This window comes from Rutidosis leptorrhynchoides, chromosome 3 (genome assembly GCF_046630445.1).
Source record: "Rutidosis leptorrhynchoides isolate AG116_Rl617_1_P2 chromosome 3, CSIRO_AGI_Rlap_v1, whole genome shotgun sequence".
In the NCBI taxonomy this organism is placed as follows: domain Eukaryota; kingdom Viridiplantae; phylum Streptophyta; class Magnoliopsida; order Asterales; family Asteraceae; genus Rutidosis; species Rutidosis leptorrhynchoides.
In genome coordinates this window covers 100,256,133-100,328,221 of record NC_092335.1, presented here as the reverse complement: position 1 = coordinate 100,328,221, position 72,089 = coordinate 100,256,133, and the positions used below count along the sequence as shown (strand labels likewise).

Below are 72,089 nucleotides of genomic sequence, written 5' to 3'. Positions count from 1 at the left end.
AAATTTTTCAACTAAAACGTCCCATGTATCGATCGCCCCTTCAGGTAACGATTCCAACCAATCTTTGGCTTCTCCCTTTAAAGTCCAGGGAAATAACATGAGATATATCTGTTCATCCTCCACTTCTCGGATTTTAAATAGTGTGCAGATCCTATTAAAGGTACGTAGATGTTCATTTGGATCTTCCTTCGGCGCACCACTAAATTGGCATTGATTAGTTACCATATGTAGAATTGGTCCTTTGATTTCATAATCTGGCGCATTAATGTCTGGATGAGTAATTGCGTGACCTTGGCCAGTGCGTTTAGCTCTCATTCGGTCTTCCATACTTAAAGGTTCCAAATTCTCCATAATTGAATTTGTTGAATCGGAATCACTAGAGGATTCTGATTTTATGGTTCGTTCCTCAACAATCTCTGTTTGAATGATTGGTGGTTCCAGAGGAAAGTTTAGTGGTTCAGGATCTACGAATCGTTCCTGAATATTCTCCGGATTCTCAATTGTGAGGTCGGGTTGAAAAAATGGATTATCGGAAATTTGAACTGGAGTACTTGGTCGACTGGATGACGATTCTAAAGAAAAATCAACGGCAGTAATATTTGCTAAATGTCTTGATCTAGTTACAGGTGGTGAACGTACAAAAGGTGGTGAACGTCTTGCTCGGTGCATTCACTGAATATCCTATTAGTTTTTAAAAGGAAAGAAAAATTATAATAAGTTATCCAATCAATAGACTTTTCTGATTTTGCCCACGTTTCGAATAGCCAAAAGATGCAGCAGAGGGGCAGGATTCGTTTGGTCTCAATATAATTGAGGACTGTTTGGCTCCAATAACCCCGTCCACGTACAAATCCAACTATTACTACGAACCAGAAAATTTTGATGTCTATCAATTTAACCACTTAAAATAAATTTTCGTAATTTTAAGAAATTTAGATAAGAAGTAGAATAAAAATCTATGTCCTAAAACTAGAATAGCGAGAAATAAGAAAGAAAAAGAGTTCGTCGGAAAAAGGTCGAAAAAGAAAAATGGTTGAAAAATAAAAGGTGACGGAAAAATAAAAGAAACTTATAAAACTTAAAAACACTTGACTAACCTAACCTTATTACTACAACTAACTTAAAATTATAATCGCAAATTGAGATTACTAATTGGAATGATAATTGATACATAGGAAAAAGTCGTCTAAAAAAAATATTAAAGCTTACAGGAAAAACTAAATCCCAAATGGAAATAACTTAAAAAGAAACTAAAACTTAAAAAGGCGTCGCAAAATTCTAAAGTACCTAAATCTTAGTCTAAAGAAAAAGCACTTAAGGAATTTTACGGCAAAGACTAAAAATCTAGAAGTAAAAATAACTATGGCAAAAATTAAGTTTAAAACTAAATATGAGCGAAAAATACAAATATTACGCTAAAACAATTAAAAATGGACAAAATATAAAAATATACAAAAAGTTATAAAAAGTACAATTTTTTTATAAAAATATTATTTTTATATTATTTTATAAAAGTATTAATTTAAATATATAAATAAAACTAATTAAAACTTAATATAACTAAATGATTAAAATTAAATATTAATTTAATTAAAACCTAAATCTTAATTAATTAATAATAATAATTATTACTCCGTATTAATTGCAGTTAGGGTTTCTGGCAGGCGTGTCAGAAAAAGCTCCGCGAGTCGCGGTATTTTAAACAGCAAACCCCGCGAGTCGCGGGGTTTCAAAATTCAAACCTGGAACAGTTTAAAACTGACGCGTTTTTTTTTTTTATTTTCTGTTTTAAATTTAATTAATCTATTTATATAAGTTAAATAAGACTTATCTTAAAAACTAAGATAAAAATAAAATACTTTATAATTTTATAAATAACAATCTAAAAAATAGATTTATATATATTTTTTTTTTTTCGGTTTTATATTTATAAAATATATTTATAAAATAAATTAAATAAAACTTATATTTTTACAAACTAAAGAAACTTTATAAAACTTAAATATTTATCAAACTCCTAAAAATATTTATATTTTTGTTTTTCTTTTTATATTTTCGAATATTTAAAACGTATTTTTATAAAAACGAATTTTAATAAAAGTAAACTAAAAATCTTTTTTTTTTCCTTTATATTAGCGTTGCGCTTCCGGCTTTTAAGAGATTCCCCAGCAGCGGTGCCAAAAATAACTTGATGTTAAAGCTAAGGGGTATAAAATATTATTAAATTTTACAAGAAATACTATTAAATACGATACAATTTTACACAAGATATTTATTTATTTATAGAATGTATATACTTAAACCTTGCTACAACACTTATAGACAGTGTACCTAATCGTACAGTAGTGTAGTTTTTAGTAAGTCCGATTCGTTCCACAGGGAATCTTTTTAAACAAAGCTTAACGCTATATTAGTTTACTTTTATAAAAATACAAATATATATATATAAGTAATATTATTATTATAAAGGGGGGTTTTTACCGTTTAATGACCGGTTTGTCGATTTTAAAATTTTAGTCGCAGTTAAAACCAAATGTAAAATAAATAAATACAAGACTTAATTTAAAGCGTAAAGTAAATAACGATAATGAAATTGTGAATAATAAAAGTGCGATAAAATAAACTTGCGATAATTAAAAAGTACGATAATTAAAAGTGCAATTAAATACAATAACAATAAAAATGCAATAATTAGAAGTGCAATTAAATATAAAATAAAGGAAATTAAATATGAAATAAAAGAATTATGCTTATTTAAACTTCCGTAATCATGATGTTTGACGTGTTGATTTTAGTTTTATGCCCATGGGTTAATTGTCCTTTGTCCTAGATTATTTAATATGTCCGTCTGGTTTTTGTCCATAACAGTCCATCAGTCATAAATATAAAGTGCGAGTGTCCTCGTCAAATTATCCTTATACCCGAAGTTAAATATTCCAACTAATTGGGGACTTAAACTGTAACAAGATTTTAATACTTTGTTTAATAATTACACCAGGATGTCGACTGAGTGTAACCCAAGGTTTTAATATTTTGTTATCAATTATACCAAGTGTCCTTGTATATAATTTCACCCCTGTTTTAATTATTCTAGTGGCTATTAATCCATTCCCGTGTCCGGTTAAATGAACGATTATTCGTACATATAAATACCCCGCCCATCGTGTCCGATTGAGTGTATATGGTAATTTATAGGGACGCCCAATTGTAAATCTTTATATTAACATTAACAAACTATCATTTAGTTAAACAAATATAAAACCCATTAATAGCTCATAGTCTAATTTCCACAAGTGTCGTTCTTTTGTCCAAACCCCAATTATGATACAAAGCCCAATTACCCAATTTTAGTAATTAGCCCAACATCATGATTACTTCGGATTAAATAAGCATAATAATAACTTAGCTACGAGACATTAATATAAAAAGGTTGAACATAACTTACAATGATTAAAAATAGCGTAGCGTTACACGGACAGAATTTCGACTTACACCCTTACAACATTCGCTAACATACCCTTATTATTAAGATTAAAATTAAAATTAAAATTAAAATTAAAATTAAAATATAAATTATATATATATTTTACGTATATAGATAGAGAGAATGATATATGATAGATTAAAAATGCTCAGAATTCGGTTGCTTTTATAGGGACTTTTAAAACTTGGGGCTCCGCGACTCGCGGCCCTTTTGGCCTTCAAACTCCGCGAGTCGCGGAGTTTGTAAATACAGCTCAGTCCCCTTTGGAGTCTTTCTTGCCGACGATTTATTTATAAATATAATATATATATAATTAATATAATTAATTATATATTATATTATATTTATATACATAGTTAACTTGTAATTTTTAGTCCGTTGCGTCGAGCGTTGAGAGTTGACTCTGGTCCCGGTTCCGGATTTTCGAACGTCCTTGCGTACAATTTAATATCTTGTACTTTGCGTTTTGAATCTTGTACTCTTGTAATTTCGAGACGTTTCTTATCAATAATTGGAACCTCTTTGATTGTCTTTTGTACTTTTGAGCTTTTTGGTCGTTTGCGTCTTCAATTCGTCGAATCTATCTTTTGTCTTCACCTTTTATTATTTAAACGAATATCACTTGTAAATAGAAAAATTGCAACTAAAAGCTTGTCTTTCTTGAGGAATAATGCTATAAAATATATGTTCGTTTTTAGCATTATCAGTAAGTATTATAGATAAAATTGTTATTAAAATTATCATTATTATAATTAACAATATTGTTATTATTAGTAATATAATTATTATTATTATTACTATTAAAATTATTATCATTAGTATTAAAATGATCGATAAAAGTATTGTTATTATTATTACTAACAATAATATTGGAATTAACATTTTTATTTTCATTAATACTAGTATTAATATCATTGTTATAGTTATTAAGATTATTATAATTATTATTAGCATAAGTATTATTATTAACAATATCACTATTATTATTAATATTATCATTATTAATAAAGTTATTATTATTATCACTAGTAAAACATTAATATCAAAACTATCATTTTTAACAAATAAATATTTTGTACATAAAAACACACTTATTATATATACTATAATTATATTGACATTCCATATAACTATATGAAAAATATATTAACATTATATATATAGTTACATATAACAAATTAAGTATTTTTTTTAATATAATACTATATATATATATATATATATATATATATATATATATATATACTAATATAACTATAATAACCATTTTAGATATATATATAAAAAATAAACATATATAACACATAATTTAAGATATAATATAAATATATGATTTTAAATAAAATTTAGTATAAATTTTGTATAACTACAATTACATATATGAAATTATGTGATTTCCATTATGTATATTAATAAATATACAAATGATATAGGTTCGTGAATCCGAGGCCAACCCTGCATTGTTCAGTTTCGTCATATGTATTTTTACTACAAAATACAATATGTGAGTTTCATTTGCCCCTTTTACTCTTTATGTTTTTGGGCTAAGAATACATGCAAATGCTTTATTAACTATTTTACTATATTTATATGCGTGAGTTCACTTGATTCCCTTTTACTCTTTACATTTTTGGGACTGAAAATAATGCGCTGTTTTTACAACTGCTTTATTAAATGCTTTTGAAATATGTTTTGAACTAAGAATACATGAAATGCTTTTATAAATGTTTGACGCGATATGACACAAGCAAAACATTCCTTGAATGAATTATTATGCAGATAGAAGTTCTCTTGATTATGATTGAATTAGTTGGACGTGATAATTGCCACTAATTGTTATGAATTTTTTCCTTGATTATTTTTGCTTGGTAACCTAAGAATTAGAAACGGGTATGGCCCTAATTCACGCGAATCCTAAAGGTAGCTACCGGGTTTAACACCCCCACCCAGAATGTTCACTAGACGGAAGAGCTAGTGGGCGTGGTGTTTAGTACTTCGAAGTTTATATGATTATTATACAGACGAGAGGTTCTGTTTTGGGGATATTATTTATGCGCATTATATGTTAAGGTCGGTTACCAAGCCAAGCTATGAAAGCAAAGCGAATGTTATGTATCGAGTGAATGATTTTTATACACAGGTTATGTGTATTAGTTTTGTGCACGAGATATGTGTACGGTTACTAAGATTTATGAAAAATGGTTTCATACACGAGAAAGGTGTACTGTATTTAAAGATATCGCATGTACATTACAGGTGGGTATAGGATTCGGGCCCATTTGTACCATGCAGCATTTAAATCTTGTGGTCTATCAAAAGTACTGAATTTTATTGTTTACGATAAACCTATGAACTCACCAACCTTTTAGTTGACACTTTAAAGCATGTTTATTCTCAGGTATGAAAGAAACCTTCCGCTGTGCATTTGCTCATTTTAGAGATATTACTTGGAGTCATTCATGGAATATTTCAAAAAGACATTGCATTCGAGTCGTTGAGTTCATCAAGATTATTATTAATTCAATTATAGTTGGATATATTATGAAATGGTATGCATGCCGTCAACTTTCGATGTAATGAAAGTTTGTCTTTTTAAAACGAATGCAATGTTTGTAAAATGTATCATATAGAGGTCAAGTACCTCGCGATGTAACCAAATGTAATGTATTCGTCCAGATGGATTAGGACGGGTCCTTTCACTATAATCTTATTATGTTGCCCTTCAAGAATGGAGGTCAGATTACCTAATATTATAGAGCAATAAAATAGCTTCAGGAGTTGATAAATTTCTCATACCTGATTTTGAGAACATTTTGTTTAAGGGTAGTTACTTAGTTATCACCAAACTTGGTGTTCAGAAATATGTTGAGAAATATAAGTTAGTATCTCACGAACGGAAAGTCACTGATTTAACCCAGTATCTTATGACGATCTGTTTCAATGAAGATGGCATCAAACTGTTTTTGTAAATGTGTTGTGTGTTGTCATTTACAGCTTCACATGGTGGTTCATATGACACCTTAGTCTGCTAATATATATATATATATATATATATATATATATATATATATATATATATATATATATATATATATATATATATATATATATATATATATATATATATATATATATGTAATGCTACTTCTTTAAGCCAAAAGCTACTATCTATGTAATGGCCCTATCTGACAAACTCTTTTGTTAACTCTGCTAATATAAATGTAATTCTATTTTGTAATGCGAACAGCTAAAATCACACTTTCAAAAGGATATCATCAAATGCGCCGTAGACCGCAGCAACGCGCGGCTGGTCTTTTTTCTAGTTATCATATTTAAGTGGTTAGACTTTTTTACTCACTTGGTTCCTTTATTATATCCCATGTTGCTAACAGTGTCTCTCAGGTTATTTTTTTTCATTTAGAATCCTTTGGTTATCAAAATTTTACAATCCGCATCACTCCGTGAACTTGCCATCCAAATGATGCGTTAAGTACCATCACTTGAGTAACACGTGATGGGTATTTTTCATCTTTTCAATTACTTTCAGCCTTCAATACGTTATATCTAGCATTCCTCCCTCACATCTCTACAAACATGTCTGGAACAAAAGCAACCTAATTAAATCAAACCTTGAAATCTATATCAAACCTTGAACAAGACCCACAACCTAAAATCTAAATCCAACATCAAAAATCAAATCGAAAACTCCGAAACTTTAATCAAAAATTCGTGAATCATCACCATCTACTCTCTCAAATACTTCAACCCAATCATCCCATCCTAACTCTCCTCATGATTCTGTTGGACTTTTTCATTCGGCCAAATGCATGAATTTGGCCAAACAATCCATTAATACCTCTACACCACCCAGTACTCCAACCGTAACTCATGCATCTTCACCAAATGTATCTGTCACTCCCACTCACTCTCACACTCCCTCTAACACTTCTCCCGAATCTACTCCTCCGCCACCTGGACATACAATGACTACCCGTGCCATGGCCGGTATTCATAAACCAAAAACCCCGTTTAATCTCCACGCCACTACAACTCCTTCTCCGATTCGTCGTAATCCTCGTGAGGTTCTAAATGATCCTCACTGGAAGCGTGCCATGACGGATGAGTTTCGTGTCCTTATTAAAAATGGGACTTGGGAACTAGTACCTTGTACACATGATATGCATGTTATATGTTCTATGTAGAAGTTTAAACATAAAATGTGTTCTGACGGTTCTTTTGAGCGATACAAAGCTCGTTTTGTTGGTGATGGCAGGTCTCAACAGGTTGGAATTTATTGCACAGAGACGTTTAGTCTCGTGATAAATCCGGCTACGATACGAGTGGTCCTCAGCTTAGCATTATCCAATGGTTGGGATATACGACAGTTGGATGTTAAAAATGCCTTTCTTCATGGCAATCTCAACGAGACAGTTTTCATGTATCAACCAATGAGATTTAGAGACCCATTACATATTTACATCCAGATTATGTGTGTCATTTAAAGAAATCTCTATACGGTCTTAAACAGGAACCCCGGGCATGGTACCAACGGTTTGTCGATTTTGTTGCCACACTTGGTTTCACCCACAGCAAATGCGATCACTCTATCTTCATCTACAACAATGGACATGACACTGCTTATCTACTCTTATATGTCGACGATATTATCCTGACCACCTCCTCGGATGTTCTGCGACTCACAATCATCAAGCACTTATTCAACGAATTCACAATGAAAATATGCACGTGAAATAGTGGAACGCGCGAGTATGTCATCATGTAAACCAGCAAGAACACCTGTGATACTAAATCTAAACAAGGTTCCGAAAACAAGAAACCCATACCACGATCCATCTTATTTTCGCAGTCTGGCACGCGCATTACGGTACTTAACCTTCACTCGCCCAGATATTTCGTATGCAGTACAACAAATTTGTCTCCATATGCATGCTCCGTACGACTTGCATATGCACGCCCTTAAAAGCATAATACGCTATATTCAGGGTATCTTGCATCATGGTCTTCATATGTCTCGATCTCCTACGACTAATTTGGTATCCTATACAGATACCCAATCCTTCTTTGCCTTTCCTTTCATGGAAAGAAAATTGGGAGATTAGGAGATGCTGATTGGGCTGGTTGTCCGGACACCCGAAGATCCACATCCGGATACCGAGTTTATCTCGGTGACAACCTCATTTATTGGTTCTCTAAACGTCAGCCCACTCTCTCGCGTTCAACTGCCGAAGACGAATATCGTGGCGTTGCTAATGTTGTGTCAGAATCATGTTGGTTGCGAAATCTCCTTCTTGAACTGCATCGACCAATACACAAAGCTACTATTGTATACTGTGATAATGTGAGTTCCATCTTCTTGTCTAACAATCCCATTCAACATCACCGGACGAAGCATATTGAGTTAGATATACATTTGTCCGAGAAAAGGTTGCACGTGGTCAAGTTCGCATCTTACATGTACCTTCGCGTCATCAAGTTGCATATATCTTCACTAAGGGATTGCCTTTGGTTCTATTTGATGAATTTAGGGACAGTCTTAACGTCTGTCTACCACCCGTTTCGACTGCGGGGACTATTAGCTGTATATTGTATATTATCCATATTTAGAAGATTGCAGCATATGTGATAGAATTATATACGATTGTATCTGAAAATCAGGAAGTTATTTAGGCCACACCTTGTATAAATACAGTCGTCTATGATCAATTAAAGGCATCCCAGCTTTGTAATCTATCAGCAAGTTACCAAATTTTTACTTGAAAAAAAACTTCAAGCTCACTATTTTGATTCCCCTCTAGAGATTATGCCCTGTGCAGTCGCACGTGTAGCCCACCTCAGATCTGACCCTGGTTGAAAACATACAATAACTTTTTAATTATCATATCATACAAAAGAAGTGATGTTTTCACAACGTGGATGACATATTCAACATTTGTTATATTATTTTTCAAAATATTTTTTATAAGATCTTTTACATCCTCTTAATTATACACATACAAACATATCTTTGAAATTACTTTAAAACTAGTGTAAAAACTAGTGGATGTATTAAAATAACGTGTGAACATATCACCTCTAATCTTACAAAACATATACCCTTTATACAGAAAAATACATAATTACACGATTGGTCCTAAACTTTGTTCAAAATTGCAAGTATAAGACGTAACCCTTTTTTTTTTGAAGTGAATGCCCGCGACTTTTGTACATATCACCGGTTAGTCCTTAACACTAACGATCATTAACTCGATCCCATAAAGTAGGATCATATCATCATATTGGTGACAAATGAAAAGAACTTTGTACATCATTTTTTTTTTCTTTTTACACCCTTAGTTCACCTTCCAATTTCATCAACTTTATTTTCATCCTTACACAAACACATTACACAAACACAAACTCGAAGAAAATCAAATGCAAACCTATATAAAAAATCACAAACACAAAATCAGTTAAACCTAATTAAACTCTAATCAAAATCAAATCCAAACACAAACACAAGGACGTTAAATTAGAACCATGACATTTTGATCTACTGTCATACACTTTTTTTTTTTTTGCGAACTTATTTTAAAAGGATCTTCATCGAAAAATGAAGATTCAAACTAGAGATACAAAGAAAGTACAATCGGGCAGGCTCAAAACGAGTTAGCGTCACACTATGACACTAACTCCAACCAAGCCACACCATAGACCCCAACTCAATACATCCAAAACAAGGTTTGAGACCAAACAAATACATGATGAACAACTCAAAAATTAACAACTAAGAAACTAAAATAAACGAGATTAAGACGGCTTGTTACCCTTCCAACACACACTTTTAACACATCCAATTAAATTACTTAAATTGTGTTCCATTTTATCACATAAAATTCTCATCTATATGGGTTTCCTTCGGAGTTTAATCACTTTTTGTGACGACCCGGAAATTTTTGACCAAATTTAAACTTAATCTTTATATGTTTCCGGCATGATAAGCAAAGTCTGTAATGTTGAAATCTCAAAAACTTTGAACTGTGTTCATTTATTCAATTAGCCTTCGACTGTTCTCGACGATTCACGAACAACTATTTGTAAATAGATACATATATATTTTAAAATATAAATATATATATTCGAAATATAATTCGATATATTATATTATTTAGTTATTAGAAATAATTATGTAAAATAAAATAAAAATAGAATATTATAATAATTACTATTTAAACAAAGTATATTGTTAACACTTAAATTGATCAATAGAGTTTTATATATTATAAATGATAATTTCACTTGTATTTTTATTCATTCACTACAAAATTGTGTTCCTTTTTAGAATTACCCTCCAATATATTTGAATAAGAAAATTTAATAATGCATCATTTAAAGATAAAATAGTAATTTTAAGTGGAACTAGTAAAATGGGAAGTTGAGACGTCAATTCCTTCCCCCTAATTAAATAAATTATATGAGTATTTGTCTTTTAATAGAATTAATCAATTAATGAATCAATGGAACGATGTGACTCTGTATCCATTCACACAACTCAATGTGTTTCCTTTTTCCGATTAAACTACAAATTTGCTTTCCATCAATCAATATTTTTGAAATACTATATTAGTAGTATATGTTGTTGGAACACCACCGGGCCATTAATAATTCATAAAGATCCAAATGAGTAAAAGTAAAAGAGAAAATCAAGTTGCATACGAGTAAGAAAAACGGAATTTTATGACTTGACTTATGACCTCTATATATATATATATATATATATATATATATATATATATATATATATATATATATATATATATATATATATATATATATATATATATATATATATATATATATATATATATGTATGTATATGTATATCCGTAAATGATGTCATTCATATTTATTTTTTTTTTCTTCTGAAAATACTAATCTTTCTTTGTTAACCCACTGTTTCTCTTTCTTCGATCTATCTAACCATTCTCTACCCTTATAATATATATACACTTAATACTTATGCAAGAAACATAATCACACACCCACATTTTTTCATCGACATCACCACTACAACCACCGGTGACCCTAAACCACCATATTTATCTCTCACCGAAAACAACCTTAATCGGACCATCACAGACCACCGCGAGTCACCACCTTCCACCATATATATATATATATATATATATATATATATATATATATATATATATATATATATATATATATATTACGTGAACAACTACAACCAAAACACCACCCATCTTCTATTACTATTACGTGATCATGTTAATCGTGAACTAGGAATCACCATTTTCTTCTCTCTCTCTCTATATCTTCTCCAATTTTCTTCTCTCTCTCTCTATATCTTATCCCTTCTCTCATGATCTAGGAAAACCATCCCAAATTTTTTTACGATGACCATCACCACTATCAGGAGATCACCAAGATCACCATTAGTTGTTGTTTCTATTCGAATCTAAACCAAAACCAAACACCAACATCCGGGAACTAACACCAAGAGCAACACCCACCTGCTAATTTCCTATTAATATCTTGATATAGTTATTTTCCCCCTCGAAAACCAACCATAACCTACGATCATTTTCTGTTTCTGTTAGCGAGTCGAATACCCATGTGTTCCTGTTTTTGCAGCTACTAAACCACCACAAACTGCAGCTACATTCGCCACCCAACACCATCTCTTACCACCACGATATCCATCATAAACCTACTGCTACTAATCAGTTTTTTTTTTTATTGTTTTCAAACACGAAACCACGTCGATTACTATTGTTTCTGTTTCGGTTAGAAGTTGACGAGAAAACATTTTTAAAATAAAAGATGATGATGTTTTGGTAATAGATAGAAGATGATTACAAGTTTCTCTTCCTTTTACTTTGGTGGCCGACAACACATAAACCAATTAACATCACTTGATTATTAAATGAGTTAAGGTAATAGAAATTGGATATAGTAATTGACAATTGAGGCTACGGTACAAATTTGGTTCGGAGCAGTTGGTTGAAACGAAACAGGCTACAAAAATGTATTAGGACTACAATGTTAGTTGGGCTTTTAGCTAGTGAATTAGGCTGCTAGACTTTGGGTTTTAATTGGGCTTATGAAGCAAATTGGGCCACGGCTACAAGCCCATCGTCCTGTTTCCTGGTTTCTGTTCGTTGACAACACAAACACGCACACACAATATTAAGGTACAAATATTAATATTATTTGTATTATTCTTATCTTTATTAAAATGTTATTAAAGTGTTAATCTTATGAGCAAAATATGAAGATAAGATTAATTTAATAATTTAAAACATGTATATATGACAATAACTTTGAAAAAGTTAATTAATATGTTTACTAATACATTTATGAGAGATATATAATACAATATTGATAAATTACTTATGCCCTAAAAGATAATCATATAAATTAACAAGTATTGATATAATAATAAGTATTAAGATAAATATGATTATGATCATCATCATTAAAAATATTAAGTATGAAGTTAATTATGAGTATAAGATATTAAGATGGATATAAACACGCATATATGAGAAGGATAATGATAATTAAGAATTGAATATATTAAAATATGAGTAAGTTTAAATATGGTAGGAATTTGGATATAAACATAGGTATTGTTAAAAGATAAAATTATCATTATTATTATTATTATTAGTAAATCAATATTTTCAAAACTATTATTTTAACAAATAAATATTTTGTACATTAAATATATTTATTATATAAGTATACTAATATTATATAAAACTATGTTTTAACTAATACAATATTATAACGTTAATTGAATTATATACTAGTATCAATTAAGTATTATAACATATTATATGTATTAATAAAATATATATATAAGAATATTAATCTTATTACATAACAAAATAATATATAAACTTGTTCGATTACAATTATGTGTGTTAATATATATATATATATATACTTGATATAGGTTCGTGAATCCGAGGCCAACCCTATACTTGTTTAATGTCGTCATATGTATTTTTACTACAAAATACATTTGGTGAGTTTCATTTGATTCCCTTTTACTCTTTACATTTTTGGGGCTGAGAATACATGCAAATGTTTTATTAACTGTTTTACAATAATTATATGCGTGAGTTTCATTTGGTTCCCTTTTACTCTTTACATTTTTGGGGCTGAGAATACATGCAAATGTTTTATTAACTGTTTTACAATAATTATATGTGTGAGTTTCATTTACCTTTTTACCCTTTATATTTTTGAGCTGAGAATACATGCGCAATTTTTATAACTGTTTTACGAAATAGACACAAGTAATTGAAACTACATTATATGGTTGAATGATCGAAATCGAATATGCCCCTTTTTAGTCTGGTAATCTAAGAATTAGGGAATAGACACCCTAATTGACGCGAACTCTAAAGATAGATCTATCGGGCCCAACAAGCCCCATCCAAAGTACCGGATGCTTTAGTACTTCAAAATTTATATCATGTCCGAAGGAGGATCCCGGAATGATGGGGATATTCTTATATGTATATTGTGAATGTCGATTACCAGGTGTTCAATCCATATGAATGATATTTTTGTCTCTATGCATGGGACGTATGTTTATGATAAATGGAAATATGAAATCTTGTGGTCTATCAAAATTATGAAATGATTATTTATGTTAAACTAATGAACTCACCAACCTTTTGGTTGACACTTAAAAGCATGTTTATTCTCAGGTATGAAAGAAATCTTCCGCTGTGCATTTGCTCATTTTAGAGATATTACTTGGAGTCATTCATGACATATTTCAAAAGACGTTGCATTCGAGTCGTCGTGTTCATCAAGATTATTATTAAGTCAATTATAGTTAGATATATTATGAAATGGTATGCCTGCCGTTAACTTTTAATGTAATGAAAGATTGTCTTTTCAAAAACGAATGCAATGTTTGTAAAATGTATCATATAGAGGTCAAGTACCTCGCGATGTAATCAACTGTTGTGAATCGTTTATAATTGATATGGACTTCGTTCGGATGGATTAGGACGGGTCTCTACACTTTTAGTGCGAGTTTTTCATCATAATTAAACCATTCCCGCCACATTCAAACTACCACCACATAAATAGTAGGTAGAATTAACACCCCCCATAACCAAAGATTCTGGCTTTGATTCAGGCGCCACCATTCTTCTAGCGGTACCAGGTACCACTACTATTACGGTTTTGACCATCTCCTTTGTTGTTATCGCTTGACCAATCTTCTCAATTCTGGGGTTATTGTGATTAACGTTTAGGGACGAAAATCAGTGTCATACACGTTAAAAAAAGTTTAGTATGTCCTTATAATTTAAGGATCAATCATGTAATTTTGTAAAATTGAAATCTTTTTAAAAGTCTATTTCCGTAAAAATAACCACATTTACCAAGGAAGTCTTTTGGTAAAGTTTTTCTCACATTATTCTCTAACAATTCTTCTATTGGCTATTTTAAATGAATAATATGTACTTTTAAATATAATTTCTCATACCTAAAATTTTTATTAGGTATTGTAGGAAGAACCTGTTCGTTATAGTTTTGGTTAGAAGAATGTATATGGTTACTAAGTGTCACATTGGTAAAATTGGATGTTGTCCCATATCGGTAGAAGGAGGTCATGGGCATACTTTCAACTTGCACCAATCAATACACTTTAAGTATTTGATTATTTTTTTCTTTTTTACCCTTATTTGAGAGTTGTATTAGTTCAATACTTTGGAGAATGTAGTTGGCTTAAGAGAGTCATCTATATCATTGTAACAATTTGTGATATAGTGTATTTATCTCTTTGGAGGCCCGTGGTTTTTCTCCTATTTTGGAGTCTCCACGTTAAATTCTTGTGTTGTGGATTGTTCTTATTTCTTTACTGTTATTGTTGGGCTGAGTGTTGGGAATCAGTGAGGCCGTAATTTCCTAATAACTGGTATCAGAGCCAGGTTTGATGGGGGTCTCAGTTATAGGAGTCGGAGTATGCTCCGTGGTTGCCACGGGAGTGGATCGTCCACATCAGAAACTAGTTCTATTGATCATATAGGGTTTCTGGTTAGACAATATTTTTTCTAATTCGGAGTAAGTGGTGTCAAGAATTTGTAGTGGACCGGGTGTTGGATTTTCCAATTTAACGGATCATGTGCGCCAGTCCACTGCATCTGTCGGCCAGTTAAAACGTGGGCAAAATCAGAGAAAGTGTTGTTCATAAGATACAGATACGATGTCGAAGTTCAGTCCAATGAGGTTTGATGTAGAGAAATTTGATGGGAGGATCAATTTTGACTCGTGGCAAGTTCAAGTCAAGGATGTGTTGATTCAATCTGGATTACACAAGGCTTTGAAAGGTAAACCCACATTTGTTTCCGGCAGTGATTCTAGCTGTAAGTTCGACGAAGAAGAATGGGATGATATGGATTTGAGGGCGGCAAGTGCGATTCGTTTGTGTCTTGCAAAGAACGTGCTTGAAAATGTGCACTGGTAATCAACGGCTAGGGTGTAGTGTCCCGAACTTTTCCATGTTTATATATATTAATTGAGATTGATATTTACATGATTAAATGTTTCCAACATGTTAGGCAATCAAACTTGTTAAGACTTGATTAATTGAAATATGTTTCATATAGACAATTGACCACCCAAGTTGACCGGCGATTCACGAACGTTAAAACTTGTAAAAACGACATGACGATATATATATGGATATACATATGGTTAACATGAGATTATGATAAGTAAGTATCTCCATAAGTATATTAACAATGAGTTATATACATATAAACAAGACTACTAACTTAAGGATTTCGAAACGAGACATATATGTAACGATTATCGTTGTAACGACATTTAAATGTATATATATCATATTAATATATATTAATATATCATAATGTCATGATAATATAATAATTTAACATCTCATTAGATATAATAAATAATGGGTTAACAACATTAATTGAGATCGTTAACTTAAAGGTTTCAAAACAACACTTACATGTAACGACTAACGATGACTTAACGACTCAGTTAAAATGTATATACATGTAGTGTATTTAGATGTATTAAAATACTTTTGGAAGACTTCAAGATATATATCAAAACACTCATACTTAACGAAAATGGTTACAGTTACTTTTCCATTCTTTTCTTTCATCAAGAATTCTAGTCGTATTCTTACCCGTATTATACACAGCTTCAAAACGTACTTACTATGAGTATATACCAATAGGAACTAGCATGGGATTCCACTCTTGATTATGTCATGCATGACTAATCAATTTTAACTTCTACCATGAGCTAGTCAACTAACTAGAACTCCTTTTAACCCCACTCACCACTCACCAATTACCACTCATCATTCACTCCATTTCACTTCCAATTCTCTTTCTAATTCTCTCTCAACACACACACACACTATTATGAACGTATTTTTCCAGTATTTAATCATCATCTTCATCAAAAATCACTTCAAGAATCAAGCTATAATCATCATAGGAAGAACACTTCAAGAACACTTCAAAAATCCCTTCAAGTTTTTTAATTTACTTCCAAGCTTTCTAATCCATTCCAAGTAATCATCTAAGATCAAGAAACCTTTGTTATATACAGTAGGTTATCTTTCTTATTCAAGGTAATATTCATATTCAAACTTTGATTCAATTTCTATAACTATAAACTATTTAATTCGAGTAAAAATCTTACTTGAACTTGTTTTTGTGTCATGATCCTACTTCAAGAACTTTCAAGCCATCCAAAATCCTTTGAAGCTAGATCATTTCTTGTCACTTCCAGTAGGTTTACCTACTAAACTTGAGGTAGTAATGATGTTCATAACATCATTCGATTCATATATATAAAACTATCTTATTCGAAGGTTTAAACTCGTAATCACTAGAACATAGTTTAGTTAATTCTAAACTTGTTCGCAAACAAAAGTTAATCCTTCTAACTTGACTTTTAAAATTAACTACACACATGTTCTATATCTATATGATATGCTAACTTAATGATTTAAAACCTGGAAATACGAAAAACACCGTAAAACCAGATTTACGCCGTCGTAGTAACACCGCGAGCTGTTTTGGGTTAGTTAATTAAAAACTATGATAAACTTTGATTTAAAAGTTGTTATTCTGAGAAAATGATTTTTATTATGAACATGAAACTATATCCAAAAATTATGGTTAAACTCAATGTGGAAGTATGTTTTCTAAAATGGTCATCTAGACGTCGTTCTTTCGACTGAAATGACTACCTTTACAAAAATGACTTGTAACTTATTTTTCCGACTATAAACCTATACTTTTCTATTTAGATTCATAAAATAGAGTTCAATATGAAACCATAGCAATTTGATTCACTCAAAACGGATTTAAAATGAAGAAGTTATGGGTAAAACAAGATTGGATAATTTTTCTCATTTTAGCTACGTGAAAATTGGTAACAAATCTATTCCAACCATAACTTAATCAACTTGTATTGTATATTATGTAATCTTGAGATACCATAGACACGTATACAATGTTTCAACCTATCATGTCGACACATCTATATATATTTCGGAACAACCATAGACACTCTATATGTGAATGTTGGAGTTAGCTATACAGGGTTGAGGTTGATTCCAAAATATATATAGTTTGAGTTGTGATCAATACTGAGATACGTATACACTGGGTTGTGGATTGATTCAAGATAATATTTATCGATTTATTTCTGTACATCTAACTGTGGACAACTAGTTGTAGGTTACTAACGAGGACAGCTGACTTAATAAACTTAAAACATCAAAATATATTAAAAGTGTTGTAAATATATTTTAAACATACTTTGATATATATGTATATATTGTTATAGGTTCGTGAATCAACCAGTGGCCAAGTCTTACTTTCTGACTAAGTAAAAATCTGTGAAAGTGAGTTATAGTCCCACTTTTAAAATCTAATATTTTTGGGATGAGAATACATGCAGGTTTTATAAATGATTTACAAAATAGACACAAGTACGTGAAACTACATTCTATGGTTGGATTATCGAAATCGAATATGCCCCTTTTTATTAAGTCTGGTAATCTAAGAATTAGGGAACAGACACCCTAATTGACGCGAATCCTAAAGATAGATCTATTGGGCCTAACAAACCCCATCCAAAGTACCGGATGCTTTAGTACTTCGAAATTTATATCATATCCGAAGGGTGTCCCGGAATGATGGGGATATTCTTATATATATGCATCTTGTTAATGTCAGTTACCAGGTGTTCACCATATGAATGATTTTTATCTCTATGTATGGGATGTGTATTGAAATATGAAATCTTGTGGTCTATTGTTACGATTTGATATATATAGGTTAAACCTATAACTCACCAACATTTTTGTTGACGTTTAAAGCATGTTTATTCTCAGGTGAATACTAAGAGCTTTCGCTATTGCATACTAAAATAAGGACAAGATTTGGAGTCCATGTTTGTATGATATTGTGTAAAAACTGCATTCAAGAAACTGATTTCGATGTAACATATTTGTATTGTAAACCATTATGTAATGGTCGTGTGTAAACAGGATATTTTAGATTATCATTATTTGATAATCTACGTAAAGCTTTTTAAACCTTTATTTATGAAATAAAGGTTATGGTTTGTTTTAAAAATGAATGCAGTCTTTGAAAAACGTCTCATATAGAGGTCAAAACCTCGCAACGAAATCAATTAATATGGAACGTTTTTAATCAATAAGAACGGGACATTTCAGTTGGTGTCAGAGCGTTGGTCTTAGAGAACCAGAAAATTTGCATTAGTGTGTCTTATCAAGTTTGTTAGGATGCATTAGTGAGTCTGGACTTCGACCGTGTTTCTTTAAAAATGATTGCTTAACATTTTTGTTGGAAACTATATATTTTTAACATATGAATATTATGTGATATATTAATCTCTTAACGTGTTTGATATTATGTGATAGATGTCTACCTCTAGAACAAGTCCCATTGACTCACCTAATAATAATGAAGAGTCAAATGTAAATTGGAATGATTCGTGGACTGATTCACAAGTTCCCGAAGAGGAACCGGAAGAAGAGTCGGAACCGGAAGAAGAATCGGAACCGGAAGAAGAATCGGAACCGGAAGAAGAAATAGAACCGGTGGGGGAAATAATAAAACGGTTAAGTAAAAGAGAATCCTCAACCAACCGACCAAGGTTAATTATGGTCAATGGTGTTTCCGCCAAGGAAGCAAAATATTGGGAGGATTACCAATTCTCCGATGAATCGGATTCCGACGAGAATTCCGATGATGTTATAGAAATTACCCCAACTGAATTTAAAAAGGCAAAAGAAAATAATAAGGGAAAGGGCATAAAAATAGAGAAATCTAATTCCAACCCCGATGAACTTTATATGTATCGTCAACCCCCGAAGTCCTTAAGTTGTAACAATGACCCGGGAACCTCTAAACCACCAGGTTTTTCTAAACCAATGTGGACAACGATGGCTCGTATTAGGGGAACATCATATATCCCTAGAAACTTGGCAAAACGAACCAAAACTGAACAAGAAGAAACGAGCGAGTCGGAATAAGATAGTTGTATTCGTGTGGTGTAATATATGTAATATAGTGTGCTTATGCTTTATGATATATGTAAAAATTGCTTGTATTAATAAGTATTTTTTTATGAATCTAACTCTTGTCTATTTTACAGTATAAAAACACAAAATGGATAGACAACCCAATATTTTAAGAGACCTACCCGGAGACATGATTGATGAAATCTTGTCTAGAGTCGGTCAGAATTCCTCGGCACAACTATTTAAGGCGAGATCAGTTTGTAAGACATTCGAAGAACGTTCCAAGAATGCCTTGGTTTATAAAAGGCTTTCGTTCGAAAGATGGGGAATATCACATTGAGAAATCCATAAGTTACGATGTGTTTACTTTGACGCATATATTGCGGGGAACCCAAATGCTATTTTATGCAACGGGTTAAGAAATTATTTTGACTCAGTATATCCTAATATAGGACTTCGTGATTTAGAAAAAGTGGCTAACATGCAACATAAAGAAGCATGTTATGCTTACGGGTTAGTAATGTTCGCTTCTCACCAAAGTGAGAACAAGAACATCGGGCTCCAACTATTAAACAAAATGTTTCCACAAGTGACGGAGTCGGTAATTGGGGTAAGAAATGAGGTTTTTTGGTTATTACGAGACTGTTGGTCATTACGTAACCCTCGTCCCTTTGACGACGTTACAACACGCTGTCTTATCAACGGCCATAACGGTTATGTTCCACAAGACCAAGGATGGGAAGTAGTCCTATTAAAACCAGAATGCATGCCTTATTTCTGGACGTATGAATTACGTGTCTTTATTGCCTTTGCTGAACGACTTGTGTACTAGCTAGAATTATCTTCACAACTATCTTGTATCAAAGTTATTGTGTGTAGCGACCCGACCAAATCGTCATTGACGGCGCCGTCTACTTAGGTCCCGTTACGTGGTCATAAGTCTTTAAAACAACGTTTGACCAAAAGATATGTCGCCTTCATTTCAAAATAAAGATTGTTCCCAAAGTTTACAAGAATTGTTCAACCAATAGTTAAGTTACAACGTTATAATACGAATGAAATCTAGGCGACACGGTTTAAAGTAAAGTCAAAAGACGCTCCATGAAATGCACATATACTCGACATCCAATGCAAGTATCAAAATAATGAGCGGAAGCATGTATCATGTATCGTTCAAGGACCTGAGAAAAACATAGAAATCTGTCAACGAAAACGTTGGTGAAATCATAGGTTTAAGTAAGTAAGTACAAGTGAACCACAAGATTTGCATCAATGAAATAATAGTAATACATTCCAAAAGTTTGTTTCACGAGCACCCAATTATCAAAGCTTAACATTCCTTCCATTGAACCCCATCACTTAGTGCTAGAACATACACTGTTTCTCGAAAATATATTTCATTCGTAAACGGTAGCGAACCGTTTGAATGAGGGTTTGTCAAACCCATATGGATCCATACAACATAAGTTCTCGCTTACACCCGGCAAGTGTAACTAATGATAATCGAATTGAGGATTTTGTTCTAAACTCGTATGTAGAATGTTTGTTTTCCTGTACTTGTGTTCACTTAGTAAAGAAATGTTTATGTTTTCTCATCCCAAATGTAAGTTCAAAAAGAGTAAAAGTGGGACTATGATCTCACCTTGAGTGCACGAGTAGTAAAGTACTTCGACAAGTAAACGTGTGCAAAGAACAATGCTAGTCTTGACCTAAACAATAGGTTTGTATCAATAACGGTAAACACGATAGGTCAAAGATGTTCAATTAGTCCTATGGCTCGTTAAGACTCAGTCATAATAGCATGTGAATCAAATTGTCATGTTTCATGCAAGGTACAAGTATAAAAACATGTTAGAACGATTGCACAATTATTTGGTTAAGTTTGATTAAAAGTCAACTTGGTCGGGTCAAAGTCAACAGAAAAGTCAACGGGGTCGGGTTGGGTATCCGACAATTTTTCTAAGTTATATAATCATATATGAGCATGTTGGCCAAATTTCATGTTAATCGGAGGTCCGTAGCATAGCAAACATTTTATGTCAAATGACCAAGGTAACAGCCAGTTTTAGCACAATGGGACGGCGTCCCAAATTGCTAGACGGCGTCCCGTTTTTAAGGTTGGGACGGCGTCCCGATAAGCTAGACGGCGTCCCGGTTTTAAGTTTGGGACGGCGTCCTGAGTTTCTGGACGGCGTCCTGGTTGGTTTCCAGGCCCTGTTTGCTGCAACTCTAAGTGCACGAACCAACAATCAAACCAACCCAAATTACAAACCGCAAACAATTAGAACATGCATTTTATATCACCGGAAAGGTAATTTGACGAGGAAAACACCTATACACATTTCATCAAGCAATTCAACACTTACACACCCCAAACCTTATTTAAACGTCCATAATCAAAGTTCAAGTTCCAAATATGCATTTCATGATTCGGGCAACCGAATTACATGAACAATATGCCGTTTCGAAGGTAATTAAGCATACAACACAACCTAACACTTACAACTAATATTCCATGTCATTCAATGCATCAAAAGTCCATTTCAAGTTCATCAAACCCTAACTCAAATTCACCAAAATCAATAATCAAGTTCATGAAGTTTTCTAAGGCAACCTACACATCAAATTGAAGCTAGTGATGCTAGTAACACAATTAAAACACCAACTTTTAACATCTAACAACATATGATCATCCAAAATTCAAGAATAACACACCAAAATTCAAGTTCATGCTAGTTACACTAAAACAACGAGATCGAGCATATAAATCATATATTCATGTTAGACTTGAGCCATAGACACTAATTAACACTTTTATAAGTTAAAAACATCAAGAACACAAAATCTAGTGATTTTAGAAAGTTACCCAAATGAGATGAAGTTGGTACCAAAATGAAGAGGATGAAGAGAGGATCACGAATATGTAATTTATTTGGTTGCTAGCTCCTTAATCCGGATTTAGATGATGAATGAATGAATATGATAATTGGGTGTGTTCTTGCTAGAGAGAAAGAGAGAGAGAGAGAGAGTGAGAGATGGTTGAAATGGTGGTAATTGGGGTAGACTAGGTGACCTAGTCAACTAGTTTGCCCCGTGTCAATTTTAGTCCCTCGAGTTTGTAGTCGGGTGCGGAAAATACCTAAACGGAATATTTTTAAAACGCGTATTAACGGGAGATGTTGTAAACATATAACGGAGTTTAAATTAGTATAACGGAAAAGAAAACGGAAAAAGGTGGGATGTTACATTACCTACTCCTTAAAAGAAATTTCGTCCCGAAATTTAAGTAGGCGTAGTAGTCGTTGTTTCTTCTTCGAGATCTTGCGTTTCTGAATTCACAAATAGATGAGGATACTTCCTTTGCATTTGGTCTTGTCTTTCCCAAGTAAACTCGGGTCCTCTTTTGGCATCCCAACGAACCTTGACAATCGGGATTCGGCTTTGTTTCAATGTCTTGACGGAGGTGTCCACAATTTCAACCGGTTCCTCCACAAAATGAAGTTTGTCATCCATAGTAAGTTCTTCGAGAGGGATGACGATATCGGGTTCGGCAAGACACTTTTTCAAGTTAGATACATGGAAGGTAGGATGAACGGAGTTCAATTGAGGCGGAAGATCTAAACGATAAGCAACGGTTCCAATACGCTCCAAGATTTCGAAAGGACCAATATACCGCGGATTTAGCTTCCCGCGTTTCCCAAAACGGATTACACCCTTCCAAGGTGCGACTTTTAACATTACTCGGTCACCGACTTGAAATTCAAGATCGTTGCGTCGTTTGTCGGTATAGCTCTTTTGACGACTTCGGGCCGTCCTAAGCCTATCTCGGATTTGAACGATTTTCTCGGTGGTTTCGTGAATGAGTTCGGGTCCGGTGATTTGCACGTCGCCTACCTCGGCCCAACAAAGAGGTGAACGACATTTGCGGCCATATAGCGCTTCAAAAGGTGCGGCTTTAATACTCGCGTGATAACTATTGTTGTAAGAGAACTCGGCGAGAGGTAAGTGCTTGTCCCAAGCTTTTCCGAAATCAACCACGCAAGCTCGTAACATGTCCTCTAAGGTTTGAATTGTACGTTCGCTTTGTCCATCGGTTTGAGGATGATATGCGGTGCTCATGTCTAAACGTGTTCCCAACGCTTCTTGCAATGTACGCCAAAATCTAGAAACGAAACGGCCATCTCGGTCGGAGATAATCGATAAAGGTACACCGTGTCGGGCTACGATCTCCTTAATGTAAAGTTGTGCAAGTTTCTCCATTTTGTCCGTTTCTTTCATGGCCAGGAAGTGTGCGGATTTGGTGAGACGGTCAACAATAACCCAAATGGTATCATAACCGCCCGTCGTTTTTGGTAGTTTGGTGATAAAATCCATCGTTATCCTTTCCCACTTCCATTGCGGGATCTCGGGTTGTCGAAGTAGTCCGGACGGTCTTTGGTGTTCGGCTTTGACTTTGGAACATGTCAAACACTTGGAAACATAAGTAGCTACGTCCCTTTTGATGTTCGGCCACCAATATAGCTGTTTAAGGTCGTGGTACATCTTATTGGCACCGGGGTGAATCGAGTATCGTGACTTATGGGCTTCATCTAAAATAAGGCTTCGTAGGTCCCCATAACTAGGCACCCAAATCCTTCCGGCGAAATATCGGAGTCCGGTTTCTTTAACTTCGAATCGAGAGGTGAGGACGTTCAAGTGTTCGAGAGAGATGTTTTCATCCTTGAGAGCCTCATCTTGGGCTACCCGAATTTGGCTATTAAGGTTTGTGTGGATGGTGATGTTTAAGGCTCGGACACGAAGAGGCACCACTCTTTCTTTTCGACTTAAGGCATCGGCTACTACATTTGCCTTCCCGGGATGGTAACGAAGCTCGCAATCGTAATCGTTTAAGGTTTCAATCCACCTTCGTTGTCTCATGTTTAGTTGCTTTTGATCGAAAATGTGTTGAAGGCTTTTGTGATCGGTGAAGATAGTACTCTTGGTTCCATAAAGATAGTGTCTCCACATTTTAAGTGCAAAGACAACGGCTCCGAGTTCGAGATCATGTGTCGTATAGTTTCGTTCATGAATTTTGAGTTGTCGAGAAGCATAAGCAATGACTTTCGTTCGTTGCATCAATACACACCCAAAACCATGTTTTGAGGCATCGCAATATACAACAAAGTCATCATTGCCTTCGGGAAGTGACAAGATAGGAGCGGTGGTTAGCTTCGTTTTCAAGATTTGGAATGCGGATTCATGTTCGGTCGCCCAAATGAATTTCTTTCCCTTGTGAGTCAATGCGGTTAGAGGACGTGCAACCAAAGAGAAATTTTCGATGAATCTACGATAGTACCCGGCGAGACCCAAAAATTGACGAATGTGAGTAGGAGTAGTAGGAGTCTCCCATTTGCTAATGGCTTCGATTTTCGTTGGATCGACTTTAATACCTTGGTCACTTACAACATGACCAAGAAATTGAACTTCCTTTAACCAAAATTCACACTTGGAGAATTTGGCATAGAGTTGTTCTTGTCTTAAAAGTTCAAGCACAAGTCGGAGATGCTGTTCGTGCTCTTCTTCATTTTTAGAATAGATCAATATGTCATCGATGAACACAATAACGAATTTATCGAGATACGGTTTGCTCACGCGGTTCATAAGATCCATGAACACCGCCGGTGCGTTAGTGAGACCAAATGGCATGACAAGGAATTCATAACTACCATAACGAGTTCGGAAAGCGGTTTTGGAGACATCTTCCCCCTTAACCCTCAATTGATGATAACCCGAGCGGAGATCGATTTTCGAATATACACAAGACCCTTGTAGTTGATCAAAGAGGTCATCGATGCGAGGAAGAGGATATCGGTTCTTAACCGTCAATTTATTTAGTTCACGATAATCGATGCACATTCGTAGGGATCCGTCTTTCTTTTTAACAAACAAAATCGGAGCTCCCCAAGGTGAATGGCTAGATTGGATAAAACCTCGATCAAGTAGTTCTTGGATTTGACTTTGCAATTCTTGCATTTCAGATGGAGCGAGTCTATATGGTGCACGTGCTACGGGTGCGGCTCCCGGAATAAGATCGATTTGGAATTCAACCGGTCGATGAGGCGGAAGACCCGGCAATTCGTCGGGAAATACATCGGAATAGTCACTAACAATTGGCACATCATCGATGTGTTTCTCATCGGACTCGACTTTCTTAACGTGGGCAAGGATCGCAAAACAACCCTTACGGAGTAGTTTTCTAACTTTAAGGCACGAAACGAGGTTGAGTCTGGTGCAACTCTTATCGCCATAAACAATCAAAGGTTCACCATTCTCGATAGGAATTCGGATTGCGTTGAGATCACAAAGAATGTGAGATTTCGTTTTGACTAACCAATTCATACCGATTATTACATCAAAGCTTCCTAGTTCCATGGGTATCAAGTCAATTTCAAATTCCCTACCCAAAATGTTTAACGTACACCCCCGGTAATATGTGTCGGCACTTAATAGTTTTCCGTTAGCCACTTCAATGGTATAAGTGGTATCTAATGGAAGAGGTGGAGTGCTAAAAGAATGAGTCAAAGTCTTGGATACAAAGCATTTATCGGCACCCGAATCGAATAAGCAAGAGACATAAGAATTGTTGAGAAGAAACGTACCCGTGACTAGTTCAGTGTCATCCCGGGCTTCCTCGGTGTTTATGTTGAAAACTCGGCCGCGCGTATTGGGGTTATCTTTCCTCTTCGGGCATGCATTTCTATAATGGCCCGTTTGGCCACATTCATAACAAGTGCCCGTCTTTGGTGCATTGGGCCATTTTCGAGCGACGGGAGTGGCACTTTTACAATCGTTGGCCTTATGACCAATTCCTTGGCACCGGTGGCAAATTAACTTACTACATTCGCCAAAGTGATGTTTGTTGCATTTGTTGCAAAGAGGTAGGTTCCCGGCATAACCCTTCTTGCCGTCGGAAGTGAAAGATTTCTTGGCAAAGTTGTTGTTGCTTGATTGGGAGGGTTCCCACTTTCTTTTGTTGCCGCCCGATTTATCCTCGGCCTTAGGTGCCGGAATTACGATTTCGTCAACCGTTTCAATTAGTTGGCGAGCCATGTTCATAGCGGCTTGATGAGTAGTGGGTTTGGATGACATCACCCCTTGTTTGATGCTTTTTGGAAGACCGAGCATGTAGAGCTCAATCCTTTGAGATTCGGGGTTAACAAGATTAGGACACATCAAGGATAGTTCGGCGAAGCGTTGATTATAAGCTTTAAGATCGTTTCCGACCGCTTTCAAAGCTCTTAGTTCTTCCTCAAGCTTTCGGGTTTCTTCGCGCGGAAAATATTCAACAATCATCTTTTCCTTTAGATCGGCCCAAGAGAGGGCATGAGCCTCATCGGTACCCACCGATTGAACATAGGTGTTCCACCATGTTAGAGCAATTCCGGAGAAAGTGTGAGTGGAGTATTTGACCTTGTCTTGGTCCCGACAACTGCTTATGCTAAAGACGGCTTCCGTTTGCTCAAACCATCGGGTGAGCACGACCGGTCCCCCGGTTCCATCAAAAGTGTGAGGTTTGCACCCCATGAAAGCTTTATAGGAGCATCCCTCGTTTGAGTTTCCAGCTCCATTGTTGTTGTTGTTGTTGTGGTTGTTATTATTATTGTTGTTGGATGAGTGACCGGCCATGGCCGCATCTACGGCGGTGGCTATCATCCGTTCGAGAGCTTGTTCGGGAGTTTCATTGCGGCGTACACGACGAGGAGCCATTGTTCCTTCAAGACACAAGAATATCATTGATTAGTATTTTCAATAATACTAACCGTGATATAGAATAAAGATAAAGAGAAGTTTTTCCTCGACTCGCCTTAAATTCTTTATGTCATAATGTCGGAACGTTCATATGAGTCACCGTAATATAATCCCGGAAATTATATTACCCTGATTCATATGTGCATTCGACATCATTTCATATAGTCAAGGTGGCGCGTCAATCAAATTAAACAACGTGAGATTAAGATGAACTAAGAGTAGATATGAGTAGAAGCGTTCGAGTATAAATGCACAAGTAGTCAAGTAATTCCTACTTCAAGTCTATATGCCGGTTGTAGTCTAGACTCACCAATGTACCCTATGACTCGGGGTCGACACCAATGAACTCTAAATCCCTACAACCAACGCTCTGATACCATCTGTAGCGACCCGACCAAATCGTCATTGACGGCGCCGTCTACTTAGGTCCCGTTACGTGGTCATAAGTCTTTAAAACAACGTTTGACCAAAAGATATGTCGCCTTCATTTCAAAATAAAGATTGTTCCCAAAGTTTACAAGAATTGTTCAACCAATAGTTAAGTTACAACGTTATAATACGAATGAAATCTAGGCGACACGGTTTAAAGTAAAGTCAAAAGACGCTCCATGAAATGCACATATACTCGACATCCAATGCAAGTATCAAAATAATGAGCGGAAGCATGTATCATGTATCGTTCAAGGACCTGAGAAAAACATAGAAATCTGTCAATGAAAACGTTGGTGAAATCATAGGTTTAAGTAAGTAAGTACAAGTGAACCACAAGATTTGCATCAATGAAATAATAGTAATACATTCCAAAAGTTTGTTTCACGAGCACCCAATTATCAAAGCTTAACATTCCTTCCATTGAACCCCATCACTTAGTGCTAGAACATACACTGTTTCTCGAAAATATATTTCATTCGTAAACGGTAGCGAACCGTTTGAATGAGGGTTTGTCAAACCCATATGGATCCATACAACATAAGTTCTCGCTTACACCCGGCAAGTGTAACTAATGATAATCGAATTGAGGATTTTGTTCTAAACTCGTATGTAGAATGTTTGTTTTCCTGTACTTGTGTTCACTTAGTAAAGAAATGTTTATGTTTTCTCATCCCAAATGTAAGTTCAAAAAGAGTAAAAGTGGGACTATGATCTCACCTTGAGTGCACGAGTAGTAAAGTACTTCGACAAGTAAACGTGTGCAAAGAACAATGCTAGTCTTGACCTAAACAATAGGTTTGTATCAATAACGGTAAACACGATAGGTCAAAGATGTTCAATTAGTCCTATGGCTCGTTAAGACTCGGTCATAATAGCATGTGAATCAAATTGTCATGTTTCATGCAAGGTACAAGTATAAAAACATGTTAGAACGATTGCACAATTATTTGGTTAAGTTTGATTAAAAGTCAACTTGGTCGGGTCAAAGTCAACAGAAAAGTCAACGGGGTCGGGTTGGGTATCCGACAATTTTTCTAAGTTATATAATCATATATGAGCATGTTGGCCAAATTTCATGTTAATCGGAGGTCCGTAGCATAGCAAACATTTTATGTCAAATGACCAAGGTAACAGCCAGTTTTAGCACAATGGGACGGCGTCCCAAATTGCTAGACGGCGTCCCGTTTTTAAGGTTGGGACGGCGTCCCGATAAGCTAGACGGCGTCCCGGTTTTAAGTTTGGGACGGCGTCCTGAGTTTCTGGACGGCGTCCTGGTTGGTTTCCAGGCCCTGTTTGCTGCAACTCTAAGTGCACGAACCAACAATCAAACCAACCCAAATTACAAACCGCAAACAATTAGAACATGCATTTTATATCACCGGAAAGGTAATTTGACGAGGAAAACACCTATACACATTTCATCAAGCAATTCAACACTTACACACCCCAAACCTTATTTAAATGTCCATAATCAAAGTTCAAGTTCCAAATATGCATTTCATGATTCGGGCAACCGAATTACATGAACAATATGCCGTTTCGAAGGTAATTAAGCATACAACACAACCTAACACTTACAACTAATATTCCATGTCATTCAATGCATCAAAAGTCCATTTCAAGTTCATCAAACCCTAACTCAAATTCACCAAAATCAATAATCAAGTTCATGAAGTTTTCTAAGGCAACCTACACATCAAATTGAAGCTAGTGATGCTAGTAACACAATTAAAACACCAACTTTTAACATCTAACAACATATGATCATCCAAAATTCAAGAATAACACACCAAAATTCAAGTTCATGCTAGTTACACTAAAACAACGAGATCGAGCATATAAATCATATATTCATGTTAGACTTGAGCCATAGACACTAATTAACACTTTTATAAGTTAAAAACATCAAGAACACAAAATCTAGTGATTTTAGAAAGTTACCCAAATGAGATGAAGTTGGTACCAAAATGAAGAGGATGAAGAGAGGATCACGAATATGTAATTTATTTGGTTGCTAGCTCCTTAATCCGGATTTAGATGATGAATGAATGAATATGATAATTGGGTGTGTTCTTGCTAGAGAGAAAGAGAGAGAGAGAGAGTGAGAGATGGTTGAAATGGTGGTAATTGGGGTAGACTAGGTGACCTAGTCAACTAGTTTGCCCCGTGTCAATTTTAGTCCCTCGAGTTTGTAGTCGGGTGCGGAAAATACCTAAACGGAATATTTTTAAAACGCGTATTAACGGGAGATGTTGTAAACATATAACGGAGTTTAAATTAGTATAACGGAAAAGAAAACGGAAAAAGGTGGGATGTTACATTGTGTGCTATATTTCATGCTTTATGTAAAATAAGCGGTATTGTAAGTTTGTAAAATATTGTATAAAAGTTTGAACGCGAAATATTATTACAATCAGTTTTTCATATAGAATTGTAGTAGTTGAATTGTATATTAGCTACTAAGTATGAACTTAACGGGTAGGTACTACCCGAATTTAAACTTATAAAACGCTAATATGAAGAAAAAGCTTTTATAAATGAGTTCATATTATGCTACGAAATACTATTAACTACTCTTAATATTCTGTATGATTAACTTGTTCCATTTGACTATTTTGAAGGAAATGGCACCGACTACTCGACACACCGTGAATATGAATGAAGAGGAATTCCGTACTTTTCTAGCTTCAAACATAGCCGCAGTACAGGCTGCGCTACATACCAACAATAACCTTGGATCTGACAGTACAGGAAATCGTGTAGGATGCACCTACAAAGAATTCACTGCCTGCAAACCTTTGGAATTTGATGGAACCGAAGGACCGATCGGATTGAAACGGTGGACCGAGAAGGTCGAATCGGTGTTTGCCATAAGTAAGTGTACTGAAGAGGACAAAGTGAAGTACGCTACGCATACCTTCACAGGTTCTGCGTTAACATGGTGGAATACCTATCTAGAGCAAGTGGGACAAGATGATGCGTACGCACTACCGTAGTCAGCATTCAAGCACTTGATGAACGAGAAGTACCGTCCCAGAACCGAGGTCAATAAGCTCAAGACAGAACTTAGAGGGTTACGAACCCAAGGATTTGATATTACCACGTATGAAAGACGATTCACAGAATTGTACCTATTGTGTCCGGGAGCATTCGAAGATGAGGAAGAGAAGATCGACGCGTTTGTGAAAGGATTACCGGAAAGAATCTAAGAAGATATAAGTTCACACGAGCCCGCCTCCATACAACAGGCATGTAGAATGGCTCACAAACTAGTGAACCAGATTGAAGAAAGAATTAAAGAACAGACTGCTGAAGAGGCCAATGTGAAGCAAGTCAAAAGAAAGTGGGAGGAAAACGGTGATAAGAATCACCAATACAACAACAACAACAATTACAACAATAATCGCAACAATTATCCCAACAATCGCAACATCAATCGCAACTACAACAAACGGCCCAACAACAACAATAACAACAACAGCAACTACAACAATCATCCCAACAACAATAATAACCGCAACAACAACAACAATCAGAAGCAGCTATGCCAAAGGTGTGAAAAGTATCACTCGGGGTTCTGCACCAAATTTTGCAACAAGTGTAAAAGAAATGGTCATAGCGCGGCGAAGTGTGAGGTCTACGGACCAGGGGTTAATAGAACGAAAGGAACAAATGGTGTCGGAACGAGTAATGGCGGAGCAAGTAGTGTTGGAGCAAGTTATGCCAATGTAGTTTGTTATAAATGTGGAAAACCGGGCCACATTATTAGAAATTTCCCGAACCAGGAGAACACGAATGGACAAGGCTGCGGAAGAGTTTTCAATATTAATGCGGCAGAGGCACAGGAAGACCCGGAGCTTGTTACGGGTACGTTTCTTATTGACAATAAATCTGCTTACGTTTTATTTGATTCGGGTGCGGATAGAAGCTATATGAGTAGAGATTTTTGTGCTAAATTAAGTTGTCCATTGACGCCTTTGGATAGTAAATTTTTACTCGAATTAGCAAATGGTAAATTAATTTCAGCAGATAATATATGTCGGAATCGAGAAATTAAACTGGTTATCAAAACATTTAAGATTGATTTGATACCAGTAGAGTTAGGGAGTTTTGATGTGATAATCGGTATGGACTGGTTGAAAGAAGTGAAAGCAGAGATCGTTTGTTACAAAAATGTAATTCGCATTATACGAGAAAAAGGAAAACCCTTAATGGTGTACGGAGAAAAGGGCAACATGAAGCTACATATTATTAGTAATTTGAAGGCACAAAAACTAATAAGAAAAGGTTGCTATGCTGTTCTAGCACACGTCGAGAAAGTACAAACTGAAGAAAAGAGCATCAATGATGTTCCCATTGCAAAAGAATTTCCCGATGTATTTCCGAAAGAATTACCGGGATTACCCCCACAGCGATCCGTTGAATTTCAAATAGATCTTGTACCAGGAGCTGCACCAATAGCTCGTGCTCCTTACAGACTCGCACCCAGCGAGATGAAAGAACTGCAAAGCCAATTACAAGAACTTTTAGAGCGTGGTTTCATTCGACCAAGTACATCACCGTGGGGAGCTCCTGTTTTGTTTGTCAAGAAGAAAGATGGTACATTCAGGTTGTGTATCGACTACCGAGAGTTGAACAAACTTACCATCAAGAACCGCTACCCACTACCGAGAATCGACGACTTATTTGATCAACTACAAGGCTCGTCTGTTTATTCAAAGATTGACTTACGTTCCGGGTATCATCAAATGCGGGTGAAAGAAGATGATATTCCAAAGACTGCTCTCAGAACACGTTACGGTCATTACGAGTTTATGGTCATGCCTTTTGGTTTAACTAATGCACCAGCTGTGTTCATGGACCTTATGAACCGAGTGTGTGGACCATACCTTGACAAGTTTGTCATTGTTTTCATTGATGACATACTTATTTACTCAAAGAATGACCAAGAACACGGTGAACATTTGAGAAAGGTGTTAGAAGTATTGAGGAAGGAAGAATTGTACGCTAAGTTTTCAAAGTGTGCATTTTGGTTGGAAGAAGTTCAATTCCTCGGTCACATAGTAAACAAAGAAGGTATTAAGGTGGATCCGGCAAAGATAGAAACTGTTGAAAAGTGGGAAACCCCGAAAACTCCGAAACACATACGCCAGTTTTTAGGACTAGCTGGTTACTACAGAAGGTTCATCCAAGACTTTTCCAGAATAGCAAAACCCTTGACTGCATTAACGCATAAAGGGAAGAAATTTGAATGGAATGATGAACAAGAGAAAGCGTTTCAGTTATTGAAGAAAAAGCTAACTACGGCACCTATATTGTCATTGCCTGAAGGGAATGATGATTTTGTGATTTATTGTGACGCATCAAAGCAAGGTCTCGGTTGTGTATTAATGCAACGAACGAAGGTGATTGCTTATGCGTCTAGACAATTGAAGATTCACGAACAAAATTATACGACGCATGATTTGGAATTAGGCGCGGTTGTTTTTGCATTAAAGACTTGGAGGCACTACTTATATGGGGTCAAAAGTATTATATATACCGACCACAAAAGTCTTCAACACATATTTAATCAGAAACAACTGAATATGAGGCAGCGTAGGTGGATTGAATTATTGAATGATTATGACTTTGAGATTCGTTACCACCCGGGGAAGGCAAATGTGGTAGCCGATGCCTTGATCAGGAAGGACAGAGAACCCATTCGAGTAAAATCTATGAATATAATGATTCATAATAACCTTACTACTCAAATAAAGGAGGCGCAACAAGGAGTTTTAAAAGAGGGAAATTTAAAGGATGAAATACCCAAAGGATCGGAGAAACATCTTAATATTCGGGAAGACGGAACCCGGTATAGGGCTGAAAGGATTTGGGTACCAAAATTTGGAGATATGAGAGAAATGGTACTTAGAGAAGCTCATAAAACCAGATACTCAATACATCCTGGAACGGGGAAGATGTACAAGGATCTCAGGAAATATTTTTGGTGGCCGGGTATGAAAGCCGATGTTGCTAAAAATGTAGGAGAATGTTTGAATTGTTCTAAGGTCAAAGCTGAGCATCAGAAACCATCAGGTCTACTTCAACAACCCGAAATCTCGGAATGGAAATGGGAAAACATTACCATGGATTTCATCACTAAATTGCCAAGGACTGCAAGTGGTTTTGATACTATTTGGGTAATAGTTGATCGTCTCACCAAATCAACACATTTCCTGCCAATAAGAGAAGATGACAAGATGGAGAAGTTAGCACGAATGTATTTGAAGGAAGTCGTCTCCAGACATGGAATACCAATCTCTATTATCTCTGATAGGGATGGCAGATTTATTTCAAGATTCTGGCAGACATTACAGCAAGCATTAGGAACTCGTCTAGACATGAGTACTGCCTATCATCCACAAACTGATGGGCAGAGCGAAAGGACGATACAAACGCTTGAAGACATGCTACGAGCATGTGTTATTGATTTAGGAAACAGTTGGGATCGACATCTACCATTAGCAGAATTTTCCTATAACAACAGCTACCATTCAAGCATTGAGATGGCGCCGTTTGAAGCACTTTATGGTAGAAAGTGCAGGTCTCCGATTTATTGGAGTGAAGTGGGGGATAGACAGATTACGGGTCCGGAGATTATACAAGAAACTACCGAGAAGATCATCCAAATTCAACAACGGTTGAAAACCGCCCAAAGTCGACAAAAGAGCTACGCTGACATTAAAAGAAAAGATATAGAATTTGAAATTGGAGAGATGGTCATGCTTAAAGTTGCACCTTGGAAAGGCGTTGTTCGATTTGGTAAACGAGGGAAATTAAATCCAAGGTATATTGGACCATTCAAGATTATTGATCGTGTCGGACCAGTAGCTTACCGACTTGAGTTACCTCAACAACTCGCGGCTGTACATAACACTTTCCACGTCTCGAATTTGAAGAAATGTTTTTCTAAAGAAGATCTCACTATTCCGTTAGATGAAATCCAAATCAACGAAAAACTCCAATTCATCGAAGAACCCGTCGAAATAATGGATCGTGAGGTTAAAAGACTTAAGCAAAACAAGATACCAATTGTTAAGGTTCGATGGAATGCTCGTAGAGGACCCGAGTTCACCTGGGAGCGTAAAGAACAGACGAAGAAGAAATACCCGCATCTATTTCCAGAAGATTCGTCAACACCTTCAACAGCTTAAAATTACGGGACGAAATTTATTTAACGGGTAGGTACTGTAGTGTCCCGAACTTTTCCATGTTTATATATATTAATTGAGATTGATATTTACATGATTAAATGTTTCCAACATGTTAAGCAATCAAACTTGTTAAGACTTGATTAATTGAAATATGTTTCATATAGACAATTGACCACCCAAGTTGACCGGCGATTCACGAACGTTAAAACTTGTAAAAACGACATGATGATATATATATGGATATACATATGGTTAACATGAGATTATGATAAGTAAGTATCTCCATAAGTATATTAACAATGAGTTATATACATATAAACAAGACTACTAACTTAAGGATTTCGAAACGAGACATATATGTAACGATTATCGTTGTAACGACATTTAAATGTATATATATCATATTAAGATATATTAATATATCATAATATCATGATAATATAATAATTTAACATCTCATTAGATATAATAAATAATGGGTTAACAACATTAATTGAGATCGTTAACTTAAAGGTTTCAAAACAACACTTACATGTAACGACTAACGATGACTTAACGACTCAGTTAAAATGTATATACATGTAGTGTATTTAGATGTATTAAAATACTTTTGGAAGACTTCAAGACATATATCAAAACACTCATACTTAACGAAAATGGTTACAGTTACTTTTCCATTCTTTTCTTTCATCAAGAATTCTAGTCGTATTCTTACCCGTATTATACACAGCTTCAGAACGTACTTACTATGAGTATATACCAATAGGAACTAGCATGGGATTCCACTCTTGATTATTTCATGTATGACTAATCAATTTTAACTTCTACCATGAGCTAGTCAACTAACTAGAACTCCTTTTAACCCCACTCACCACTCACCAATTACCACTCATCATTCACTCCATTTCACTTCCAATTCTCTTTCTAATTCTCTCTCAACACACACACAATATTATGAACGTATTTTTCCAGTAGTTAATCATCATCTTCATCAAAAATCACTTCAAGAATCAAGCTATAATCATCATAGGAAGAACACTTCAAGAACACTTCAAAAATCCCTTCAAGTTTATTAATTTACTTCCAAGCTTTCTAATCCATTCCAAATAATCATCTAAGATCAAGAAACCTTTGTTATATACAGTAGGTTATCTTTCTTATTCAAGGTAATATTCATATTCAAACTTTGATTCAATTTCTATAACTATAAACTATCTTAATTCGATTAAAAATCTTACTTGAACTTGTTTTTGTGTCATGATCCTACTTCAAGAACTTTCAAGCCATCCAAGATCCTTTGAAGCTAGATCATTTCTTGTCACTTCCAGTAGGTTTACCTACTAAACTTGAGGTAGTAATGATGTTCATAACATCATTCGATTCATATATATAAAACTATCTTATTCGAAGGTTTAAACTCGTAATCACTAGAACATAGTTTAGTTAATTCTAAACTTGTTCGCAAACAAAAGTTAATCCTTCTAACTTGACTTTTAAAATTAACTACACACATGTTCTATATCTATATGATATGCTAACTTAATGATTTAAAACCTGGAAACACGAAAAACACCGTAAAACCAGATTTACGCCGTCGTAGTAACACCGCGAGCTGTTTTGGGTTAGTTATTTAAAAACTATGATAAACTTTGATTTAAAAGTTGTTATTCTGAGAAAATGATTTTTATTATGAACATGAAACTATATCCAAAAATTATGGTTAAACTCAATGTGGAAGTATGTTTTCTAAAATGGTCATCTAGACGTCGTTCTTTCGACTGAAATGACTACCTTTACAAAAACGACTTGTAACTTATTTTTCCGACTATAAACCTATAATTTTCTATTTAGATTCATAAAATAGAGTTCAATATGAAACCATAGCAATTTGATTCACTCAAAACGGATTTAAAATGAAGAAGTTATGGGTAAAACAAGATTGGATAATTTTTCTCATTTTAGCTACGTGAAAATTGGTAACAAATCTATTCCAACCATAACTTAATCAACTTGTATTGTATATTATGTAATCTTGAGATACCATAGACACGTATACAATGTTTCAACCTATCATGTCGACACATCTATATATATTTCGGAACAACCATAGACACTCTATATGTGAATGTTGGAGTTAGCTATACAGGGTTGAGGTTGATTCCAAAATATATATAGTTTGAGTTGTGATCAATACTGAGATACGTATACACTGGGTCGTGGATTGATTCAAGATAATATTTATCGATTTATTTCTGTACATCTAACTGTGGACAACTAGTTGTAGGTTACTAACGAGGACAGCTGACTTAATAAACTTAAAACATCAAAATATATTAAAAGTGTTGTAAATATATTTTAAACATACTTTGATATATATGTATATATTGTTATAGGTTCGTGAATCAACCAGTGGCCAAGTCTTACTTTCCGACGAAGTAAAAATCTGTGAAAGTGAGTTATAGTCCCACTTTTAAAATCTAATATTTTTGGGATGAGAATACATGCAGGTTTTATAAATGATTTACAAAATAGACACAAGTACGTGAAACTACATTCTATGGTTGAATTATCGAAATCGAATATGCCCCTTTTTATTAAGTCTGGTAATCTAAGAATTAGGGAACAGACACCCTAATTGACGCGAATCCTAAAGATAGATCTATTGGGCCTAACAAACCCCATCCAAAGTACCGGATGCTTTAGTACTTCGAAATTTATATCATATCCGAAGGGTGTCCCGGAATGATGGGGATATTCTTATATATATGCATCTTGTTAATGTCGGTTACCAGGTGTTCACCATATGAATGATTTTTATCTCTATGTATGGGATGTGTATTGAAATATGAAATCTTGTGGTCTATTGTTACGATTTGATATATATAGGTTAAACCTATAACTCACCAACATTTTTGTTGACGTTTAAAGCATGTTTATTCTCAGGTGAATACTAAGAGCTTCCGCAATTGCATACTAAAATAAGGACAAGATTTGGAGTCCATGTTTGTATGATATTGTGTAAAAACTGCATTCAAGAAACTGATTTCGATGTAACATATTTGTATTGTAAACCATTATGTAATGGTCGTGTGTAAACAGGATATTTTAGATTATCATTATTTGATAATCTACGTAAAGTTTTTTAAACCTTTATTTATGAAATAAAGGTTATGGTTTGTTTTAAAAATGAATGCAGTCTTTGAAAAACGTCTCATATAGAGGTCAAAACCTCGCAACGAAATCAATTAATATGGAACGTTTTTAATCAATAAGAACGGGACATTTCATAGGGAACTTTGGGATAAGTTGGAGCATTTGTACCAGGGCAAGGGCATCTCAAACTGGTTGTGTCTTAAGGAACAATTTCATACTTTGCGTATGGATGGGGGTTCAAAGATTTCAGATCATCTGAGTATTCTTAATGGTATTGTTTCGGAACTAGAAGCTATCGGAGTTAAAGTGGAAGATGAAGATAAAGCTTTGAGGCTGATATTATCTTTGTCATCATCCTATGAGCACATGAAATCTATTTTGTTGTATGAGAAGGAAACTTTAAAGTTTGAAGACGTTACTAGCAAGCTTCTATCCGAGGAGAAAAGACTGGAAGGTAACGGGGTCTCGTCATCAGAAAATACGGTACTGTTGTGTTCGGATAGGCAGAAGAGAAACTCCGGAAAGAATCTGGTATGCTAAAGGTGCGGGAAGACTGGGCATGCAAGGGTTAATTGTCCAGGTGGAGCTAATTCGGCAAATGACTCCAAAGGTGCTAATGATGTCTCCGTTGTTACGGAGAGTGACGAATTCCTCTAAAGTCACGTCATCCTCATGGTGTGTCCGCGCCACCATAAAAAGGGATGTTCGTTAGCGGTTCCACAATTGTACATGTGCATTGGTTTGGCGTTGATGTAGGTTGTGTGGTGGAAACGGATGTTGTAACTGATGAAACTTCCAGGGAAAGCCAAACAGGAAGTTGCACCATAAAAGTTCAGCTGGGTATACAACATGTTCCGATGTGAAATGCTTGGAATGTGATATTCTAAGTGCTATACTATTTATGGTGGAGTATGATAATTCATTTTTGGAGTTATGATTGTCTGTTATGGCAATGATTGTCGGGTTTTGACAATGTTCGATCAAGATGCAAGTTTTGTCTCTTGAGAGATAATGTCAACGGAATGAAGATGAGGATCTTGAAGTTGTCGTCGAGGAAGTGTCTACATCGGTTATCTTTGCAATGTCGAAGCATGGTTATCTTCTTTTATCCAAAAGGTAAAGATTTGTTGGTTATAGTTTTGGTTAGAAGAATGTATATGGTTGCTAAGTGCCACATTGGTGAAATTGGATGTTGTCCCACATCGGTGGGAGGAAGAAGTTGGAGGTGGATGACTTGGTTATAAAAGGAGGTCATGGGCATACTTCCAACTTGCACCAATCAATACATTTAAGTATTTGATTATTTCTTTCTTTCTTACCCTTGTTTGAGAGTTGTATTAGTTAAATATTTTGGAGAGTGTAGTTGGCTTAAGAGAGTCGTTTATATCATTATAACAATTTGTGATATAGTGTATTTATTTCTTTGGAGGCCCGTGATTTTTCTCTTGTTTTGGAGTTTTCACGTTAAATTTTTATGTTGTGAATTGTTCTTATTTCTTTACTGTTATTGTTGGGCTGGGTGTTAGGAATTAGTGAGGTCATAATTTCCCAACATAACCATTAAACATCAGTTTTCAAAAATGCGTTAGTTTTAAAAATGCAAATTTATACACGTCGAGACTTTGTTGATACCTCAAAGTATGTCTGATGGAATAATTGCAGCCAATGATAAATTAGCTAGAGACTAGAGCTATTTCATTACATATAATATAATCATAGCATTAGTAATAAATTAATATGTATAATTCTTTTTTCTCAAGTTTCCAGAGATTATTGAATTATATGATTATTATTTCAAGCGTAGTTTCTCTCGCAAATTTTTTACTGTAACTACATTGTGAGATATAAAATTATCTTCTATATAACTAGTATGCCAAAAAAGCATAAATTGGCCTATTAGCTCAGTTGGTTAGAGCGTCGTGCTAATAACGCGAAGGTCGCAGGTTCGAGACCTGCATGGGCCAAATCTCATGTTTTTAATTGCGTGACATACTGACATTAGCAGAAACACAAGTAATCAAAGTTCACAATTTTACTAATATCCTATTTAGTTGTAATCGAAGTTCACAATTTTACTAATAAACTATTTACATCTTGATTTATTAATTACATATTTAATATGAAATTTATACTATATAGTTTGGTTCATGGTATTTTATTTTACTTTACTTTTTTTAAAAACAACATTATATTAACCAAAGCACTTCGTCAAAATGATGAAAGCCAAATTGTATAAAACTCGGGTTGGGCCAAAACAAAAGATTTACAACAAGACTTAAAACATCAACACAAACTAGACCCGGACTAAGATATTTGTTATACTATCAGTGATAATAATTACACGGACAGTTTGAGTTTTTTTCGAAAAGCAAAATTTTTTATTTAAAAACCCTCAAGATGCCAGCAAAGTACAGAAGACAACATCCTTAAACAAGAGCAAGCAACAAGCTCAGAACACAAACACCAAAAAACCCAAAAGAGAGATCAAACCAACATCAAATTAAATATAATTGAATATTAAAAACACGTACAATTTAAGTTAATAATATTAACTTACCCTGCTACTTACAAATTAAATACATATAATTGGATTTTTCAACCAACATCAAAGTGTTGATGTATCAATAATAACCCGACTTTACAAAAGAGAGGTGAGGGGTTTGACACCCATCAACAACAACATATTAGTCTTCAAGTTACTAGCCCATGCATGGGCCAAATCTAATGTCACCATCAATAACATCCATTTAAATCTTAATATTGTGCCAATTTTATTTGTTCTTACTAGGTTTCACATACCCTTTTAAACAAAAACCAATTCACAACCAAACCGCTTCAACCAAACAAATTCATCTAAACTTGATATGTGAGAAAATTTAGAAAAAATAAGAGTATTTTAACTGAAACATATGTGAAAATCAATTTTATTTCACGTACTAAAATGAGTACTTTTACCTATGATTAAACTATATATGAAAGTAAAATTAAAACTGTATAAAATATTCTTGTTGAAGGCATTAAACCTATGCTGCACTTTTGCAGTACTAACGAAATGTCATTGTGCTTTACACATTATATATATGATTTTTGGATTGTTTAACGCAATATATGTGGTTGTAATTTTAACATTTTCTATTATCTTATAAATTTATCCGTTAATATCTCCTGATCCCCTAGTTTATGAAAGTAAAAACTGCAATATCGATTATAATTGGTTAATGTAATAAAATTCATTTGACTATCACGTCTAAGGGTGTGTATGGTACGGGAAAAATCGAAAAAACCCGAAGACCTGACTGAACCGAACCGAACCGAGGAGTTTCGGTACGGTCCATGGTCCTTAAATTTCATAATTTTCGGTCCTCGGTACGGGGCGGACCGAACCCGAAAAAAGGGGAAAAATACCGAACCGAATAGTATAGCTATTTGTCATGTTTCCCAAGTATAGAATTTATAGGTTGTGAACATTAACAAATTCATTGTGATATCTCAAACTAAAATAATGAAAAGAAAGCATTTAACCTTTCAATAAAGTGTATATGACCCATGATGCAAGGTGGCATAAAAACATACTGAATACATGACCATATAGTTTCCGGTATCCAAACCCAACTCACTTTAACAAACTCTATAATACATGTATCATGATGTATCATGATCTGTTCGTTTCATGTTCTCTTGCAGACTTGCACCCCTTCCTCATTAAACGATTTCAATATATATGTATCAATAATCATGTACTCTTTTCACATAGGAATTATAAAATGAAGTACCCGAAAGCATTGAACTTTTCAAAGTTACAGCTGCAAATTAATAGAGCCAAGGGTGAGATACCCAATCAAAAGGGTTGAAGTGGGTCAATTAAATTTATCTTCAAAAATCAATGGGACGGTTCTTTCTACGGAACCGAACCGAACCAAACCGAAATTATTTGGTACGGTCCTCGGTACAACTTTTTGCTATAAAATGGGACTCGAGACGGAACCGAATCGAATTAATTTGGACGGAACCGTATCATGCATAACCCTAATCACGTCACAGAGTAGGTTAAAACTAACCTTACATTGATGTATAATGACTAAATAAAACCATTACGGTATAAACAAACAATTAATTCACACACACACACACACACACACATTTAATTGTCTCTTGATAAATAACGTGAAGTTTAATACGTACTCGTAATAATTATTAGTGACCTTATAAAAATTAAGTTCCTCTCACTATTATAATTTTAATTTTATTTTTTATTTTTATTTTTTTGAACGGCGAATTTGAATCAACGGATCATTTATTTCAACGACCCTCATCATTTGCACCCACACACGCTAGAAGGAAACTCTGACCCGGGTTGCTTACCCTCATCATTTGCACCCACACACGCTAGAAGGAAACTCCTACCCGGGTTGCTTGGCAACTACTCGCGGGACCTGGGTTGGTTGACAACTAATCGCAGGAAATTGAAGACAATACCTTCTGCCCCCAAGAATTGAACCCGAGTTGCTTGACAACTAATCGCGCGCCTTCCACATAATTTTAATACTCCGTATTAATTAGGGAGACTATGAGAAAACTTTATACAATTTACTTTTCACATTGGCAGTGAACAAATGATATATTTATGTACAGTCCAAAAAAGAAAATTTACTAGTACTTCGTATTAAATTATGATGGATGGACTAAAAGTTTACAATGTTAATGGCCTATGATAACCCCAGGTGATTATGGATTTTGGGCCCAATTTCAAACATAATTATAGTTTTTGTTCAAGATGACGTCAAGTAGTATAGGGCTCACTTTGGATTTGTAAAGCCCACACAATTCAAGATGGCGTCAAGTAGTATAGGGCTCACTTTGGATTTGTTCAAGATAGCCCAAAGTGATTATGGATTTGTAAAAGCCCACACGTCAAGTAGTATAGAGGTTGCAAAATTCGCTATTCGGTGGAGTTAATCCACCGGAACTTCAGGAGCAAAATTCGTCCATGCCTCGTATGAGATTGGGGTAGGTTTTCTCCTGGACACACAGTTGGGGGCAAGTATAACTGTGTAGGAGATGAACGCGTGGGTGGTTAAGTCCCCCTGGGTGATCCTAACAGCTGTTCAAAAAAAAAAAAATACCTCATCTGTTCCACTATAAGTGTCCACATTTTATTTTCAAAGCCTTTCCATGTTAGCCTTAATCGTAAATATCTTAGTTTGTGTTGTATAATATTTGATAAAATTTATATGAATAGATTGGGGTTATAATGTGATTTTATCAATAATATATAGTATAAATATAAATATTTATGGTCAAAGTTGACTAAAAATACTTTGAAAGTCAAATATAGACACTTATAATGGGACGTAAGGAGTATTAAACTTGAAAAATTATGTGTAAATATAGAAGAAAACCATAAACACAAACTTTAACATAATTGTATAAAATTGTTCATTTTCAGAAAACTCTAATGTGAAGTATAAATTCATGTTAAAATGTTGATCAATTTTGACTTTAACCGACTTTGATAACCAAATTTGATTTGACTTATCAATCGTCGTTGATTGATTAATTAAACGTATATTAGAAAATTAAAACGAATTACTCTTAAAAATGAGTAATCAGGATTTAATCAGGAAGCAATCGGGTTCCTTACAACAGTGAGTATAAGGCTCACTTTTTGTTCAACTCCCATGTGAGTAGGGATGACAATGGGTCCGCTATTGATCGGATGAGGCCATATCCATATTCATATCCGTCTAATTTCTTTTCATCCATATCCATATTAATTTAAAATCAGTTCATCCATTCATATTCATATCCAACAAATAAAACGAGTTAATGAATATACATTGGATATTTAAAAAATGTTATACTATTTTCTAATACGTAAACAAACACAAAAACGTAATATATCAAAGATAAATATAACATGACATAAATTAAAATCCTTCTATCAAAATGTTTAATCATTGTCAAAAATTGAAACATTAAATTTGCCATCAAACATAGATTATGACAAGTTATATGTGTAATTTTTATGTTTATTAAGTTAGATATACATTTTTATTGTGACTAATAAACTATTTATTATGGTTAGAATCATAATGTATGTGTAATAGTAAATATATTTGTTATAGTTATTGTATATGCATATATCTATATTTATGTATTTATATATGCATTTCAGGTGTAAAATGGATATATCTTTGGACAAAATTTTTCATTCATATCCATATTAATATCCATTTAGGTTCATTCATATATGTATTCATATCATCTATATTCACTTTAAATGAATCGAATCAAATGAATATTCATCGGATCAAATGTTCATTGTCATCCTATATGTGAGTTATCAAAACAAAATACAGCCAAACAATATTCACATGAATGATGTGTAAATCCTATATGTGAGTTATCAAAACAAAAATACAGCCAAACAATATTCACATGAATGATGTGTAAATTGTCTAATGGTCAGCTAACACTTGAAATGGTGGTTGTGGAGAGTGTCTCAATGATTTTGAAAGCCCTGTTCGAGATATAAAAACATGAGTTCTTTGTACACATTAAATTTTTTAATACATATAAAAAGATAATACTATTAAAATTATCAATCCAAAAAAGTTATCTAAACAAGAATATCAATTTATTTTATTCACAAGTAATTGTAATTTCAATAATATTATATAAAATTATGTTATTATTTTTCAAAATTATGGGCCACTTAGAAATTTTGGACCATGTTCGATTGCACACTCTGCACATGTACCGAAGACACCCATGTGGTTGTGGTTATGCCATTGTTAAAGTTATATTTCGGATCTGGTTTAAACCACGGTCTAGTTTAAAAAGATCTAAATAAAAATTAAAGACAACACAAACTGACAAAGCATAAGAAGTGCAAATCATGTGATACTCCCATATCAGGGAAACAAACATGTGAAGATTAATAAATCCATGTGTTCATAATGAAACTTTGAGAGTTTGAGATTATAAGGAATATATATCATGCCAACCAACTCATACATGCAAAATAACTATAGCTAGACATAATAACACATGATCAAAATTTTAAAGGATTATATATATTTTCAAGTTCTAATTATATTTAAATAATATTGTTAATATTTTGAAGTTAACATTTTAGTGATGGGTAGTGATATTTCCATATTTATAATTGATAGATCCACATGAATGTATTAATATATTCTTAAGTGATAGTTTACATAAGTTTACACTAGAATTCATTTGAGGGTATTTCGGAAATATTGTATCAAATTGAGTTGGATCTACCCTTCTATGGCAATCTCCGTAGTATCTACCCTTCTATGGGTGTTATGGCGATTTCGAAACGGTGTTGTCTTCAACGAATCTTTATTTAGTAAAATAGCATGTTTGATGTAATTAGATTATTTTCTTTTCGTTGGTTTAAAAACAGAAGTCATGTAGTTTCAAATTGGAACTTGTGGCTTCAAAAGCCATTGTAACTTTCTCTCTTAGCATCTTGCTAAGGACGTTTAATGATATTCAGTTTTGGCCGTTAAAAAAAAATTGAGTTGGATCTATCAATTACAAATTTGAAAATATCACCTCCCATAGTTGATAGAAATTAATATTTCAACCATTTGTTGAGCAAAATCGTTATTAAGCGAAGGCGTATCTATGTATAAGTTTGTGGGGTCACATGATATCACTAGTTTAAATTTTTTTATTAAAAAATATTATTAAAATTATATAAGACACTACTAAATTTACCTGCATGACCTCGTATATTTTGGAACTTAAAGTTTTTTTTACGTAAATAACCACTAAAGTAACATTTAAATATAAGAAAAATTTTAAACTTGGCCCTAAAGGCTACATTGCATACCGTAAATAAGTTAATTTCACGTTTTTAACTAATTGTTGCTATAAATAACATTAATATCAAAATTATATAAGAAGAATCTATATAACAAAGAATATTTATGTTTTACAATTAATTCAAGGAAAATTTTAAACTTAAAAATGATATGCTTAAACGTAACCTTAAAATCTACGTTTAACATTCTTCATAAGAATATCAACAATAATTGGCTATTAAATCATGATGGTTTATGTGGAATTAATTTCTATAATGCCATTTATCAACCATCCCATAAGATCATTTATATCGGAGCGTCAGAAATGAAGCATCAGATGAGGTGGAATTTTTGACGGAAACTGACAAATTTTTACAGGCGTTAGTTTTTCATGCATGCAAGCGTTAGTCACTGTACTGATGGAATGTTTTTGCGTGTCACATCCCCACATAACCAATCATAATCAAGACACATTTTATATTTATTATTTAAATTATTTTTTCGGCCTAATTCCCGGTTAGATTTTACCAAATCACCTTAGAAATAACAAAAATTGACCTTTTAGGTTAACGAAGGTAATTAAATAGTCAGTCAAAAAACACATTTTTTATTTATTTATCAAAATGTATATCATTTGCCTATGACGTATTAAAGATGCTCTAAAAATTAGTTAACATGGCCCTATATGTCTCTCTGGACATGTTTGTCTTCTTTTTAAGTCCTGGTACATATTATTTGGGTTAAGTAGTTGTAATTTGTAAATGTACGTAACAAACAAATAATGCATATGTTTGGTTGATGTAATAATTTAGATGACGGATATATCATGTTTAAAACAGCTAAGTAATCCTTGTGTTTTTACTACCTTTAAGACTAAATGGGTAGCTCATTCAATATGATATTGCTAAAAGTATTTGTACTTTATCTAGTAAACCAATTTACCAAATTTTCTACATATAGTTAAACTGATAATAACAACCAAGAAAGACAACCTATGATGATTATCTACATATAGTTAAACTGATAACAACCAAGAAAGACAACCTATGATGTCTTCCAACCCTACAAGGCGACAATATTGGATAAGGTTTTTCCCTGTTTTAGTGACTTCTTTTGCCAAAACAGATTAAAACATTCACTTTATTAAAACATGGAGTGGTGTTATTTATTTGCAGTTTTGGGTTAAAATTTTGTTTGATGTTTGAATACCCTTTTTCTCTTTTTCCGTTTAAGTAAACCTTTTTTAAATTCTTTGGTATATTCTCCATTTTCTTGCCACGGTGACACACTTTTTTCTATGAACACGAAAACTTTCAAGGAAAAAAGACCAAAGAAAAAGAGAATAATATTAATACGTATTCACTAACGATCAGCTCGCTACTTACTGGTCAGAGATCTATTAGAAAGCAATCTCTTTATCCATAGAACATTGAGAAGGATGATTTTCTCGACTCTTGGGGTGTTTTACTCTGGGTGGAGAAATGACTTCTCTTTATTCTAGAATAGGAGAAAAATTGTCTACATCTTACCTCTCACATACCCCATATATATGAGATTGAGTTTTGTTATTGTCGTTATTGTTGTACTAATGACCAGCTCGTAACGTACTTATAACATTGTTCTTTAACCCTTTTTAGTGTTGTATATTTGAAGGTTGAATTTTTGTTAATCACTTGTATATAAATGTGTGCGAAAAGTGCCATCAACTAAAATACACAATACACTTTCACATGTACAACAAAAACGTGAGTGACGTGACAACAAGCTAATAAACAAATAATATAAACGTAACCATTGACAACGGCATGAATCTTGAAGTATGAGTAATAATGTAATTTAATATGTCATCATTAATTGTGATTTGGTGGTATTTTTAATAAGTAAGGTTGAGTTTGATAAACGTAATCCTTAAGCATGATAATTTAAATAATTTAAAAGTTCTAGTTGAACTTAATGCCGAACGATAATAACATGTTAATAATGTCACATCAATATTCAAAATGAACTTAATGCTAAACGATAATAACATGTAAGTATGGTAAATAACAAAAGTTCATAAACTTCCATTTTTCTCGAGCAAACAACCAACTCTTTTAACGTGTCAAAGCAAGTGAAAATGAAAAATCGAATGCCAAATAATAATGCCACGGCTAGATCACGGTTTGAGCAAAAGATGTAACATGAGTTGTTGGAAGCTTCGACGAGCCCAACACACCCACTACAGAGGACCTAGATTATACTACACTTACTACACCAACACTTGACGTTGGTTAGCCTTTAATTTTATGAATCCTTAGTGCACAATAATGTTTAGGCGACAGTGTCGACCATATATCATTCAGGCGGTATAACCGACCATACACCACTTAGGCGCCAGAGCCGACCATATAATAAGAACAACACAAGTGCACTAAGAACTTAAACACAAACTAAGGCTTAACCGGGAAACTTAACAAAGAACACTTTTATTAATACAAAATACAATTACAATATTATTTACTTATAAGCTTTTCTTCTCTACTCACACTCTTCTCACTTCTTACTTCTTCTCTACTTCTCAACTCACTCTTTTCACAACTTGATTACAAATGAAACTCCTCACCCATATTTATACTTGTCCATGAAAGTTTCTACACACTAGATATTTCCATGGATAAATATCTAGATATTTCTTACCTACAAATATTTTTATTATCTAGATTTTTCTACATATAAATATCTAGATATTTCTTTTACATATTAATATCTAGATATTTTCTTATACATATTAATATCTAGATATTTTTCCATACATATTTACAAATTTCATATTATTCCAAATTTGCATTGTATTTTAACACTCCCCCTCAATGCAAATTTTCTTCCAACGATGACTTGCAGACCATTCCAAGTGCTTCTCTGAATTTTGTAAACTTTGGTTACTTAGGCTCTGGGTGAATATATCTGCAACTTGTTCATCTGTCTTTGTTGGCACCATCTTGATCTCCCCTTCAAGGACCTTCTCGCGAACATAGTGATAGTGTACTTCTATATGTTTTGTTCTTGCGTGAAAGACTGGATTCTCTGCTAGACGTATAGCTGATAGGTTATTGCAGAAAAGCTCTACTTGATAGTCTGTTGATTGATGAAGATCTTCTATTAGTTGTTTCAACCATGTAATTTCTTGTGTTGCTGATGATGCCGATCGATATTCTGCTTCAGTTCTTGATAAGGATACAGTTGGTTGTCTCTTACTGCACCATGATATTACTCCCGATCCAAGACTAAACATGTATCCAGTTGTTGACCGTCGTGTATCATAGTCTCCAGTGTAATCGGTGTCACAATATCCAGTCACCCGGCATTCTTTTGTTCTCTTATATAAAATGCCAAAGTTAATAGTACCTTTAACATACCTTAAGATGCGTCGTACAATATCAAGGTGTGGCTTCTTCGGATTGCTCATGTATCGAATAACCACTCCAACTGCATAAGATATGTCTGGCCGGCTTAGTGTGATATAAATAAGACTTCCGACCAACTTTCGATACATGGTAACATCTTGAAGACTTTTTCCTTCATCTGCTCGTAGTTTGTATTCGGATCCATTAGGGTTGAGATAGGTTTGCAATTAAGCATTCCGTACTTTTGTAAAAGATCTCGCGCATATTTCTGTTGTCCCAGAAATAATCCTTCTCTTTTCTGCTCTATTTCGAGTCCAAGAAAATGTTTGAGTTTTCCAAGCTCCTTCATATGAAATCTGATAGACAGATTCTATCTTGTTCTTTGGATCTCCTCATAGTGATCTCCCGTGATGATTAAGTCATCCACATATACTAGCACTATGGCTAGTTTTCCTTGATCTTGTTTCACAAATAAACTAGAATCTGAAGGAGCAACTGTGAAACCACTTTGTACCAAGAACTCGCCAATCTTCCCGTACCAAGCTCTTGGAGCCTGCTTCAAGCCGTATAGTGCTTTATTTAATTTGCAGACATGGTCAGGATGGAACTTGTTCTCAAAGCCTCTTGGTTGCTCCATATAAATGTTTTTGTCAAGTTCTCCATGTAAAAAAACGTTCTTGACATCCATCTGCCACAGCTTCTAAGATTTGCTAGCAGCTAAAGCTAGTAGAGCTCGAATTGTTGTGATCTTCGCCACTGGACTAAACGTTTCTTCATAATCCAGCCCATATTGTTGAGAAAAACCTCTAGCAATAAGTCGAGCTTTATACCTTTCAATGGAGCCATCTGATCGAGTCTTCACCTTGTAAACCCATTTACAAGATATTGGTTTTACATCTTTTGGCTTTGGAACTAAACTCCATGTATGATTTTCATTTAGTGCATTAATTTCTTCTTCCATCGCTTTCTGCCACTCTCGACTTTGTGCTGCTTCTTCATAAGTGGAAGGCTCAATAGGTATTGATTCATCCACATGAGCAGCATTGGCATACCTCGGATTAGGTTGCCTCGGTCTTGTTGATCTCCGTAATTCTTGTACATGCTCCTCGACATCCATTTGGCTTGGACGAACCTTCTCGGATACAGATTGATGCACACCAGTTTTCCATGGACTCGTTTCCTTATAGTACTACTCTTCTCCTTCTTTAGTTGGATCTACTATTTGCTCTTTACGTTCTTCTATTTCTTCTGGAACTTCTTCTAATCCATGATATTCTGGAAGCTCTATCTTTTGAGGTGACCACCATGAAGAAGCTTCATCAAATACCACATTTCTTGAAGTATGACACTTTCCAGTATTTAGATCACAACATCTCCATCCTTTTCTTGATTCATCATAACCGACAAAAATGCACCGAATTGCCTTCTTATCAAATTTGCTTCGTAGATGATCTGGTACGAAGACGTAGCATACACATCCAAAAACCTTGAGATGGTTGATGGTTGGCTTGATCTTCCATAATCTTTCATATGGTGAAATATATCACAACTTTGTTTGTGGGAGTCTGTTAATCACGTATGAATCCGTCCTCATACATTCGGCCCAAAATCTTCCTGGTACATTCTTACCATGAAGCATACTTTGACAGGTTTCAGCAAGATGACGATTCTTATGTTCTGCCACTCCATTCTGTTGTGAAGTATTAGGGCAAGTTAATTGCCTTCTGATCTTGTGCTTCTCAAGATAGATATTGAACTCGATTGATAAATATTCTCCTCTATTATCTGTGCGTAAGCATCGAATCTTAGTATTGAGCTCACTTTCTACCTTGTTCTTGAACTCTTTAAATTTCAGAAAAGTCTCCGACTTCTCCTTCATGAAGTAAACCCACACATATCTTGAGAAGTCATCAATGAATGTCACCATATATTTCATACCTCCAAGTGATGTTTGTTTCACTGGTCCGAAGACGGCTGAGTGTATGAGCTCTAGTGGTGTCTTGGACTGATGTTGTGACTCCTTGAATGGAAATTGGTGAGCTTTTCCAAATTGACATCCAGCACATATTGTATCTTTTCGGATATCAATTTGAGGAAGCCCATTTACTATGCGTTTCACCATCATCTCCTTTAACTTATTGTATCCCACATGCCCAAGACGTTCATGCCACAGATCAGCCGTCTCATTCTTTCGATTCTTATCCACATAAGCTGTTTCAGCAGATAATACATAGATAGATTCTATTCTTCTTCTATGCATAACTGGATTTCCAACCACCTTTACTCTCTTGAATACGGACACATCTTCTGGTCCAAAGAGCACATAGTTCCCTTCTGCTGTCAATTGTGGTACTGATAGTAAATTCTTCTTTAGGCCAAGGACAAGATACAACTTCTCGAGTTGGAGCTTTTGAGAGTCACCTTTATTTGGAATTATTGTCTTTCCAATGTGAGAAATAGACAACATTGAATTGTTGGCTGTTAACACGGCTCTCTTTCCTTTGTAATCCTTCATTTATTGCAGCTTTGTCCCATCGTTGGTCATATGATTTGAGCACCCAGAATCGATGATCCAATCATCTTTGTAGTTTATTTTTGACTTTAAAGTTGTTGTAAGAGCTTGATCATCTATGTCAGCTTCAACAGAGAGTCCAGCTTCTGCATCCCATGTTTCCTCATTAATGGATGCTTCGAATGTGATCTCTTTCTTCTCATCTCTTGCGGCAGACACATTTCCTTCGAAAGTTCGCCTTCTGAGGAATCTACATTCTCGAGCAAAATGACCCTTCTTGCCACAATTGAAGCATTCACCATTCTTTCTCTTATCATTTTCCCCGTATTATTGGCGATGATCTCTTCTTCCTTGTTGAGCTTCCCCTGAAGCGTTGCCTTTTGATTTTGGGTGACCCTTCCACCCATATGTCTTACTTTCTTTCATCGCCTCTTGTCTTCGAGATGTTTCTTTCTTCTTATTGGTGAAGAGTGCATCTTCTCCGTCTTTTATGGTTACTTCATTCATCTGCTTAGCTAATGCCTCTTGATTAGCCTATAAATTCTCCAGCTCTATTAATGATGGTTGAGTAGGGCATCCTCTCACAATGGCTATAAATCCATTATACTCAGATCTTAAGCCGTGGATGATAATTCTCTTCATCCTTGCTTCACTCACTTTCTCTTTAGGAGCAAGTTGAGATATCTCACGGCAGATAGATTTCACCTTGGTGAAATACTGATAAATAGACAGACTTCCTTGTGAGATACCCGCGAGCTCATTTTCTAAGAGCTGGAGGCGTGCTTCATTCTTCTTTGAAAATAATTTTTCAAAAGTTTCCCAAGCTGCCTTTGGTGTTTTCTCGTCACGGATGTGCTCCAATAGATCCTCCTCGATTGTAGTCTTCAATATAAATAAAGCCTTCCCGGCCTTGATGTTCCATTTTCTTAAGGCTTCAGCATTTTCTTTCGGTGGAGGCATTGTGTCACTGCCAGCAACTATTTCCCATAAATCCTGTCCTTGTAGGTAGGATTCTATACAAGTCAGCCAATAACCATAGTTGTGGTTATTGAGACTCTTGATTCCACTGCTCGTACTTGCAAGATCTGCCATCATGACGTCCAACGTCCAATAAGCTTAGTCCCAGACCGATGAGCTTTCACAGTTCCTAACTGTGCTCTGACAGAATCTCCCTTAGGGCCTTGGTGTTAACAAGACGATGTAAACGTCCAATGTTTACGGAATTCCTCCACTAGAAATGGTCCCGAATGACCTGCTCTGATACCAATTGTTGGAAGCTTCGACGAGCCCAACACACCCATTACAGAGGACCTAGATTATACTACACTCACTACACCAACACTTGACGTTGGTTAGCCTTTAATTTTATGAATCCTTAGTGCACAATAATGTTTAGGCGACAGTGTCGACCATATATCATTCAGGCGGTATAACCGACCATATATCACTTAGGCGGCAGAGCCGACCATATAATAAGAACAACACAAGTGCACTAAGAACTTAAACACAAACTAAGGCTTAACCGGGAAACTTAACAAAGAACACTTTTATTAATACAAAATACAATTACAATATTACTTACTTACAAGCTTTTCTTCTCTACTCACACTCTTCTCACTTCTTACTTCTTCTCTACTTCTCAACTCACTCTTTTCACAATTTGATTACAAATGAAACTCCTCACCCATATTTATACTTGTCCATGGAAGTTTCTACACACTAGATATTTCCATGGATAAATATCTAGATATTTCTCACCTACAAATATCTATATTATCTAGATTTTTCTACATATAAATATCTAGATATTTCTTTTACATATTAATATCTAGATATTTTCTTATACATATTAATATCTAGATATTTTTCCATACATATTTACAAATTCCATATTATTCCAAATTTGCATTGTATTTTAACATGAGTGTGGTGAGATGTTCTGTTTGACTTCATATAGTTAACGACTCCTTAAAAGCATGATTTTTCAAAGCCATAACGTGACTACAAGGTATTCTAAGTCATTTTAAACTTACATTTTTATATTTTATGGATTAGTGATATTAAGTATACTTAAGGATATTCTTTAAATACTTTTAACATAATCTTATCTTGATAAAATATCCTAGTCTTTGGTCTTAAACATAAGTAATTAAAAATTGCACATGCTCCAATATATTGACTAACAGTCTGTTGTTTCCTTTTCTCTCTCGGTGTTGTGTTCTGTTAGGTTATGGATTTACAAAAACAAATACTTGTTTGATGTTGTATGCTAACATAAAGGTGTTAGACATATCATAATCTCATGTAATTCATTATAATATAAATATTAGATCATAAAGCTTACTTGAGTTGAGTGATGAAGATGCCATAAGAACAAGAATAATTTAGAATGTTGATCTTTTACTTGATACCTCTCAATTAGTGATGAAATTATATCATTATAACGTTTTTTGTGATTTTGTATTTTGAGGTGAAACATAAACCTCTATATATAAGAGAGGTCAAGATAGAGATCAACTCTCATGGTTGATGGAGTGATATCTAAATAGTCTCTTATCAAGAGTTATTAAGAACACTTCATTATGGTAATAAATAAAACTCGTCGTTACATTAAAAGGATATTAATAATATAATCTCATAGCAGAAGTTGTATTAACATACATATTAAATATTAATAAAGTACATCACGAGCATAATATGTAGGAAATGACAATGTGGAATATAATAAGTCTAACAAAAGTGCTTTAATCAAAAGGAATTCAAACATAACATTCAAGTCATATATACCTTTATAATTAACAAGATTTTGTAGGTAATCTAAGTTGGGAAAAGTCAAAAGTTTCAGAGTCAAAAGATGCTTAAACGACTAAATGGTATGACACAACAACACAGTCAATCTCAGAGAAGAGTCGTGCTTCGACCGTAGAAAGCTGCGAGCTATATCTGTAAGATCCTGATTCCAGTTGTGTGGGACGTCGTCCAGAAGTGTAGGACGCCGTCCAATTGTGAAAGACCATACGCCCAAGTTGCTGGACGCCGTCCAGATGAGCTGACGGGTCAGCTGTTGGATTTTAGATATTTAAAAAGGGCTTATTGGTAAATTCACTCATGGGACGAGTTTAAGGCCACAAGATCAGTTAGTGGAGTTTCATAACTCCATTATCACCTACCCTCATCTTTTCACTTAAATTCTAGAGAGAGAGAAGAGTTCTAGAGTGAGAGAGCTCAAATCAAGAAGGAAGAAGGTTGATTCGGGTCAAAGTGCGCGCTTTAAAGTTGTTCATCTAGTCACTAGCTACGTTGTGATTGTGGTGGTAAGTCTTAACCTTGATTTCCTTATTTTAAGTTGCTTAAGGGTTAGGGTTTTGGGTTAGAGATGGACATGAAACCCATTTGATAGCGGTTTGGGAGTTTTTGTGTAAGTTTGGGTCATGGAGACTCAAAGATGTAATGACCTGGAATTTTCCGACCAAATTATACTTATGAGATTAATATTTACATAAATTAAACCATACCAACATGATAAGCAATCCAAATTGTTGAGACTTGTGTTTTTGAAAAGAGTTTTACACAACGTTTGACCGTCCAATATGACCGATGATATCACGAACTATATAACATACGATAATTATACGTTTGTGTAAATATATGTATTTATATATATTTAACATGATCTAAGGATGGTTTAACATCTCATTGTATACTAATGACAATGAGTTATAAGTATATTTTGAAACTACTAACTTAAGTTTTCAAAAAGATAACTATACGTAACATTCTTTGATATATATACTTATAATCTATAATGCTTATACATGTATCGTATATATAATGTATTTAATCACTTTTTAAGGACTTAAATACATAAAACAATATAAGTATATTCACAAAAGATAGCTATATTTGAATTCTCGTTCCGTTTCCTCAAGATTTCTATACGTATATCTAGGGTATATGTACCCGTATCATACCCAGCTTCTATACGTATTTACTATTGGTATATACACATCAAATCAACATCCTAATCAACATTATTACTGCCCTAGATATGAGGTAACTAGGATTTGTCAAGTAGTATGAATTATTAGTAAGAAAACAAAATTAGGAATCCTTTTCTTTCTTTATAAACTAAAAAGGTTTTTATAAATGAACACCATTTCTTCACTCCATTTTCTCATACCTACACCCTAATTTCTCTCTCAAAATACTCCTAACTTCATACTTGATCATCTCCAAGCATTTTCCCCATTATTTAGCTTCAATTATAAGCCTTAAACACCATAAGAAAACTCTTTCAAGAACATATCAAAATAACCACCCATTTGAAGAAGTTTACTTCCAACCTTTTGATCTAACTCCATCACTCTTTGATTCCAAGATTATTTCTTATCTTTTGCAGTAACTTTGTTCAAGTAACTTGAGGTAGTAACCTTGTTCATAATCTTATTCAATTCATATTCATATGGCTATCTTATTTTGTGGTATAAAATTTTAACAACAAGAACATAGTTTGAATGATTTCAAACTTGTTCGCAAACTAAATAGATCCTTCTAACTTGACTTTTAAAACACTTCAAGACCTGTAATATATCATAATGATATGCTAATCTAACAAGATATAACTTGGTTTTACAAAGAACATCTTAAAAACTGAATCTACGTCGTCGGAGTGCAACCGGGGGCTGTTTTGGGTTGGATAATTAAAAACCATCTTGAACTTTGAATTGGAAGTTCATGTTCTGGAAAAATGATATTTCTTATGAATATGTTAACACATAAAAATTTCATGGTTTAACTCAAAGTGTAAGTATTTTTAGAAAATGATCATTAAATGTTGTTTTTATGATGAAAATGATCACTTTCATAAGTTTCACCAAAGTTTGACCTATAACCTATGATTTCGAATATAAACTAAGGTATTTTCAGTTCATATTCTTAAAATTTGACTCGATCCAAGGAAGTGGCAAGTTGAACCAACAAAAACGGAGTTGTAATGAAGAAACTACGACTAAAACAAGATTGGGTATCCGAAGCTAGTTTAGCTACGAAAATATTTGGAGAAAAAGTAAATTAATCATATCTTTTCTAATTAATATGATATTTTATATATAATTACTTATGATTTTATTTTATATATTTCAGAACCACCCGTAAACAACACGAGAAGATTAATCATAAGACCTCATGATTGTACGCAACACGTCATTTGACAACACGGTACTTTATGTACGCAACACGTCATTTGACAACATGGTACCATGGGTCGAGATTAATTCTGATCAATACGAATATGATGGGGTCTTTATTTATTTTATTTAAGCAACTAATTGTGGACCACTAACATCGGACTGCTAACTACGGACTAAGAAAATATTAAAAGTATTAAAAGTATATATATATGTAATGATTACTTAAAAAAGAAAATATGTTGATATATTATATATATGGTTAGGTTCGTGATATCTATCGGAGACCAAGTCGAATTAAATACCTTCAAGGCAAAAGTGAGTTTCATTTGCTCCCTTTTTAATTGCTTTTGCAATATATATTTTTGGGCTGAGAATACATGCGCTGCTTTTATAAATGTTTACAAAATAGACACAAGTACTTAAAAATATATTCTACGTTGAGTTGTACCACTGGCATATTTCCCTGTAGCTTGGTAACTACTATTTACATGGGTATTGTAAACGCGAATCCTGTTGATAGATCTATCGGGCCCGACAGCCCCAACCGGATTGGACGACCAGTATTCAACGGTTGCACAGTACTTCGTTTTGGTGACTACACTTGGTACGGTGTAGTGAGATTTCATAATAAAGAGAATATGCGACGTTGATTAAATATTAAGTATGGTTACCAAGTGCTCAACCACTTAGAATGCTTTACATACAGTTGCGAGTGTATTATGTTTATGATTATGAAATCTTGTGGTCTATTAACATATTGAAATGATTGTTATGATAAACCTATGAACTCACCAACTTTTTGGTTGACACTTTAAAGCATGTTTATTCTCAGGTACGAATTAAGTCTTCCGCTGTGCATTTGCTCAATATAAGGACATTACTTGGAGCCGATCATCGCAATGGGACAAAATGTTGATGACTTCGTCCAGGTGGATTAGGACGAGTCCTTTCAGTTGGTATCAGAGCGGTGGTCGTAGCGAACTAGGTCTTGCATTAGTGTGTCTAACTAGTAGTTGTTAGGATGCATTAATGAGTCTGGACTTCGACCGTGTCTACATGTCAAAAGTTTTGCTTATCATTTCTAGTCGGAAATCATCTGCTTATCATCCTTAGGAAATTACCTGCTTATCATTCATAAGTCTAGACACGTTTTACTGCATTTACTGCATTGATAGTGTATAGATGAATTCTTATCTTAGCATATCTGTTATTGCGAACTTTGACTGATACCTTTTCGAAGATTCTCCTTAATTTACGGGATTTTGGTATTATATATACATATGTAAATTATGTATTGAATAGTACCAAATCTAACTCCTATAATCTATTCCATACCAAAAATTCATTTTCCCCATTATACAAGATGGTTTCCGCATCTAGTTCGAATTCTTCAGATTCCGACAGTTATGCCGATATGGATTTCCATTCGGGCTTCGAAAGCAGCGTCACCGGAATGGATCAACCAATTTCCCATCATCTATTCTGGATGAATTAGGGATGGGTTCGTAATATACTAAATCACTGGAGACAAGAAGAAGGTGATCCATTCCATCCACCAAATTGCCCTCTTGGAAATGAACCTGAAGCACTTACCGGCGAACCTATTCGAAACACCATTTTCTTTCTCATTTCTAGAGTATCTCGTCACGATTATATACTATCCCATATTACAAATCTTGTTCATTCGCTCGCTCCAACCGCCAATCATCCCGGTGTACTAGCAGAAGTTAATGAACTTCGCGCTCGCGTGACGGCTTTGGAGAACATGGTGCGAAGGTTGCAAACACCAGCAGCAGCACCAGAAGCATAATCAGCACCACCATCAATAACATCAACAATACCATCATCACCACTAACAAACAACATCCGCATCACACGTCTCGACATCATAATCTGTCCCACAAACATCAACATCATACGCACCATAGATACCAAGGAGTACCAACAATAATGAACGATGGAGTATTGATCCATAACTTCATTGATATTCTGTGAAGAATATGTGGTTTCAAAAAGTTTTAGAGATTTCTTATTCTAGCTCAAACCAAAAAGCAAATGAGATTAATATCATGTTAACTCATTAAATTCATGATTTCATCTGAAGAAAATATATATGTATATATGTTTTCATAAAGATTGTAATTAAAAGTTCTTTTGTACAAAATATTAATGGTGAAATTTTTTTTTAACGGGTAGGTAATACCCGAGGAATAATTAGATTTCATCTTAATAAGTTACATTGTACATTCGTCGAAGCTGATTCAACAGTCATTTACTATCCTACTTACAACCACCGATATACGTATCCGTTCATCGCAGAATAACCATTTTCATTCAATTTCATATTTGGATTTTGACTTCCCAGAATCCAACAAGTGGCATATGAAGAAAACATATGACAAAATAAAATCTGTTAGAAACAAACAAATTAACTATGAAAAATTTTGTTAAGAATCCACGCTAACTGTTCCAGCTAACTGTTCCTAGCTAACTGATTACATTTTATTTATCGCAGTTTATTTATCGCAATTTAATTATCGCACTTTTATTTATCGTCATTTAATTTCTGTAATTATTTTACGCACTTTAAATATCGGGACACGTATACAATGTTTTGACATATCATATCGACGCATCTATATATATTATTTGGAATCACCATAGACACTCTATATGCAGTAATGATCGAGTTCTCTATACTGGATTGAGGTTGATTCTACAATAATATATATAGTTTGAGTTGTGATCGAGTCTGAGACGTATACGGGTCACGACACGTATTAATTAATTCGTATATTATATATTAAACTATATATGAATTATTGGACTGTTACTGTGGACTATCGACTGTGGACTAATGACATTGGACAATTAAAATGAATTAAAATATTGATTATAACATATGAAACTAAACATTTCTTCAAGATTGCCACTTGATTTCATCTTAAACCTCATTGTATCTCGACGATTACAATCAGCGTTCAAATCTATCATGATTCTTAAAAACACCTCAATCGAGAGGATAAACCAACCGCACTTCATCTACGGAAGAAAAGATTGATGCATATAGTTATGCACCTGAAAAACCCTCGGAAACTGAGTAAACGTTTGACACGTATCTGTTCTAGATCCTTTGACATTGTTATTACCGAATATCGTTTTGCAATCCCTTTCAAAAGATGCTAATTTTGTCACAGCTCCAGCAAGTCAACTCTGACTTTTCATCCGAAACAACTTTATTATAACCGCGATATATATGCGTACTCTTTATTGTTACTGGGGAACCTTTTATATTCCACAATATTAGCATCAGCGATTAATCATTCTAAAAAACACAATTCTCCTAAAACTACCTCGGTTTGATAACCGATGACCCAGATCAGTTAACTTTGAAAATGCTGACAAAGCAGCATGTTGTAGATGATCTTAATGGCCAAAAGTTTGATGATAAAGAAAGGAGTGTTAGGAACGCTCGATAGAAAATTTAGTACCGAAAAGCGGATTATGCGAAACTATGAAGAAAGCCTTGGACAAATCACAAAGAATAAGTTTGCCTTTAAAGAATCCAAATGATGCTGTGCCTGCTGAAATCGTTAGCAAACATCTTATTTCTCATTCTAAACCTTCACAGACAAATCTTCTTCATCATCCATTGATATTAGAAATTCTAAGATATTCTCGTATGTTCTATTATAAATATCCTCCATATTTCTGGCGATATTTTCACAACTATTCTTATCTGAGATCATTTATCTCTCTGTAATATCTGCAACATAAAAGAAACTGTGTTAGTTTCTAAATTCTGAAACCTTCGAGTTTAAAATATGAATGTTTTGAAGTAGTGTTGGGAACTGAAGCATGGATTAGTATAATATAATGACACTTGATCAACGTCATTATATTACAGTAAGTCATGCTGAGTTTCTAATGATGCATGATGATTCACAGTACCGTCATCATGTGCCATTTACACGACTCTTACATTCTATCTAATCTCTAAACATATCAAGAGAATATTTTTCTGGATGAATCGGTCTTCTCCAGGGTATTCTGGTAATTTAACAAATCAAAATTGTTCTATTACCATTTTCTTCTTAGAGCATTAGCTATGTTCATTCTGAATTTCATATCTACGAATTCCGGACCATTACTCGCTTGACTCGAAGTCGGGAAGAGAAAACGAAAGCATGAAGCTTCGAAAAATAATGAAGAATATAAACTCCGATAATAACCTCGAAATTACAAACCATGTATATCGATGCAGATAGCAATATAGAGACACGAGAGAATTAGAAACACTATAAACACAAGAGTATAGTAGAAGTAAATAGATTCTTCTAGTGGTAGATGAAAAAGAAGAATGACAGATATAAAATTTAGGAGTATATCAAGAATCAGGACTGGATGGAGCATATTGATGAATGCTTTAAAGTAAGAATCAAGGGAGAAAGAATAGAAGGTGTGAGTCATGGAAAATAAGGAAACGAAGGGGTGAATTTATAGTGAAATATCCGACAGAGCAATCGAAACAGATTATTGCATATAATCAAAGAAGATCCTGATTTCCTTAATCACCAAAGAACCAAATCTTATTACGTAAGATTCTCTTTAAATCCCTTAAATCCCGGAAATCAATCATGTAACGACCCGGATTTTTCCGATCGTTTTACACTTATAAGATTAATATTTACATAAATTAAAACTTACCAACATGATAAGCAATCTAAATTGTTGAGATTTATGATTTTGAAAAGAGTTTTACATAACGTTTAACCGTCTAGTTTGACCGATGATATCACGAACTATACAATATATGTTAATTATACGTTTGTGTATATATATGTATATATACATATTTAACATGATTTAAGGATGTTTAAATATCTCATTTTGTATTAATAACAATAAGTTATAAGTATATTTTGAAACTACTAACTTAAGCTTTCAAAATGATAACTATACGTAACGTTATTTGACATAAATACTTACGACCTATAATGTTTATACATATATCGTATATATAATGTATTTAATCACTTTTAAAGACTTAAATACATAAAACAATATAAGTATATTCACAAAAGATAGCTATATTTGAATCCTCATTCCATTTTTCACAAGATTTCTATACGTATATCTAGAGTATATGTACTCGTATCATACCTAGCTTCTATACGTATTTACTATTGGTATATACACATCAAATCACCACCAACCAGCCCTTGTTCATGCCTTATGTATAAGGTAACTACTTTTGTTATTTAGTATGACAATTTCACATGATTAAAAGATCTTTTCACAAAATTACAAATTTATACACCTTTTACACCACCATAAATACATGCATCCATTTTCAATTTTTGGAACATCATTTCTCTAGCTAAACACACACACTTACTAGCCTCATGTCTCTCTAAGAACTCCAGCAAAAATTCTCTCAAGAATCACCTTAAACACCACCATAAAAAGATCAACAAAAACACTACAAAAATACAACTTTCAATTCAAGTTTATGTCTTAAGTTGCTTCCAATCTTTCATCCAATTTCATCACTCTTTTGGTTCTAGGTTTTTACTCCTCTTTTACAGAAATCTTGTCCAAGTAACTTGAGGTAGTAACTTTGTTCATAACCTTATTCGATTCATATATATATAGCTATCTTATTGTATGGTATACAATTTTAACAACAAAAACATAGTTTGAATGATTTCAAACTTGTTTGCAAACTAAATAGATCCTTCTAACTTAACTTTTAAAATACTTCAAGACCTGTAATATAACTTAAATATATGCTAATTTAACAAGGTATAACTTGGTTTTTCAAAGAATACCTTAAAAAACTGTTTTTATGACGTCGGAGTGCAACCGGGGGCTGTTTTGGGTTGGATAATTAAAAACCATCTTGAACTTTGAATTGGAGGTTTATATTCTGGAAAAATGATATTTCTTATGAATATGTTAACACATAAAAATTTCATGATTTAATTCATAGTATAAGTATTTTTAGAAAAATGGTCATTAAATGATGTTTTTGTAACAAAAATGATTAACTTCATAAGTTTCACCAAAATTTGACCTATGACCTATGATTTCGAATACAAACTAAGGTATTTACAGTTCATATTCTTAAAGAGGGACTCGATCCAAGGAAGTGGAAAGTTGAATCAACGAAAACGGAGTTGTAACGAAGAAATTATGACCAAAACAAAATCGGATATCCAAGACTAGTTTAGCCACGAAAATAATTGGAGAAAATTAAATAAATCACATCTTCCTAAAGTAACATGATATTTTATACATATGTACTCATAATTTAATTTTATATGGTTCAGGATCTCCCGTAAACAATACGAGAAGATTAATCATAAGATCCCATGATTGTACGCAACACGTCATTTGACAACACCGGTACTTTATGTACGCAACACGTCATTTGACAACACCGGTACCATGGGTCAAGATTAATCTCGACCAATACATATACGATGGGGGTTTTATTTATTTCATTGGGGGTTTATTAAACAACTAAATATGAACCATTAAAATTGAATTACTAACATCGGACTGCTAACTACGGACTAAGGAATTATTAAAAGTATTAAAAGTATTATAAGTATATATATGTGACGATTGTTTAAAAAGAAAAGGTATTGATATATTATATATGGATAGGTTCGTGATATCAATCGGAGACCAAGTCGAAATTACATATCTTCAAGACAAAAGTGAGTATATAGTCCCACTTTTAAACTCTAAATATTTCGGGATGAGAATACATGTATTTTATGTTTTACGCTATGGACACAAGTAACTGAAAAATATATTCTACGTTGAGTTGTACCACTGGCATACTTCCCTGTAGCTTGGTAACTAATATTTACAGCGGTATTGTAAACGCGAATCCTGTTGATAGATCTATCGGGCCTGACAACCCCAACCGGACTGGACGACCAGTATTCAACGGTTGCACAGTACTTCATTTCGTGACTACACCTTGGTACGGTGTAGTAAGATTTCATAATAAAGGGAATATGCGACGTGATTAAATGTTAAGTATGGTTACCAAGTGCTCAACCACTTAGAATATTTTTATTAAAATGTTTATATATGAAATCTTGTGTTCCATTGTTATAACGCTGCTAGCATCAAACCTATATATCTCACCAACTTTATGTTGACGTTTTAAAGCATGTTATTCTCAGGTATGAATTAAGTCTTCCGCTGTGCATTAGCTCATGTTAAGGATACTACTTGGGACCTTTTAAGCCATGATACAAAGACGTTGCATTCGAGTCATTGGAGTTCAATAGAGAATATAAATAAGTAAATGACAGATTAGGTCATTTGGATATTATGAAATGTTAGACGAAAATGTCAAATATTGATGTAATGATAGTTTGCCTTTTAAGAATAAATGCAGCGTTTATAAAATGTATCATATAGAGGTCAAGTACCTCGCAATGTTATCATATGTTATTGTATTCGTCCCTATGGATTGGGTCGGGTCGTCTCATGTGGTATCAGAGCGTTGGTCTTAGCGAACCAGGCCTTGCATTAGTGTGTCTAACTGGTAGTTGTTAGGATGCATTAGTGAGTCTGGACTTTGACTGTGTCTACATGTCAAAAGTTTTGCTTATCATATCTAGTCGAAAATCATCTGCTTATCATCCTTAAGAATTGCCTGCTTAGTATTCTTAAGTCTAGACACGTCTTACTGCATTTGGTGCATCGATAGTGTATAGACAAAATTCGTATCCTAGCGTATCTGTTGCTATAGACATTGCCTGACGAATTTCAAAGATTCTCCGTAATTCACGGGATTTTGAGTATTATAAATACATATGTAAATTATGTATTGAAGAATACCAAACCCAACTCCTATAATCTATTCCAAACCAAAAATTCATTTCCCCGACTCTACAAGATGAACTCCGCGTCCAGTTCGAATTCCTCCGACTCCGACAGCTACGCTGATATGGATTTCCATTCGGGCTCCGAAGGCAGCGTCACTGGAATGGATCAACCAATTTCTCATCATCTATTCTGGATGAATTGGGGATGGGTTCGTAGTATACTAAATTATTGGAGACAAGAAGAAGGTGATCCCTTTCACCCACCGAATTGCCCCATTGGCGACGAACCTGAAGCACTTACCGGCGAACCTGTTCGAGAAACCATTTTCTCTCTCATTTCTCGAGTATCTCGTCACGATTATATCCTATCCCATATTTCGGATCTTGTTCATTCGCTCACTCCAACCGCCAATCATCCTGGTGTACTAGCAGAAATTAACGAACTTCGCGCTCGTGTGACGGCTTTGGAGAACACGGTGCGAAGGTTACAAACACCAGCAGCAGCACCAGCAGCATAACCAGTACCGTTAACAACATCAACCTCGCAATCTTCAGTACCAGTAGCATCATCGACGTCAACGACATCATCAGCATCAACACCAACCGTATCATTACCACCACCAACAATCACATCCGCACCACGTACCTCAACATCATCATCTGAACTTCGAATATGATCTTTGTTCTACATATCATTCTACACCGATTACCTCTTCTTTACGTATCGTTCTTCGTTCGACATGACGATTATGTAATCTTTAATGTTTTGGAGATTATGTAATCTAGTAATAACGATAAATCAAATGAGTTGAATATTTTATTGACTCATTAAATTCATAGTTACCTCCGAAGAAAATATATATGCAAATATATTTTCATAAAGATTGTAATTAAAAATTTCATTCGTACAAACTGTTAATGATGAAAATATTTTAACGGGTGGGTAATACCCAAGGAATATTTAGAATTCACATTAACAAGTTACACTGTACATTCTTCGAATCTGATTCAACGATCATTTATTATCCTACTTACAATTACTGATATACGTATCCATTCACCCCAGATTAACCATTTCCATTTAAATTTCATATTTGGATTTTTACCTATCCGAATCCAACAAGTGGCATAATGAAGAAACATTGGCAAAATAAAAATTGTTAGAAACAGATGAATTAATTAATTGAAATTGTGATAGGATTACACGCTAACTGTTCCGGCTAACTGTTCCCAGCTAACTGATTAATATTTAATTTATTGCAATTTACATTCTTGCAATTTTAATTTCTGTACTTTACATACCGTCGGGACATATGTACAACAACACGTCGGATTAATTCTGAGACAACACGTTGTATAATGGGTCATGATATATATTTATTTATTTTACGCATTTTAAATAACGGGACACGTATACAAGGTTTCGACTTATCATATTGATCCATCTATATATATATTTCGAAACAACCATAGACACTCTATATGTGAAGGTGGGAGTTGGCTATACAGGGTCGGAGTTGATTCCAAAATATATATATACTTTGAGTTGTGATCGACACCGAGACCAGTACACGGGTCACGATACGTATTAAGTAATTCGAATATTATATATTTAGTTCATATATGAATTTATTGAACCATTGGACAATCGGACTATTGGACTGCTAACTTTGGACAATTAAAAATGAGTTAAAATGATGATTATTACATATGAAACTAAACAATCCTTCAAGTTTGCCACTTGATTCTATTTTAAACCTCATTTGTATCTTGACGATTACAATTCGCATTCACAACTTTTCATGATTCTTGAAAACATCTCGATCGAGAAGTTCAACCAGCCGCACCTCGTCTACGGAATAAAGATTTATGCATACAGTTATGCACCTAAAAATTTTTGAACTCGAAGTTATATTTAAAACGTATCCGCATCGAATTCCTTATCATCCATTAGCAAAAACAATCACGCGATTCCTTTTCAATTAACTAATTTTGTCACAGCTCCACTTCGATATCTCAGTAAGACTACTCTTATTACAATCTCGTTATATATATATACGTTGTTCTTTCGCCATCGTTACCGGAGAACCTTTTATATTCCATCATATTACCATCAGCGTTTAATCATCTAAAAATACAATTCTCCTTAAACCATCTTGGTTTGATAACCAATGACCCAGATCCGATAACTTTGAAAATACTGACGAAGCAGCATGTTGTAGAAGGTCTTAATGACCAAATGTTGATGATAAAAGAAGGAAGTGTTAGGAACGCTCGATAGAAAATTGGTACTGAAAACCGGATTGAACAAACCATGAAGGAGACTCTGAACAAGTTACAAGGACTAAACTTGTACATAAAGAATTATGACGATTCTGTAGCAAACACCTTGCTTCTGAATCTAAACCCTTACGGGTCAATCTTCATCATCATCCTTCGACATTAGAAATTCCAAGATATTATCATATCTTTCATTATAAATATGCTCAATATTTCTGAAGATATTTTCACCACTATCCTTATCTGAAATCATTTATCTCTCTGTAATATCTGCGTTACAATATAAAGGAAACTGTGTTAGTTTCTAAATCCTTCAAGTTTAAAATAGGAATGTTCTGAAGCAGTGTTGGGAACTGATGCATGAACTAGTATAATATAATGAAACTTGATCAACTTCATTATATTACAGTAAGTCATGTTAAGTTTCTAATGGAATATGATGATTCACAGTACCGTCATCATGTGCCATGTTACACGACTTTTACATTCTATCCAATTCCGAAACATATTAAGAACAAATCATCTTGATAGTTCTATTTTCCTGGATATTCTGGTAATTTGACAAATCAAAATCGTGCCATTACCATTCCTTTCTTAGAGCATTAGCTATGTTCATTCCGAATTTTATACCTACGAATTTCGAACTATTGATCGCTTGACTCAAGGACGGGAAGAAGAAACGAAGGGACAAAGTCCCAAAATAGAAATTGGGGTATAGATTACAGCAAATAAGAGAGAGTATTAACTATGGATGACAATGATTATGGAAAACAGAAGCAGGAGCATCGAAATATAAGGAAAGATATCAAACCCAATAACCACCCAGAAACTACAAACCGTGTGTATCAATACGTATGGCGACGTAAAGACACGGGAGAATTAGAAACATTATAATTCCAAGAAAATCATAAAAGTGAATAGATTCTTCTAGCGGTAGATGAAAGAGAAGAATGAAAGATATGAAAGTTAGAAGTATAACAAAAATCAGAACGGGATGAAGCATTTTAAAGGATACCTTAAGGTATGAATTAGAGGAGGAAGAGTAAGAGATGTGAGGTATGGAAGTAAGAAAGGGAAGGAGGTGGATTTATAGTGAAATATCCGACAAAGAAATCGAAACAGATTATCGCATTAAATCAAAGGAGATCATGTTTTCTAAATCATCGAAGAACCAAATCTTATTACATAAGATTTTCTTTAAATCCCTTAAATTCTGGAAATCAATCCTAATCTCGACATCGGTTAAAACAATTCAATATTCACTCATTTCATTCTTTTGTGATAGCTTCACTCGTGCGCTTCACATGACCGAATCGTTTTATCCATATCTTTCAATAATGATAAAATTCTATTAATACCTCATATTCGTCATGAAAACATTCCTATTGTTATTTATGACAACCTCTACCAAATTTCGGGACGAAATTTCTTTAACGGGTGGGTACTGTAACGACCCGGATTTTTCCGATCGTTTTACACTTATAAGATTAATATTTACATAAATTAAAACTTACCAACATGATAAGCAATCTAAATTGTTGAGATTTATGATTTTGAAAAGAGTTTTACATAACGTTTAACCGTCTAGTTTGACCGATGATATCACGAACTATACAATATATGTTAATTATACGTTTGTGTATATATATGTATATATACATATTTAACATGATTTAAGGATGTTTAAATATCTCATTTTGTATTAATAACAATAAGTTATAAGTATATTTTGAAACTACTAACTTAAGCTTTCAAAATGATAACTATACGTAACGTTATTTGACATAAATACTTACGACCTATAATGTTTATACATATATCGTATATATAATGTATTTAATCACTTTTAAAGACTTAAATACATAAAACAATATAAGTATATTCACAAAAGATAGCTATATTTGAATCCTCATTCCATTTTTCACAAGATTTCTATACGTATATCTAGAGTATATGTACTCGTATCATACCTAGCTTCTATACGTATTTACTATTGGTATATACACATCAAATCACCACCAACCAGCCCTTGTTCATGCCTTATGTATAAGGTAACTACTTTTGTTATTTAGTATGACAATTTCACATGATTAAAAGATCTTTTCACAAAATTACAAATTTATACACCTTTTACACCACCATAAATACATGCATCCATTTTCAATTTTTGGAACATCATTTCTCTAGCTAAACACACACACTTACTAGCCTCATGTCTCTCTAAGAACTCCAGCAAAAATTCTCTCAAGAATCACCTTAAACACCACCATAAAAAGATCAACAAAAACACTACAAAAATACAACTTTCAATTCAAGTTTATGTCTTAAGTTGCTTCCAATCTTTCATCCAATTTCATCACTCTTTTGGTTCTAGGTTTTTACTCCTCTTTTACAGAAATCTTGTCCAAGTAACTTGAGGTAGTAACTTTGTTCATAACCTTATTCGATTCATATATATATAGCTATCTTATTGTATGGTATACAATTTTAACAACAAAAACATAGTTTGAATGATTTCAAACTTGTTTGCAAACTAAATAGATCCTTCTAACTTAACTTTTAAAATACTTCAAGACCTGTAATATAACTTAAATATATGCTAATTTAACAAGGTATAACTTGGTTTTTCAAAGAATACCTTAAAAAACTGTTTTTATGACGTCGGAGTGCAACCGGGGGCTGTTTTGGGTTGGATAATTAAAAACCATCTTGAACTTTGAATTGGAGGTTTATATTCTGGAAAAATGATATTTCTTATGAATATGTTAACACATAAAAATTTCATGATTTAATTCATAGTATAAGTATTTTTAGAAAAATGGTCATTAAATGATGTTTTTGTAACAAAAATGATTAACTTCATAAGTTTCACCAAAATTTGACCTATGACCTATGATTTCGAATACAAACTAAGGTATTTACAGTTCATATTCTTAAAGAGGGACTCGATCCAAGGAAGTGGAAAGTTGAATCAACGAAAACGGAGTTGTAACGAAGAAATTATGACCAAAACAAAATCGGATATCCAAGACTAGTTTAGCCACGAAAATAATTGGAGAAAATTAAATAAATCACATCTTCCTAAAGTAACATGATATTTTATACATATGTACTCATAATTTAATTTTATATGGTTCAGGATCTCCCGTAAACAATACGAGAAGATTAATCATAAGATCCCATGATTGTACGCAACACGTCATTTGACAACACCGGTACTTTATGTACGCAACACGTCATTTGACAACACCGGTACCATGGGTCAAGATTAATCTCGACCAATACATATACGATGGGGGTTTTATTTATTTCATTGGGGGTTTATTAAACAACTAAATATGAACCATTAAAATTGAATTACTAACATCGGACTGCTAACTACGGACTAAGGAATTATTAAAAGTATTAAAAGTATTATAAGTATATATATGTGACGATTGTTTAAAAAGAAAAGGTATTGATATATTATATATGGATAGGTTCGTGATATCAATCGGAGACCAAGTCGAAATTACATATCTTCAAGACAAAAGTGAGTATATAGTCCCACTTTTAAACTCTAAATATTTCGGGATGAGAATACATGTATTTTATGTTTTACGCTATGGACACAAGTAACTGAAAAATATATTCTACGTTGAGTTGTACCACTGGCATACTTCCCTGTAGCTTGGTAACTAATATTTACAGCGGTATTGTAAACGCGAATCCTGTTGATAGATCTATCGGGCCTGACAACCCCAACCGGACTGGACGACCAGTATTCAACGGTTGCACAGTACTTCGTTTCGTGACTACACCTTGGTACGGTGTAGTAAGATTTCATAATAAAGGGAATATGCGACGTGATTAAATGTTAAGTATGGTTACCAAGTGCTCAACCACTTAGAATATTTTTATTAAAATGTTTATATATGAAATCTTGTGTTCCATTGTTATAACGCTGCTAGCATCAAACCTATATATCTCACCAACTTTATGTTGACGTTTTAAAGCATGTTATTCTCAGGTATGAATTAAGTCTTCCGCTGTGCATTAGCTCATGTTAAGGATACTACTTGGGACCTTTTAAGCCATGATACAAAGACGTTGCATTCGAGTCATTGGAGTTCAATAGAGAATATAAATAAGTAAATGACAGATTAGGTCATTTGGATATTATGAAATGTTAGACGAAAATGTCAAATATTGATGTAATGATAGTTTGCCTTTTAAGAATAAATGCAGCGTTTATAAAATGTATCATATAGAGGTCAAGTACCTCGCAATGTTATCATATGTTATTGTATTCGTCCCTATGGATTGGGTCGGGTCGTCTCAAATCATAACTACGTCATCGGTTAAGACGAATATATTTTACTCATCTCACTCTTTTATGATAGTCTCATTTATATTC

At 34.1% G+C, this 72,089-nt stretch overlaps 1 protein-coding gene and 1 non-coding gene across 2 annotated transcripts; both read left to right on the top strand.

Moving 5' to 3' along the window:
• Positions 1 to 7,311: 7,311 nt before the first annotated feature.
• On the top strand, positions 7,312 to 9,172 carry LOC139900243 (uncharacterized). Its single transcript, XM_071883033.1, has 4 exons — positions 7,312 to 7,644; positions 7,687 to 7,922; positions 8,552 to 8,843; positions 9,110 to 9,172. Exons 1-4 carry the CDS (start codon positions 7,312 to 7,314, stop codon positions 9,170 to 9,172), a joined length of 924 nt encoding a protein of 307 aa, XP_071739134.1.
• Positions 9,173 to 40,534: 31,362 nt separating this feature from the next.
• On the top strand, positions 40,535 to 40,608 carry TRNAI-AAU (transfer RNA isoleucine (anticodon AAU)). The gene has a single exon. It is a non-coding gene; the product is annotated as a tRNA-Ile (tRNA).
• Positions 40,609 to 72,089: the final 31,481 nt, after the last annotated feature.

What these genes read in the sequence shown, in the direction of transcription:
- LOC139900243 (XM_071883033.1), top strand. Translation starts at nt 7,312, where the DNA reads ATGAATTTGGCCAAACAATCCATTAATACCTCTACACCACCCAGTACT. An exon ending in AAAATGGGACTTGGGAACTA is followed by an intron (nt 7,645 to 7,686) that starts GTACCTTGTACA and finishes TGTTCTATGTAG; the next exon opens with AAGTTTAAACATAAAATGTG. An exon ending in CTATTGTATACTGTGATAAT is followed by an intron (nt 8,844 to 9,109) that starts GTGAGTTCCATC and finishes ATCCATATTTAG; the next exon opens with AAGATTGCAGCATATGTGAT.